Below are 72,089 nucleotides of genomic sequence, written 5' to 3' on the forward strand. Positions count from 1 at the left end.
GCTTCAAAATACAACCCTTTCTATTCTGCCCCTAAAATGTGTTTTACACATTTTATTATGAAATATTTAAGACTCACAAAAGGTATAAAGAATTTTTCATGGTCATAAGTTAAAAGTGAAAAAGAATATGTATAGTTTAGGAACTACCTGAGTACACATTACCCAGCTTAATATATAAAATATTATCAATGGAGTTGAAGCCCCTTCGACTTCCCCAGTCACATTTCCTTTCCTGCCCCTAGAAGTAGCTGCCATCTTGAATATAATGTGCATGATTCCCAAGCATGGGATGTTGCAGGAATTTATGATCTGGCCACTCACCCCCATACTTCCTGCCCTTCTACTGGTTCAGGCCATTATCATTTTTCACCAAAGCCATTCATTCAGCACACATCAAACACTACTCTGGGCCAGGCACCATGACCACTGTTTCCTACCTAGTATCCTTGCCTCCAGTGTTTCTCTCCATCCGATTTACCTCCCACATTGCAGTCACAATATTATATCTCTGCTCAAGAACTTCATATGGCTCCCTACTGCCTATATGCTAAAGTCCAAGCTCTTTAACATGGCATCCAATTCTATGTGAACACATTACTAGGGCCACTCCCAGAGCCTTGGAAGGGTTAGGGTAAGGATTAAGGTGGGGTTAGGGTTAACACTAATTTCACAGTAAATGGGCTTCTATACACATTTGCATGGCTGCAATAATACATTCCTGTGGTGTGTCTTCTCATTTTAGTGGAAGAAATTGAACAGACTTGTTCAAATCACAGCTCTGCTTTTTGCCAGACCTTGGGCAAATTGCTTTGTGCATTAGTCTGTTCTCACACTGCTGTAAAGATATTATCTGAGGCTGGGTCATTTATCAAGGAAAGACGTTTAATTGACTCAGTTCCACATGGCTGGGGAAGCCTCAGGAAACTTACAATCATGGTGGAAGGTGAAGAGGAAGCAGGTACTTGTAAGACAGCAGGAGAGAGACAGCATGAGGTGGGGAAGTGCTGAACACTTTTAAACCATCAGATCTCATGAGAACTCACTCTCTATCACAAGAACAGCATAGGGGAAACTGCCCCCATGATCCAATCACCTCCCACTGGATACCTCTTATGGCAAGTGGAGATTACAACTCGAGATGAGATTTGGGTGGGGACACAGAGCTAAATCATATATCAATATCACTTTGCCTCTTTGAGTTTTCATTTCCTAATAGAGATAAGCACATCTATGAAAGAGACTGTTAACTAATCACCAAAATCCCTTTTGTCCTTCTTCTATAGGTCTAAGATTGTAGCTAAGATATTGCTACCCAGGTAAGGACCATATTTCTCAACTTCTTGCCAAGTCTGGGATTTGATTCTACCTTACTGAAAGCTAATATGTTAGCTTCTGGCTGTTTCACTGGTGCTAATGGAAGACACAAGACCCTTAGGTCAGAGATAAAGGAGTTTAGTACTCATGACACATCAAGCAGCAGGAACATCAGCATATTTGCATTGGTTCTTCTTGCCCTGGGTCTTATGGGGGATAATACGATGGCCCCACATGGATGTTATGCATGCAGAGTGTTTGTGTTGCAACTGAGGAGCACCAAGCTTGGGGAATCCATCACTTTTATAGTAAGCAATAAGCAAGCCTATTCATTGTCGCTGGTGGTGTGTGTGTCATAGGGAAGGATAAGTAGATGTAATTTCATTTCCTAAGGTAACTGTCTGTATAAACAACCCTAAGAAATAGCCAGAATAAAAGAGCAGTGAGATCCTTGAAGTTCTGGTATATTCAGCAAGACATGTAGGAATGCAAGAGGTCCAAGGAGGACTCTCTCCCAACAGCTCTTTTGAAACTAGATATGGCCATGTCACTTAGACTTCTGCATTAGAATATGAGGGGCAAGATATGTGTCCCTTGTGGGATGACACCTTAAAACCAGGCTATGCCTCATTTAATTCCTCTTTCCCCTTTGTTTTTTCTGGTTAATGGCAATGACAAGAGAAATTTTGGAAGACAAGTGTTGAAAAAGCTGCCATCAGCCTGAGTCCAGGATGACTGTGCACAGAAGAGTTGCCCATCAACTTAGAACATTCACTTCAAATTGTCACGTGCATGAGACATACACTTTTTATTCTGCAAGCTGTCTGGAAACATCATTTGTTACAGTGAGTCAGTATACCCTTCACTAATAAAACATCTCATGCAGAAGGGTTGCAAGGATTAAATGAAATTCCAATGGCTAAAGTTTGTGCAGAGCTAACTCTGGGCCAGGGTCTTGCTAAAAGCTTGAGTGTGTTATTTCATTAAATAATTACAATAATCTTTCAAAGTAGGTGTCATCATCTCCATTTCATAATTGGAGATCAAAGACATTTAAAAATATTCTTAAGCTTCAAGGATGAAACAGTAGCAGAACTGGGACCAAATTCAGGGCTGACCAATGCCAAGCCCATGATTGTCTTCAGTGTGCCACATGTTTTCCAGGGTTTCAATTTTAGGTTCCAGGTTCTCTGTCTTTCTCCCTCTCTCTCTTCTCACTCTCTCTGTTTAGCCATCCCACCTACCGTTGATCCCTCCTCTCTTCTTTTTCTCTCTCCTTCCTCCATTTCTTCATATTGAATTATATTTTCATACCAGATAGCATACTGGAATGCAAAAAATAACTCCAGTCAGGAGCTCTGATTTTTGGTTTCAGCTTCCGCAAATCCTAGCTGTGAGTACTTGGTCAATCATTTAATCACTCTGAGCCTGAGTTTTCTGGTCAGAGTAAAATAGATAGATCAGTAATAGTTGTCTTACCTATCTTACATGATAACCAGAAGGTTCAATTAAAATGCATTGCATCGAACGTCTTTACAAATTGAAAAACATTCTAGAAATGGCAGGTGTTACTCTTTACCCCCATCCCATATGCCAGTAGTTCACAAAGTATAGTCCCTGGACAGCAGCATCAGCATCACTGGGAGCTTGTTAGAAGTGCAAATTGTTAGGCTCCACCCAGACCTGCTGAATTATGAAATCTGGGGGTGGGGTCCAGGAAACTGTGTTTGTTAAGTTCTCCAGGTGATTCTGACGCACACTGAAGTTTGAGAACCACTGTCACACATGCTTGGACATACGTTCACAGGCACACACACTCATATTCAGGTAAAATCAAGTTAAAATTAATATCAAATAAAAAAGAAGCCATATAAGAGCTGCCTGTGGATGGTGTTTGGGAGAAGGAGGTAGTGAGCCTCCCAAGAAGAGGCTTGGGAGGAAGGAGTGAGATAATGGCAAGGATAAGTGTCAGGCCTCTTAGTTCAGTGGAATTTCTCTCCTCTTCCTCCAGAGTTGGTGCTGTGAGCCCCACTATAGCAATTGGAGGAGGAGCAGGAAATGTGGGTCTTAAGGAAATAACTCAATATTTATTAGTATTCTTTCCATTGTAAATAAGAGAAACCCATCACAAACAGTTTTGGTCAAAAATGAACACTTACCAGCTTACAAAATTTAAAAGTCCAGAGGTAGATTGGCTTCATGCATAAGACAGATTCTGGGTCTCAAACGTCATTGGAATCTATTTCTCTCATTGTGCTGGCTCTAATTTTCCCTGTTATTTTCATCACTCTTGGGGTCTTCTCTTGCAGTGGTAAAAATAGCCAAAAGCCTTCTAAGGCCCATGTTTGATTTGTTTAGCCACTCCCATATAAGAAGGAGTGACTTTTTCCCCATGGTTCCAACAGAAATCCTAGGCTGACTCTCTTTGATCCTGCTTGGGGCACTGGACCAATTAACATGACTCTGATTGGCCAGACCTAGGTCATCCCCAATCCTGGAATCTGGCAAGGCCACAGGAACTGGGTCCTGAATTATCTGATAGAGCAGAGATATCTTGAACTGCTCACTTTAGGACTGCCTAGTGAGAGACACATAAAATTTCTCTTTTATTTAAGCCAGTGTGTTTTTGGGTTTCTTTGTTCTAGCAGCTTAGCCTGCATGCTAACATACCCTGTACCAAGGAAGCAGTGTGGGAAAATGGACTGATTATTTAGAGATCTGGGATCTCATTAGTTCTACAATTTGCTATGATGTGACCAGTTTCTTCTTGTGTAAAATAAGCCATGTGGATTGAATCTGGGATGCAGGAAAATGGAATTCATCTTGAGCAGAATGGGGAAAATAATCGTATTTACAGTCACTCCTCTGTATCTGTGGGTTCTGCATCTGTGGATGCAACCAATCATGGATCAAAAATATTCGTGAGAAGAACAATAAAAAAATAACAATACTACTATAAAAATGGTAAGAACCAATATAGTATTACATCTATTTACATAGCATTTATGTTGCATTAGGTGTTATAAGTCATGAGACTTACATAGAGATGATTTAAAGTATACATGAAGATCCACATAGGTGATACACAAATACTACGTCACTTTCAATAAGGGACTTGAGCATCTGTGGATTTGGGTATCTGTAGGGGTCCTGGAGCCAATCTCCCATGGATACAGAGAGAAGATTGTACTTCATAGGGTTGTGAGAATTAGAGGAGCTAATGCCTAGGGCCTGAGACACAACAGATGCCCTATAAGTATGAACTATAATCATTATTATAAGATCTGCCCTGACTGACTGCAGGAGGCTGCCCAGAGGGCTGAGTTGACAAGCCTATAAATCCCCACCAGGACCACATCAGAGCTCACTGGAAATGAGCACCATTGTCACCCAGCAGTGTTATCCATGGACACAGGACAGGGAGTTCTTTGTAATGGAGGAGGCCCCTTCCCTTCCAACTTTAGAGAATGGTATATATTTATACTAAGCCAGCTTAGAAGTGTCCTCTTTTCCCCTTTTCCCTATACTACCCACACCACCAGGGGCTTCAGGTAAAACACAAACATAAGAGTCCCTGACAGCCTTTCACTCCCTGGCAGGCCTTTTCTCCACCCACTTTCTCATTTTCTGGGCCTAACTCTTGAATCCGGAGACTCCAGACTTATGAGAGATGCCTAGACTTCTCCAGCTTCTCTTTTTAAATTGTTTTTACTTCCCTCTCGTTCTGACTCAAATCTCATCTCAGGGACTGGAAATTGCTGTGTTAAATGATATTGTCAGCCTGGTCTTTGAAGGATGCGTTTCTAGGACCGTGGCCTCCCGACAGGTCCAATCCCATTTGGGGTGATTCTGCCTCTGCTGGTTCCACTAGCCTAAGAAGTTCTGGGTCCAAAGAGGAGCCTCCATGGGGGTTCTGGTCTGCTGAGAACCCAATCACTAACACAATTTAGAAAATAACCCAAGTCAGAGAATCCAAATCTGAAATCCCATCCCCAATCCCTAATTGTATGCAGGGAAATGTCTTATTTTGACCATTTTCAAAAGTCACAGAAAGTGGGGAAATGATGTATGAGTGAGGGCTCAACCGAAGAAAATAAAATCCAACTAGTTTAAACAGGGGATCGTTTGCAGAGGCTAAATCCACTCCAACAGCCCTATTCTTAAATCTTTAGATTCCTTCTTCTATATTGGAGTTAACAAACTATGGCCTGCTTTTGTAAATAACACTGCCACCTGTTTGTGTAAGCAAAGCTTGATTGGAACACAGCCACGCCCATTCATGTACGTATTGTCTATGGCTGCTCTAGCACTTCTGACAGTGGGGTTTAGTTACAGCAAAGACCTCATGGTTCACAAAGCCCAAAACTTTTACTGCCTGTCTTTTTTTCAGAAAAAGTTTGCCAATTCCTGTTCTATATTATATCAACTTCACTTAGCACAGGCCACCATCAGCCAACGAAGCTAACAACTGCTCCCATCCGCCCATGTGTGTACTTACTCTAGTAGCTTTGGAAGTGGCACCCATAGCAACGACTTCAGTCTGAACTGTAGTTATGCTCCTCCCTCCATGGTCTAGCATCCTCCACTTCCCTTTCCACACCCATGGATAGGAGAGACAGATGATTTTTTTTTAGGGCAGCTGTAGATGCATCTTGGTTCTCAGAGCCAGGAATATACAGCTCTGAGCCTGTCATTTTCTTTCTGTAAACTCTCTTAGTCTGTTATTTGAAGTCAGTCAGTCCCATTGTGCTGTTGGCAGTAGGGAGTCCTTTTCTACCATGAGGAGAATGTATGAGAAGTGGAGACAGTACAACTGGAGAGCCTGTACTGATGGAATATGGGCACCGCTACTCAGCTCCAGCTAATGATTGTTATAGTGGAATGCAAACCTGTGTTGTCAAATCTTCTGATTTGTCAAGAGAGGCTGGAAATATTGTTTTGTTTTGTTTTAACAGGCAGTCATTGCACACTGAGGTTTAAGGCTTTACTGGTTGGTGATCTTGGGCAAGTTTGTGTGGTTTTTTTAACCTTGGTGTCCTAAGCAGTCCAGTGAAAGAAAGGAAGGAAGGAAAGAAGGAAGGAAGGAAGGAAGGAAGGAAGGGAAGGACTATATCTTGTAAGGGTTTTGTGACACTTATGTGTGATAATTCATATCAAGTTCTTAGAATGGAGTCCGGCTTGTACAGAGTACATGATCAGCAATTGCTAGCCTCCTGTTTTTCACTAGGCACTGGAGGAGGCACTAGATGGGGATTCCATCTTTCTTGTCTGTCTCTATTCGGAGTGCAGAATGTTCTATTTTCATGGCAGGACAGCAGAGCCCACCTGGAAGAGAGCTCCAGGGTCCACGTGAAAGTCTCTAGGGCTCCTTCTATGACGGGGTGAGGCAGACAGACCCAAGGAACTGCCCCAAACAACATCTATGGCAGACTTTTATTAGGGGAGAGAAATAAATAAGTAAAGAGAAAAAGAAGTAAAGCAGGAAGGAAAGAAAGGAAGGAGAAGGAAAGAAAGAAGAGGAGGAAAAAGGAGGGGAGAAACTAGACTCAGTAAAAATCAAAGCATAGAAACATTGTAATTAATGTATAGGAATAGACTGTAGATGTATGGTGTAGGAATATTAAAAAAGTACTAAGCAAGACTCATGTTGCAGATTATAATTAATAATAGGTAAAGGTATTTAAGATTTATTGTTAAGTTTAAAAAGCAAGCTATAAAATAATGTATATTGAATGATATCAATAGCATATATGAATTTACATATATCCAACTAGAAAAAAGACTGGAAGGAAAGCCAACAAAATATAAAAAATGGTTATCTCTGGGTGACAGAATTATGGATGACTTTTGTTTTGTTTTACTTCTGTGAACTTCCTAAATTGTCTTCAATGAACCTGTGTAACTTGTGTAGTAAGACAAAATGGGAATTTTGAAAAATAATCATTTTGATTGTGAAGCCACTGGTTGTAAGCTGAACCCTGAATTTCAAATTCTTTTTCAATCTTCCAGCAGGTGGCGCAATGGCAATGTCCGCCTCCTTGGGAGAATTTCACTCCACAATTAACAGAATCTCAGATCTCAGCCCACGCTAGCCATGGAGCAGAGGGCTTATTCTCTGGCGGGGAGGAGGAACTTGAAAGAAAACACTCAAACCCAGAAGCTGCCCACACTCAGACTGCTGGCCCTATGGCTCAGTTCTTCCCACAGTAGGAGAGACAAGGTTTTAGGGTAAATGCAATGATACAGGCAGAAGAAATGTTTTCTCTTCCTCCCTTACCCTCCGATCCCCCGTAATTTGGCCCTAGGCAAAGTTCAAATTCGTCTTTTTGGTGGGCATTTCTAGATTGCATTGGATTTGCAGCTCATTCAAGCCCTAATGGTAAGTGAGAGTTTGGGCTCAAAGGTGAAGGAAAAAAGCGGATAATCATCTTATCCACAATGCTGTATGGTTAGAGGATCTTTAATGTAGAGCACACCTTGTGCGTGAAGATGGTGGACATGCTGGCCAGCCATCGGCTGTTGGGGAGTGCTGAAGGCAAAAGGAGCCTGTGGCCGGGTTAACCAGTCTACCAGGAGTGAATGAGACAGAATCTCTCCAGGCTTGGACACCACAGGAGGCTGGGCTATTCATAGCCAGGGTACAGCCTTAGCTTGATCTGGAAGTGGAGAAACCCTCAGAGAAGTCAGCCGCACTCCATCATTTTGAATTTTGTTTTAAATCTTAAATTTGCCCACGTCCAAGAAAACCACTCCAAAGGGAATCCAGCAGGGGAAAAGCCACCAGAGTCCACCAAAACGGTCCACATTCCCCCCAGATCCACACGCACACATACCATCTGGAAACAAGGAATGCTCTGGGCCTTCAATGCTATTTCTCAAAGCTCTTCAGTAAGCCTCCAGTGCCCTTCTCCGTAATGACATGGAAGGGGACAAAAAGAAAAGAAACGAGGGAAGAAAGAAGGGAGGGGAGGGAGGAAAAGGACTATCGCAGCTCATCTTGGCAGAAAGAAGCTAGCAGACTCCTCCCTCCTTCCCCTGAAGTTTTCACTTACTGATTCATCCCCATTGTGATCTAGATGCCGTCACAGAGGACCTGCTTGCATGGGGGCACTCACCTAGGTTTTGAGAAAAGTCAATCAAAGCCCTTGACATACAGGAGCTTTCTATTTCAGACAATCCAGATGATCAGAAGGAACCACATAAAATGACAGGGAACAAGGATCTGGCAGTAAATACATGCGCCTCTCCCTTCATCCTACAGATGTTCATTCTAACTCTCTCTCTCTCAGACACACACACACACACAGACATACATGCACACGCACACACACATTCCCTGGGGTGCTACAGTAGTAGGGAATGCATGCTATGGTTTAAATTTGCACCCAAGATTTATGTGTTGGAAACTTAATCCCCAGTGCAACTGCAGTGTAGGGGGGTGGGGACCTTTAAGAGGTGATTAGGTCGTGAGGATGCTGTTCTCCTACTAGACTAATGTCACTTTCATAGGAGTAGATTTGTTATCAAGAGAGTGATTTGTTATAAAAGCGAGTTTGTCCCTCTCTTGTGCTTTCTCTCCCTCTCCCTGTCTCACCCTCTTGCCCTTCACCATGGGATGATGCAGCAAGGAAGTCCTTCTCAGATGCTAGCACCTTGATATTCCCACTCCCAGAATCGTGAGAAATATATTTCTTATCTTTATAAATTATCCGATTTGTGGTATTCTGTTATAGCAACATAAAATAGACTAAGACATCACACAATAAAAACAGCAACAAAATAATGAACACATATAAGGCTATATACTAACCAGTTTAGCTTAAAATTTAGGCACTTTGGAGTCCCTCAGCCTGGGTTTAAAGCCAGCCCTGCTGCCTTCTAGTGGAATATCTCAAACAAATTACCCAAAGTTTTTGAATCTTAGTCTATACATCCGTTAAATGATAATGATAATAATGGCTACAAGTCACACTATTACAGAGAGGATTCAATGAGATCTTGCATATAGAGCTCTTGGTTCAGTGCCTGGCTGTGACCAGCACTCAGTACGTATTGACTATTGCTGTTTTCTGAAAGCACATTGATAAAGGGGCAGTTTGGGATTGCCAGGCTGGAGTTTGTTGATGGAAAGGAAATTTTATCAAGGGCAGTGATGTCCAGTGACAAGACCGTTTGGCACTGAAATCATTTTACAAGGAGCTTCAGTATGCTTTAAAATAGAACCCAACACATTTTTGCCACAGGGGTCCAAAGTGGCTATCTGTAAAAAGCAGTGTGATTAATTAGCTGAAAGGGTCAGGTAATCTTCAAACTAATGAACCAATGTGGCCCAAGAACCAATCAATCAGAAAGAACCCTGGCTCTAGAGCCAAAGCAGCCCCCTGGACATCCCTGGGGTGCCAGGCCCCTTCTCTTGGATTCCAGGGAGTCCAGGGTACCCAGAGAAGACGATGGGCAGCAGCAACACAGATGGGCACTTGGCAGTGACTACAGACCAGCTGATACAGATATATTTCAGTATTTTAATAACCTGCATGGACATGCTGGTGCATCCTGGCTAAACATGAGCTCTAGGTCAAGATATGAGTTTCATCCAGGAGCAGTGGCTCATGCCTGTAATCTCAGCACTTTGGGAGGCCGAGGTGGGCGGACCACTTGAGGTCAGGAGTTCAAGAACAGCCTGGCCAACACGGTAAAACACTGTCTCTACTGAAAATACAAAAATCAGCTGGGTGTGGTGGCATGCACCTGTAGTCCCAGCTACTCAGGAGGCTGGGGCAGCAGAATCACTTGAACTCGGGAGGCCGAGGTTGCAGACAGCCGAGATCACATCACCACTCTCCAGACTGGGCAACAGAGTGAGACTTCATCTCAAAAAAAAAAAAAAAAAGATATGCATTTCAATCCCCCAACCTGTGCGTTTCTTAGTCCATTAGCCAGGAATGACACAGCAAGAAAGAGATCCATGGAGAAGGTTCGAATTGATTCAGTAGAAAGAAATCTTTCCCTAATTCTGGAAGAACAACTCAATGTCAAAATGGTACATAGTTGCTTCCTATTCTTGTGTAGCTGGTGGAGGCTTAAGTATTCAGACCCCCACCTTCTAGCTACTGAGAGTCCAGGAGAGAGCTATTTCCAGTGAGGATGAAAGGATCGCCCACTAGCACACAGGGATCTGCTGAGGTGGGCTTGGTTCACAGGGGTGAGGAAGATGACAGGAAGGAACTCCTGACCTCAAGTGATCTGCCCTCCTCAGCCTCCCAAAGTGCTGGGATTACAGGCAAGAGCCACCGTGCCTGGTTGAAAATCATATATTGACCTAGAGCTGATGTTTTCCAGGGTGCACCAGCATGTCCATACAGGTTATTAAAATACTAAAATATATCTTCAGGTGCTTGTGGGCATGGAAAGAGGAGACTTGGGAGCCAGTCTCCATGGTTTTCTGTATGGGCTTTCAACAGACAGGGGCTACCAAGAGAAGCTGGAAGAATGGTTTGCCCATACATTCTTCAGGAAACCCTGGGAGAGTAAGGCAGTTGTCCTTCAGAACTGATAAGAATGGGAGAGGGTGATGGGAGAGATCACTCCACCACTGCCAGATGGCCTCAGTATAGCTGACACAGTGTGGCCTCAAAGCCAGCAGCAGAATGGAGCCCTAGCAGCTGAAAGCAGCAACAGACTTGGGAGTCTTATTCACTGGTCTTTGGAGGCCGCACAGGGGCTGAGAGTCCTTGTTTGGTGGCATTTCCAAGACTTTCCCCAGGGTTTTTCTCAAAAGGGTTGCAGGGCTTTGAGGAGGGAACCAGAAGACCTGCCACAGTAGGGAGGAAGGCTAGAGGAATATCTGTCGCTCAATGGCAACAACCCCCATATCTGGAGAGCACCCTGCAATTTATAAAGCATGGTCTCATTCCTAACTCTTCCCAGCAGAGATAATTATTCCTGTTGTGTAGATGAGAAAACTAAGACCCAGAGAGGTAAAGGGACTTACCCAAGGTTAATCACGGCAAAGCCTATTCACACTGGTTCATCATTCCATGTTTTCTGACTGTCAATTCAGTACTCAGTCAGAGGGGTAGACGGGCAGACGAGGTGCCTGGGGTGTAAAACGTAAAGAGGCCAGGTCCTTAAGAATGAGGTGGCTAGGACACAAAATTTAAAGACATACACAATCTCGGGTCATGAAGTGCCACACCCGCATCCAGGCCTTGCTTTAATTACCACTCCCATTCCCCTCCAGTGTTGAGGGCTTCACTAGAGAAGCCTATTGCTGGCATTGCACCCTGGATATCTCTGGCATCCATTTGCCTGTTGAGCAAGCCTGTGGCTTCACCACATCCTTCCTCAGAAGCTGCCTGGAATCTCCATCTGTTCTTGTAGTTAGGAGAAGGGGAGTGAAGGAGAATGTTGCCACCAGATATGCCGGGCACCACAAACAAACAACAAAAAGGATTCATGTGTTCAATGGAGCTGAATTTTAATTGATACTTTCTCAAACAGTGGTTCTGAACCAACATCCCTCAGCCCCCGAAGATGATGAAGGGGGTGCGGTTTAACGCCACAATTAGCAGACAACCCCACAACAAATACAGTAAACATTAATCATATTAAATATTGAACGCAGACTTTGGTACGCTTGAAGAGCAATGGGTTTTTAAAATTTTATTTTACAGAAGACAAAGCAATGATTGTGGAGGAATTATTCCGATGTCAGTGCTGAAGGGAAATAATGTAACATTCTGGAATTTATATAAAAATTACAGCTTTGTTGTGTTTCACACTATATATAGTAATTTAATCATTTGCAGCTGATTAATTTCAGTGAAGGAAAATGTAGCATTATGCATCCCTAATGGAGTTCCAAGGTTTGAATTCTAATCATGAGTTGGGCACAGTTTAAGTCTAAATTAGCAATTAGCTTGGGCAAGGGACATTTAGGTTGAATGGAAGTCCTCTGTTGACATGTCCTGAGTCAACAAGAGAGTAGCAATGAAGATCATCAGAAAAATGCCTGCCACAGAACACTCTTCGCTGGCTTATTAATTATAGTGCTGAACATTAGCAGAGTGCCATTCCACTTTAGAAAACCTTTTCGTGTACATTTATCTCATTTGCTTTGGTCTTCATCTAAGTCTGTGAAGTGGGTGTTTGTGCTCCATTTTATAGCAAGGAAACTGAGGCTTGGAGACCTTAAGGCCACACGGAGGAAGAGCACCCTGTGGCAGGATTTGAACTCAAGAGTTCAGGCTTCAAAATCAGTATCCTTTCTACATCAAGATATTTTCTGGGGACAAATTTGATCCATCTTGAGGTCCTCCAGAGGTTAATCCTCAAATACATCTAGAAGCAGGTACTGTTCACATCCCTTTTTACAGATAAGGCTCGTGTGGGTCAAGTTACTGCTCCAAGCATACAGCTGAAATTGAAAACCTCGTTCTTCATCATAATACTTAGTACCTCTCAAAGATGGTTCTTAAACACCAGGCTGAGCCTTCTCGATCTTGTAGTCCACTTGGGATTTGGTGTGTTTGGGTGTGATGGCATATTTTGGGCCAGGAACTAAGGAGAACTAAGGCACATTTTGGGTATTCTCAGATCCTGCTTCCCCACTTCTCCACCCTGCTCTGCTCCAGGAAGGAGGAACTGGGTGGATCTGTCAAGTCTGGTCAGTGGGAACAGCAGCAGGAGAGAGGAGGTAGAGAAGCCAGCAGACTCAGTGTTTACTCTTCTGGTTTTCTCACTGCAGGGTTGCCATGGGTCTGCTGTGTCCCTTACCCAAAAGTCATGGTCCCTCTCACTGTCCCTTCAGATCCAGGGTGATCATGGTGCTCACTATTACCAACCCTGGGGTACTACACACTCTTTTCCTGCCTTTTTCTTACAGCCTGCCCTCCCCTTTGTAACTCATTCCTCTATCCAGGAACCCTGCCTGATTGATGGACAAAAATACAGTATAAACCCCACCCTTCACATCAAAACTAGAGATTTGGAGTGAAACTTACTGAATCAGCTAGAGTCCTGGCTGGAAGCAGAAGTTTTCAGATAGGTTAAAAAAGAGATTTTTTAAAATGAAATGACTATTTATAAAGGTGTGGACAGGGTTAAGTGAACAAAGAAATATCAAGGCACCCAGAGACTGGAAGAGCAGGAAGCTATTACTATTCCTAAGGCTGAAAGGGCTGAAGCTGGAAGTCAGGAGGGGCCCCTGACTACTCTCTCTTCCTGCCCTTGGAAGTCTTGCCTGTAGCAGGCTCTCATGGGTGACACCCAACCAGAAACCTGACTGCAGGGCAATGTGGATGGTGCAGGGTTCAGGATCACCCTCTCAGGGTACAAAATAGGACAGACAAGGTAGAAAGTGGAACACTGTAGAAAAACAGGGAATAGCCTATATGTTTATCTTGCATCTTTGCAGAGGCTGGAGGTTAGGAAACATTAATACTTAAGAGTGTCTTAGTTTTACAGGAGAATTTCTTAAGTATTTCATTTCCAACAAAACAATGGATTCAAGCAAGGATCATCAATAGATGCTAAAATGATTGAGTAAAAAGTTGGTTGGATAAAGGATATTTACGTGACCTCAAAGTATCCTCCCAAAGATTACTCGTTAATTACAAACAGGTAATGAGATCTGTCAGATGCTGGCTTAACAAAGCAATCAAGCTTACCATCTTCAATAATGGGACCTACGGATGCTATGTGCCCCATAATGGAATGCAGTGGGAAGCAGACAACTTCACCTTTGTTGGATTCTTGCGAAAGTGCTTATGCTGAATCTAACCAAGAGAAATATCAGACAAATCCAGATTCCAGAGCATTCTATAAGACAACTTGCCTGGATGCTTCAAAAAAGTCAGTGCCTTGAATAGCAATAGCCACAAAGACAGAGCTAAGCAGAAAAGAGAACTGTACAGGAAAACTTGGATGAACCTGGCCAACATAATGTTGAGCAAAAGAAGCCAGACTCTAAAAAGAGCATGTAAAATGTGATTTCATTTACATCAAGTTAAAAAACACACAAAACCAATTTAGTCATTAGAAGCCAGACTAATGGATATCCCTAGGAGATGATGTCAGAAAGGGCACCCAAGAAGGAATTCCAGGGGTGCTAATGATGTTCTGCTTCTTGATCTGAGTGCTGGTTACAAGTGCATACTCAATTTGTGAAACCTCATTATAACTAATACACAGTGTGTGCATGTGTGTGTGTGTGTGTGTGGTGTGTCTGTGTGTTAGAGATGGAGAGAGAGTATTAGTGTGGTAAAAGATTAACAGTTGATGAAACTAGCTAGGTGTTGGGTATATAAGCATTCATTATCATTATATTGTTCTTTTAACTCTTCTCTAGGTTTGAAATTTTCAAAAATAAAAAATATAAAAAATGGTTTGAATCATTTTTGTAAGTGTTGAATTAATAGAATTGGCCAGGACACTATGTACTAGCAGTGGCCTCTCCAGTGATTTTCCCTCATTTATACACTTATTTAAATATATGCAAACTATTCACACTTAACCAACATAAAACAAACAACTCAAAACCATTTTGCATTCATCATAATCCCTAAACACAAGCCAAATACCTCATCTGGTGCCCAAACACAGGCATAGCAATCTGTTCCCATGTTGAGAGAAAAGCATCTGTGTTAGACATACTAAGCTATAGCTTGGGATCCACAAAGCCATATCTATGGGACTTTGAATTCTCAAGGGTTATTTTAATGTTAGGCAATTTTTACTATGTTCACTGTCGTTATTTATTTTTGTTTAACTTGTGTTTTAAGTTCAGGGGTGCACGTGCAGGTTTGTTATGTAGATAAACTTGTGTCACAGGGGTTTGTTGTACAGATTATTTCATCACCCAGGTATTCAGCCAAGTATCCATTAGTTATATTTCCCAATCCTCTCCCTCCTCCCACCCTCCACCCTCCGATAGGCCCCAGTGTGGGTTGTTCCCCTCTGTGTCCATGCATTCTCATCCTTTAGCTCCCACTTATAAGTGAGAACATGCAGTAATTGGTTTTCTGTTCCTGTGTTCGTTTGCTAAGAATAATGGCCTTTGGCCATTATTACAGGCGGTAGTTCACGCCTGTAATCCCAGTACTTTGGGAGGCCAAGGTGGGCAGATCATGAGGTCAGGAGTTTAAGACCAGCCTGAACAACATGGTGAAACTCTGTCTCTACTAAAAATACAAAAATTAGCCGGGCATGGTGGTGCGTGCCTGTAATCCCAGGTACTCAGGAGGGAGGCTGAGGCAGGAGAATCGCTTGAACCCAGGAGGCAAAGGTTGCAGTGAGCCGAGATCATACCATTGCACTCCAGCCTGGGCGACAGAGCAAGACTCCATCTCAAAAAAAAAAAAAAAAAAAAAAAAAAAAGAAAAGAAAGAAAGAATAATGGCCTTCAGTTCCATCCATGTTTCTGCAAAGGACATTATCTTATTACTTTTTATGGCTTCAGAGTATTGCATGGTATATATGTACATTTTCTTTATCCAGTTTATTATTGATGGGGATTTAGGTTGATTCCATATCTTTGCTATTGTGAATAGTGCTGCAATGAACATATGCATGTATGTGCGTTTGTAAACAGAACAATTTATATTCCTTGACTGACTTTAGAATCCAACCTGCTTAACCTGTGACACCACTGGCAATGTTGACCAATATTGGAACCTCATTTTGCCTTCAAATCACACACCCTTGTTGGGGTAGAAGGAAGAAGAAAATTCAGCTCCCTATTCTCTGGTGTTTTCAGTTCCAGGCATGGATTTTACAAATCCCAAAAGAGGGTAATGATAACAACAAAAACAAACAAACAAACCAGGAAAGACAGAGAAGCTCTATTTGTTTTTGTCTACTCCCATTCCAAAATGGCACCCTGGCCAGGCCAGCTACAGAAAACCTGATGTAAACATCAGATACAATGAGAAGCAATAGTCTTCACTCTCAAAGACCATAGCTGCAAAATTCTTATGCTTCTCCCCACCCTCACCCACCCCTTTAACTGCCAAGGATTCAGGGAGGGCACAAGCACTGTGACCTCTTGGCATCCTTGGTCTGAGAAAGATGCAGATTCTTTCCCCCAAGTCTTCAACTTTTCACTGCCAACTGAACAGACACCTTTGGTTCAGCTCGCCTACCAACTATCTGTGAGCCACTCTCTAGCACAGTGCTGGAACATAGTAGATGCTTGATAAATATTTGTTGAACGCGTGAGCTATGGAGAGAAGAGCTGTGGAAGAAGCAAAAGTGGTTTTCATGGAGCATTCTGTGCAACTTGGAGAGCTTTTCCCCCCACCTATGCTGAGAACCCAGCTCTGGAATCCTCAAGGGGACCATCTCGGAATCAGTACAGTCCATGCATGGCATGGACATTAGTATTCTTATCTTAAGTGGCTTTGCAGACAATTGACATCTGCAATGAGCCAGGGTAAGAGAAAAATACCACGGCTGTGTAGCAATTGCAGAGGACAGGCTGATTTCCAAGTTTATGTGTGATATCCCTTTGGGACGCCTTGACATGACTAACTCAGCATGTGTAAGGTGCTGAGAACCTGAGGCAGCATGAGAGACAGTTGATGAAATTTCTGGTATTATTACAATGAGTTCAATTTTGTGCTTAAAAATCTGTATTGAGAGCAAATTTTGTGCTAGATGCTATGCTAAGTAAATACATTATTTCATTTAATTCTCACAACAACCCAATTAGATATCTCCCTTTACAAATGAGGTGACTAAGTCTTGAAGAGGTAACTTGCCTACGTGTGATGGTTAATTTTATGTGTCAATTTGACTGCTGTACTGGGTGCCCTAATATTTGGTTAAACATTATTCTAGGTATTTTGATGAGAGGGTTTCCGGATGAGATTAACATTTGAAACAGTAGACAAAGTAGAGGAGATGGTCTTTCCCAGTGTGAATGAACCTCATCCTATCCCTTGAAGGCCTAAGCAGAACAAAAAGGTGGAGTGAGAGAAAATTTACTCTCTGTGTCTTTAAGCTGGAATACTGATTGAGCCTCTCCAGCCTCCGGACTCAGACTGTTACTATACCATCTGCTTTCCTGAGTCCTCAGTTTGGTGACTGCAGATCTCAGGATTTCTCAGCCTCTATAACCTTGTGAGCCAACTCTTTATGAAAGATAGACAGATAATAGATAGATGATACATGATAAATAGATAGATTAGATAAATAACAGAGAGACGGATAGATGGATGAATGGGTGGATGTATAGATGATATATAGATAGATAAATGGACGGATGGATGGTGGATGGATGGATAGATGGATAAATAGATGGATAGATAGATGGATAGAGGTACATATCCTATTCGTTCTGTTTCTCTGAAAACCTAGACTAATACATTAAGCTCATGCAATTATATAATAGACACTACTGGCTGCTTGCCTACCAACAATTATGAGACATCACACTCCCCGCTGCTGGTAGGACTCATCCTCCACTCTGTAGACTTAAAATGTAAAATACTTCCCTTCCCAGCTTTCACTGCATTCAGGGCACAGATGTGCACCCCAAACTTTGCTGTGTGGATTTAAGGAGAGTTTGCTGGGGGCTATTGGGAAAGAGTTTCTTTCCTAAAAAAAAAAAAAAAAAATGCTGGGCGTGGTGGCTCACGCCTGTAATCCCAGCACTTTGGTAAGCCAAGATGGGCGGATCACGAGGTCAGGAGATCGAGACCCTCTTGGCCAACATGGTGAAACCCTGTCTCTACTAAAATACAGAAAATTAGCCAGGGGTGGTGGCACGTGCCTGTAGTCCCAGCTACTTGGGAGGCTGAGGCAGGGGAATTGCTTGAACCAAGGAGGCGGAGGTTGCAGTGAGCTGAGATGGTGCCGCTGCACTCCAGCCTGGTGACAGAGCAAGACTCCATCTGAAAAACAAAACAAAACAAAAAAGCCACACATGAGGAAATCCCTCCCTCTAACTTTGTGGAATATTGTGTCTGCTTTGTGTGGGAATCAGAAACTGCAGCAACATCTTGCAACTAAGAGGGAGAGATTGCCTTCATGCTTCAGAAAGCAGTGGCAGAAAGAAAGAAAACATTTACATTCAAATAATATTGTGGAGCTGCTGAATTAACCAATTCTGAAAGCACTCTGCCTCCAGACTTCTTACGTGAGATAACAGATAACCTTATTGTTTAAGTTCCTTCTATATAGAAATTTGTTTTCTGTTCCCAAAAGCATCCTAATTGGTCAGTTGATTTAATTTTCACTGTAAGAGCTCACATCAATGGAAGTCTGTTTATCTAGTCAAAGGTATACTTATTATATAAGTTCACTTAATACTCTTTATTATTTACAAATATCTGAATGAAATGCTAAATATTTCTATTTACTTATGCCCATATCCATTCCTTCATCCTTCCATTCCTCCATCTGTCTGTCTATCTACCTATCTATCAGTTGATCGAGTGACTGGTCAATTGTTCTGTGGTCAAAAAATTTCAGGAAGTTGTTTCCTACTAATACATAACCCCTTCTGGAGAGCCTCTGAGAAGCTTCTACAGTAAAACAAACAAACAAAATCCAAAACAAAACATGAAAATTGAACTCAGCATTTTCCTGATATTTTGTTTGTTTAATCCCTTTTTTGGGCACACATTTTAATGGCAACCCATTTTTGGAAATGTGCATATGACTAGGTAACTATCTCCTAAGATTCCCACACACACATTTTAAGAGAGCAATTGTTCCCTCTGAAGGCAACACTTGTTATTCTGAAGCACTGAAGTGAAGCCGCCAGTACACAGAAGCCACTTGGATGTTGCTTAGCAGATGTTTACAGATAGCTTGATGTTAATTTCTACACAAAAGATATATTTCTGGCCTTGCCTTATTGTTTATGATTCACGACTAAATTCTGGGAACCTCGAGTCTGGCCCATCACCCTGCCTGAGCTGACCATATTTGACACAAACAGTTCCATTCATGGTGGCCACATGCCCTGTCTACACCATCCACACCCCAAGAGGTAATTCGGTGCTTGTGTTTTAACATAAACTTCAAGTCACATGCATACTAACCCTACTTCATGAGCAAGAAATTACCACGTCTGGTTCATTGACATTTACTTCTGGGAACCATTTCAATCAGATTAATTCATTTATCTAAATAATCTTCCACTCACTTCACAGCATCAAAACTCACCAATACATTTTCTGTTGATGCTTCCAACTTTCCTTTTTGTACAGTGAGAAGCAAGATTAATTTTTACCTGGAGTTCACAGACTGGGCACTTATTAGAGTATGAGGGAATGCAAATAATAACAACCTCTATCCCAACAGAACTCAAGAAAAGGGAAAAAAGTAGGGCAGATGGAGATGCAAATGTCAATCTACTACTAATAGGGCTGCTGCAGAAAGTTGCTTAGATGTGCAGCAGCATCCATAGGCCTTGTGTTAGGCAGGAGAGGTAGCTTATGCAGCAGTAACAAACAACCCAGGAGTCTTGTTGGCTAAAAACAAAAATTTAGTTCTCTGTCACATTACGGATCCACTGTGGCCCAGCTGAGAATCTGTTCCATGGCACCTTAACTCGGAGTCACAGCAATTGGAACAGACTCTAACTGGAACATTTTCAATTATCATGGAGGAGAGGGAAACGTAAGTATGGTGAGCCCCACATTGACTCTCAGAGCTTCCACTTAGAAGTGACCCATCACTTCTGCTCAACTGTCATTGGCCACGTGTAAGCTCTCCTACCACAGGCCCCCGACATTGAATCTCAAAGCTAATCAGATGTGTTCCCCTGGGACAGGCATCACTAGAAAAGCTACAGGCTTCCTCCCCGACATGAGGGCAAAGGCTTTACTCCCACGTTTACCCTGTAGCCAAGAGCAGAGCCAAGCACATGCTCTCTACAGACAGGCAGACCCCAAAAAGAATGGATGAAGGAACTAAACTTCCCCACTCAGGTGAGAGGGCAGAGAGTCACCAGGCAAAAGCAGTCAAGCCACAGTAAGATTTTTGCAAAATGGGTTATTCCTCTTATTCATTGTCTTCTTTTTTAAATTCTCCATTTCACCATTTCACTCTTGACGTCTTTATTCTTCAACAAGTTCTATGCCTTCATCATTTACTTCTCCATTATCCTAGCCTTCTTCATTCTCCTCATCCAAAAAACCTGAACCCAACTCCACTGCTGGATGCCTGACCCCGTGCACCAGCAGTCCCATATCTGAGCTCCAAACAGTAAATCTTTACATTTAGACCAGTCTGAGAAGGATTCTTCTGTGATTGCCACCATAGGCTTCCAATGGGAAACACTGAGGTCAGGGGTGAATGAAGAGAAAATGTGCAGCGCCCAGGATCAGCAGGTGATGGTTCAATGGGAGTTTCTCCCCATCAGCACTTTTGCTGATTCTGATCCCCTCTGAGGGCATGCCCTTTCCTTTTCCCTTTCCTTATACAAATCCCAACTATTCTTCAAATGTCAAGCTCAGGTCCCACCTCCTATGGGGCACATTCACACCTCTGCAGCCAACCCATAGCCATATCCTGACTACATCCCTGTGCTAACACTTGGAGCTCACACTGTTGTCTGACTTCATGTGTGATGATTTGACTCTACAAGTCACCTTGGAGGATGGGGACAATGCTTTATTTGCTTTCTGCCTCCCTGGCAGCACCCAGGCCACCATTAGGCACAGAGCAGCCTCTTGACTGTTTCTGATGCATAGGCTGTGCAAGGTGGTTGGTGAGGTCTGCTCCCGTCACAGTGAATGGGGAAGTGACTGAGAATCCGCCTCTGTCACGTAAACATTCGATGGTGCTGATAACTCGGGAAACTGTTTCTGTGCAGGTCCTGTATTGTAGTACTGCTGAGACCCTGAGTTCTAGAAAACATGTCACAGATGCTAAGGGGGTATTTCTCAGCTAAAATCTGCAAGAAAGTAAAGAAAACACAGTTTATTATAATTATTGTACTATTCAGTTCTTCCAGGCTTCTGGGTTTCTTGTTTATTTGTATTAACTGCATGCCTTTAACCAGGCAAAGAGATGGATTTTTGCCCTGTTTATTACCTAGCAGTTGTACTCAATTCTGGCTTGACGTCAATGACCTTTAGTGACATCCTGATGATAAACTACCTCTCTTGCCTAAGTTACTGGATGTGCCAATAGTAATAGTAATAGCTAAACTTGTAATGAGCCAGTTACTGTTCCACACACTTTGCTATGAATCTCAATGTCCTAGAGTCACAGAGAGGTTGGGTTACTTGGCAAAGTTTACGGAGCCTGGAGGTGAATCAGAGTTTGAACCCCTGTACTCTGCCTCCAGAGGCCAGACCTTAAACCTCTACCACGGATGTCCAATCTTTTGACTTCCCTGGACCACATTGGAAGAATAATTGTCTTGGGCCACACATAAAATACACTAACACTAGTGATAGCTGATGAGCTAAAAAAAAATCACACACAAAAAAATCTCATAATGTTTTAAGAAATTTTATGAATTTGTGTTGGGCCTCATTCAAAGTTGGGCCACAGGTTGAACAAGCTTTCTCCACATTAAAGAGCAGGTGAAGCAAGAATGGGAGAAGTCAGTCTTCTAAAACCAATCACACGGGGCATGACTTTTGCAGCCACACAGACCTGAGTTCAGATTCTTGCTTTACTGTCTTATTTTAGACAAGTCATTTAAACTTTCTATGCCTTAGTTCTTTCATCTATAAAAGAGGTTAAGGAAGATTAATACTATATAATGTGTCTGGCACATAGATTCTTAATAAATGTTAAGCATGGATTTGTTCACCTGTTCCCTGGTCTTTTAAGGTCGGAATCATTAGATCATTGAAATTGCACACCATCTGCTCACTCTTTTCACTCAGTTCCATGACTAGCAAACGCAGGACAAAGCAGGAAAAGTGGCAGATAGAGGAGAGTTTTTAGGCTGGCCAAGCAGTGAATAGACAATCAGGCACCTCTGTTCAACCTCTGCACTCATCAGCCCTCAGGTCCCCCTAGGAGATACCAGATTCCACTGGTTTCAGCTTGGAGGACAGGCTTATGACTGGGAAGAAACCCAGTTTCTTGGGCATTTATTGTTGCCCCCTCTTTAACTGCCTTCCTTCCCTTTCCCCTCTCTAGCCCTTAAGCAGATATTTCAAATGTATTAATAGGTCTCAAGTCCAATGACTGAGCTACAAACAGCAGAACAAACCTGTGTTTCTTCACAAGCCCATTAAAAAAAAGTGACAGAGACCTGGCCTAGCTGCACAGAGGGGTGAGCTGGTTAATTTAGCTTTCACTTCCAAAAATATTCAAGGCAATTTAATAGCTTCATGCAAATAGCTGTGTCTGGATGTCAAATCATCCCTTCCTTGATATGAATCATGGTTTAGTCTGTTATCCCTTTAGCAGGACAGCTGGGTGGTCAAGTGTGGACTGGAGGGAGTCTGCCTGGGTTTGAACCCCACACTTGCTGCATGACCTCGGGAAGGTCACTTACCCTCTGTAGTAGGCTAAATAATGGCCAAAGATATCAGGTCCTAATCCCTGGAAGTGGTGAATGTTACTTTACACAGTTAGGTTTTTGTAGACATTGTTAAATTAAGGATTTTAGACAAAAGGGTTATCCTGACATATCTGGATGCCCTGAATGCCATCACATGTCCCTAAAAAAAGGAGAGGCAGGGTATCCGGCTCACTGCATCAGAAGGTGCAGTGATGACGGAAGCAGAGAGAGATCTGAGGATGCCACACTGTTAGCTTTGGAGATGGAGGAAGGGGCCACAGGCCAAAGAATGTAGCTCCAGAAGCTGGAAGAAGCACAGATTTCCCCTAAACACTGGAGGGTACAGCCATGCTGACATCTGGATTTCAGTCCAGTGAAGCTCATGTTGGACTTCTGGCCTCCAGAACTGTGAGAGAACAAACTTGAATCGTTTTAAGCTACCAAGTGCATGGGAATTTGTTACGGTATCCCTAAGAAACTCGTACACCCTCTCTGGGTCATGCTTTCCATGATTTCAGATCAGATGGGGGCAAGGAGCTGATAGGGGTGGCCAGAGAGCGAGGTGGTGAAAAGAGAGATGGGGAGATACTGACCACGAACACCACAGCTGAGCAATTTCCTAGGGACACAGGGCAGACGTCCACAGATGCACTCCTTGACTGCAAGAGCCTGGGGAAACACTACACAAATCCCAGCCATATTTGTGACTTTGCAGTCAAAATCTCACTTTGCCACTGGGTGACCTGGAGCAGATTATTTAACCCTTCAAAGGATCAGTTGCCTGAGCTGCTAAATGTGTTAAATAAGGTAACAGGCACATAGCAAGCACAAGGCTGGTTTCCTATGGTCCCCTAAAGGAGCAAAGAAGCAGGAGGGGCTTCTCTTATCTTGCTCTCCACTCCCTTCCATCTGAACACTGATGAGATAAGAAAGTTATGCAAAGTTGACTCCCATAGCTTCACTGCACACTACCACCGGGGCCCCTAATGTCAACTTGCAGATCAGGATGGGTCCTTGATGGAGTTCCCGTCGGCCATTCAACATCCATTAGGCACATATTTATTGAGCACCTACTAAGTGCCAGGCACTGGTCAAAGCACAGCCCCCGTGAAATTTTTTAAAGCAGCACAATGTAGTGCAGGGCCACTGCCAGCTCTGAAAGTGTTTTGCACAGATTAGAGAAGGTTGCCCTTGCAAACACAGCCCTGTCGGCACACGGCTTAGCAAGCAGGGAGACCTTTTGTGTAACGAAAAGCAAACCTCTTCATCTGAGTGGACACAGCCCGTGCAGGGGGCATGTCTTGGCAAGCAGAGTGAGAACTGCATTTGGGCCCTGTGTGCCCCTCATCCAGGTGTGCCAGTTGTGTGCAAGTTTCCAAACAGACAGCATCCCTGAAGTCATGCATTTTTCTTAAAGATAAATGGGTTCTGTTTAAGGGCTTCTCTTTTATTCTGTAATTTCAGACTGTGAAAGTGTCTTTTCTTTCACAAAGTGAGGGTGAGAGTAGATGGGAGTTGTTTGTTTTCTGTTTCGTTAAATGTCCTCACTTAGCAAAATAAAAAGTTGACAACTTTCTTCCAGTTCTTTATTTTGGACATTTTACTGGTCCATAAAATTCAACATTTGGGGAATGAATTACTGACTGATGGGAGGTATGGCATGGTAAAAAGTCCTCTGTTCAAGCAAAGGAAAAGTCACCCAAACAACATACACCTGGGCAGGTACCATCAGTGTCCCTGAGCTGCAGTGCTCACATGACGTGATCTTGCAGAACCTGCTGGGTTGCTATGGTTATCTCACCATACCTATCCATTACCTTTGTGACACATGAGGTTCATACCACATAGATATTCAGAAAGATTTTTTATGTGTCTCAGAAATGAACATGCTAGCAATAAATATCATTGCTTGAATGCAGCTGCATACACACATGAAAATATTTATGCACACAGGAGAATCATTACTTCTTGCATGCGTTGGTGATTAGATGTACCTCATCTGAAGTTCACACAGCTGTGGAATGGGCAGACCTTGGCTCCAGAGACAAATCTAGATTCTCTCTCTTAGGCAGGATCCTGTCAGTTGACAGAAAAAGAGAACTGAGAACTGGTCTTGGTTAAAAAAAAAAAAAAAGAAAAGAAAAATAAAAAAAAGATGGGGATGAGATGGGGGAAATGCGTTGCCTCACATAATTGAGAAATGAGGTGTTTATTTCAGGTACAGCTTGATCCAGGGGTTCAGGGACAGACAGTATCAGGACTGGGGTTCCTCCCACCCCCATACACTCTGCCTTCCCTTGTACTTACTGACCACAGGCTCTTCCCTGGTGAGGGCCCCACCATGTGTTCAGTTGGCTGCCAAAGTTCAAACCTTGGATGGAGAGATTAACCTTCCCAACAGCTCACAAAGTTCTGTGCCTGTGTCTCATTGGCCCGAATTAGATCGTATACTCATCACGTGAGGGGGACGGTTAGTTCTTTGGAATAAAGTCATGGTGCGTGGCCAGGGTCAGGGGATGCTGCCAGTCACACTGAATTTCACTTCAAAAATGAGTGGGTCTAAGAAATTAGTCCCCAAATAGACATCTCCACGCAGCTCTGCCTCCTTTTGCATTCACCCCACCTCCTCCCTGATCTGTTCTCCACCTGCTCTGTGCTCCGAGATGCTGACCTCTGAGGACTGCAAGCCTCAGAGGACCAAGCCCCTTGCTGGCTGGCCCCTGACTGGGTCAGACAATGGGAGGCACCAGCAGGATATCTGAAGGAGGGAGGAGGAAGAGGTTGGGGTATTTCTTCCATGCATCCTCTTTGCCCTAGTGCCTCCCCAGAACCCACTCCCTCTGGGTGCTGCTCACACCATGTCTATCAGCCTTTGAGGGAGTAATAGGCTCCTTCTGCTTCTAGTCTCTAGACATCTCAGCATCCCGTGTTTGTTCCTTTGACCCTGACCAGGTATCTGTACATTGTCCCTTAAGTCTTTTAATTTAAATCAGGAGTTAGGAAACTTTAGCCCACAAGCCAAATACCACCCTCCCAGTCTCCTTTTGCAAAGAAAGTTTTCCTGGAACAGAGTCACACACACTGTTTAGGTATGTCTAAACATACCTGCGACTGAAATTGTTTGTGACCTGCAAAGCCAAAAATATGTACTATCTGGCCTTTTATGGAAAATATTTGCCAACCCCTGGGTAAACCACCTGATGGATTTGGTTTCCTGCTGGGACCCTGTCTATTACATCTCCTTATAAAATGTAAGGCGAGAACACAGCTTTTGCTGTAGGATTTGTATGTGAAGGTTGGGACGATACTAAAATGATCAGCTTAGCTATCCTGATGGCTCAAGGGAAAACCACACAGGGGAAAGACAAGTTTTTCTTTTTAAAAAATACAGTGAGCACTGCTCTCTCCTGTCCTTGGAGTTAAGGGGTCTCAGGGCAGAGAATGCACCCCACTGCCCCTGTTCCTGCCCCATGCTCGTATAGACAGCACACCTCAGTGCTCCGACTTCATCAGGGCATGCCAGTGAACAGGAAAATCAATATGTAAAAAAAAAAACCAAAATGCTGGATGAAAAAGATGAACATTGCTAGGTTTAGGAAATAAAAACGTTCTAAACAGATAAACAGTAAGCAAAGTGCTTTGATTTGTACTGTTTTCCAGCCCATAAAACCCTAATATCCGGCGACGTTTCATTAAAAGCTTCCATGCCACTCGGCATGCCTGCTGTGGCTTGAATAGATGGCTGCAAAAATGTTATCCAAGCTGCAGACCCAACCTTTTGCAATGTTTTACATGGGTGCTAAATGGGGGAGAAGTCTGATCAATCACAAACAGAACACCAGTTTAGGGGAGAAGTAAATGTTGGCGTTAAATGAACAATATCTATCATTCTGCAATGTGGTTCTTCCAGTCAATCAAAAAAAAAAAAAAAAAAAGGTAGGCAAAGAGCATTTATTGGAGTGAAGAAAAAAAAAGAGTAATGAACACATGCAACCAGATCTTTCAGCTTTCAGAAACAGAGAGGGCTTGTGTATTGAATAATACATAGTGAAATAAATTTTCAAATTATGTTGGAAAATGGTTCATTTGGACTCCTAGCCCTTCCAATCTCTAACCCGAATAATACTCCAGTTTATGAAATCCCTTCCTAATATATCAAAGGCTCTTCACCTATTGTTGCATTCATTCCCTCAGTGGCCCCTACTGGAAGCTTGCTGAATGACCAGTCAGACCGGAATTCACTGTGCAGGACTCTTTTCTTTAATGACCTCCATTCCTGTGGCTGCAAAAAGGAGGAAAAAGCCCTGGTCGGGAAATCAGCACCCTGAAGTGGATTCTGAGCTTTGAAGCTGAGAGGCCTTGAACAAATGATTAAATCACTCTCTGTAGCTCAGTTTCTTTATCTGTAAATTGGGACCAACACCTCTCGCCTGCCCCCACCCCAGATTCTGGTAAAGTCATTCATTCACATTTGATGAATATTTACTAAGTACATTTTATGTGTCAGGAGGGTGCTGAGTGAGAAGGAAGAGGCAGTCCCTGCCTTCTGGAAGCTCACATGTAGAGGAGAATGGTCAGTGAAAATATGATGTCGTAAGCCCCAGGAGAGCGTCAGAGACAGTTCCTGAAGACACTGGGAAGGATCTGTGGACCAGGAAGAATTGTGGGAGGAAGGGGTCTCTAAATGGATTCTGAAGAATAAGTCAGTGGGGAGGAGTACAAAGGAGGATATTATCACCACAGGGAAGAGGACAGAGAATGTGACCCTCCAGAGGAGGTACTGGAAGCATTTTTGCACGGCTGAGTCACAAGATTCAAGGTAGGGCGAGATTCAGGGCAAGAGCCCTGAAAACAAAGGAGAGCTAAGTACCCAGATATCAAGGGCCTCCAGGTTCTGTTAAAGAGTTTGGACTTCTCCCTGAGGACAGTGGGGAGCCCACTGAAGGGTACCTGTTGGGGATGATGGCCTGCCTCCATATGTTTTAGGTCACCCCCACCAGCCCACCCCAATAACTTCCAGGTGGAGGAGTTACAGAGGGCAGACTGGAGGCTTGGGATCCAGTGAAAGATGTCAGTGGCTTGAAGGAGAGAAGAGGCAGAGGTAAGAGGTGGCATTACAGGAGGACTCCATCCACTGGGGAGAAAAGGGAGAGGAAGGCATCACCAAGGAAACTAGGTTCTGGCTTAGCTGAAAGGGCAGATGCTGATTCTATTCACTGAGAGGGCGCATGCCTGAAGGTGGTGCCTGGTGCAAGGCAAGGTACACAGTAGGTGCTTAGTAAGTGTTTGTTGACTCAAGGCAGAATCTTTATTCTCCTAGCTTCATTCTCCTCCTACCCCTGTTAACATCGCACCCCCCCCAACCCCGCCTCGGCTCCACCCCAACCTCATCCTGCACATCACTGCCTGGTAAATCTTCTTAAAACACCAATTTGTCTGTCAGATTTAAATGGTTCATTTAAATGGCTCAGGATTTCCCCAGACACCACTCAAAGCCCCTCTGCTCAGCACCCCCCACACCCAGCCAGCCTTGCTTCTGCTCTGCTTCAGTCAGGCCTTCGGGACATCGGCCACGTGACCTGCTCCCCTCAGGGCCTCTGCTGGGGCAGTGCTTCCTTCCAGGAGCACCCGCCTTCCTTTCATTCTGCCACTGCAAATTTGAATCAGAGAATCACAGTGGAGACCAGGGAAAAAAAGAAAAAAAAGTCAATTCCCTCTGGATTCCTGTTGCTTCTGCTAATTCAAGGCAGGCTTAATTCTTTGACATCCAGGCAACTCATCGGGTCTGTGGCTGAGGAAGCTGCAAGAGAGGAGAAATAGGAGGTAAATTTATCTAGATTAGAGATAAATTGACAAACGAGCTATGTCTTAATATATCCTTCTAGCATATCCCAGACTCTTGGAGTCCTTTTGATTTTGAAACATGTTTTTAAAGCATGAGTGGATTATGATTGTCAGAAAAAAAGCAGTTTCTTCCAGGCCTTAAGCTATAAAAACTGCTATTCCTGTTCTCTCTGCAAATGAGCCCACTTTAGTATGCCCTGCTGGGAAATGAAGGCAATTGCTTTATTCCTGGGAATTACCAAAGATTTACTTGAAAGTGCTACCTCACACGCAGTGAGTAATAAGTCTAAATGAAAAGGAAAACAATTAGCCCAAATATGCCAACCTCAACAGTGTTGGTTGGTTGGTTGATTTTGAAAGCTCAATTTTATTTCTAGAACCAAAAATTGCAAAAACAAACAACAAACTACAAAACCCCCAGTGGTTAAAGTCCTTGAATGAGAAGTCCCTAGGAAGAACACAGATGCAGTTCCTTTCAGGGCCACCTACCTTTTTGCTTGAGCCCACCCAGGACCCTGGGAAAGGTGCCCATTTGGACGAATTGGGCCCCCAAATTGCAATCCATCAGGCCAAGAAAGCTACAGAGCCACCAAAAATAACAAATAGATCCATGTTCTCTTGTCTGTCCTGCATACTTCCCATTGCAAATGACAGGCCTCCAGCCTCAAGCCGGCTTCACCGTCCATCCAACCACCAGGGCAGCGTTTCTCAAGGTATGGTCTAAGAACCACGTGCACCTGCATTAGTATCAACTGAACTCCTTATTAAACACACAGATGCATGACACCCATTCCACACTTTCCAAGTCCAAATCTCTGGAGGTAGTTCTTCTTTTTTTTTTTTTTTTTTGTTTTTTTGAGATGGAGTTTTGCTCTTGTTGCCCAGGCTGGAGTGCAATGGCGCGATCTCGGCTCACCGCAACCTCTGCCTCCTGGGTTTAAGCAATTCTCCTGCCTCAGCCTCCCAAGTAGCTGGGATTACAGGCATGTGCCACCACACCCAGCTAATTTTGTATTTTTAGTAGAGACGGGGTTTCTCCATGTTGGTCAGGCTGGTCTCGAGCTCCCAACCTCAGGTTATCCGCCCACCTCGGCCCCCCAAAATGCTGGGATTACAGGTGTGAGCCAACATGCCCCGCCCAGCTGGAGGTAGTTCTATTCTTCAACATCATCAGGGTAGCCACACTAACAACACCTCTTTTTCCTCTTAGTCCATGGGCATTTTCCTTCAATTGTTCTCAACATATCCAGCTTAAGGTCCATGGTCCATTGCTTCAATAACAAATCTTGCTAATATTGTAAACTTCCTTGCAATTCTACTGTGTTCCTCCAGTAAACACACTCCCCATCCCCCTCAATAACTTTGTCAAATCTCTTCAAACTCCAATTTTCTAATTGCCGATCCCCCACCCTTCTTGCATTTGACCTCACTTCTAATTATCTGAGATTTAGAGATGTCTCTAAGCTGTCTCTCCTCTTTCAGACACCAACACATGTACCCCTGTCTCCATGGGCCCCTTCCTTCACCTTGACTCAGGATCCCACCTCAACTCCTTCGCGGAACCTTACGCTATCAACATGCCTCCTGCTTTTTGGGTGTTCATCCACCTCCTTTCAATCAATCCTTCCCCTTGGCTCTTTTTGGCCTTGTAGAGTATCATTAGTGACAATTAGTGTGAGTATTCTCTCCAATATCCCAGGAGGAGAATCATTACATCAATGAACACATACTATATACCTGGCTACCACGAGTGAATATTAACCTGATTGTTACCTTTAAATCCTTTTTTATAATAATAATAATAATAATAATAATGTGTTTCAATATAGTTTTAAAAACTTTTTATTATAAAAAATTTTAAACTTTTTCTTATAAATTATAAAAATTTTCAAATACATTCAAAAACAGAGAAACTAGTATAATGAACTCCTACTTACCCATCAGCAAGTCTCAACAATTGTCACCATTTTATCAATGTATATATTTTATTTATTTTATTTTATTCTGGAGACAGAGTTTTTGCTCTGTTGCACAGGCGGGAGTGCAGTGGCACAATCTCAGCTCACTGCAACCTCTGCCTCCCAGGCTCTAAGATTCTCCTGCCTCAGCCTCCCAAGAAGCTGGGATTACAGGCATGCACCACCATACCCAGCTAATTTTTGTATTTTTAGTAGAGACGGGATTTCCCACATTGGCCAGGCTGGTCTTGAACTCCTGACCTCAGGTGATGCACCCGCCTCCACCTCCCAAAGTGCTGGGATTACAGGCATAAGCCACTGCACCTGGCCATATTTTAAAGAAAATTCCGTATATTGGGCCATCACATTATGCGTCTCTAATTGATAAGGGCCAATTTTATAAAACATAACCTCCAGGCCATTATCACAGCTAAATAACTGTGATTCCTTAATATCTCCTAATTCTCAGTCCATATTTTATTTTCCCAATTGTCTCCAGGATGTCTTTTTATAGTTGGGTTGCTCAAATCAAGATCCAGACAAGGTTCTCATACTGTATCTCATTGTTTTGTCTCTTAAGTTGTTTTTGTCCTCTAATAGTCTCCCCGCCTTTATATTTTTTAAATGCCATTGATTTCTTGGGCCATTTGTTACATAGAGTGTCCCACGCTCTTGACTTGGCTGATCACATCGTTAAAGTGCTGATAACTTGTGTCTCTATATCCCATATTCCCCCATATTTGTCTTTTTTTTTTTTTAAATCAAGAGTACTTCATAGGCAGTACTTTTAAACATACCTACATGATGGAGACCACTTTCAGAAAATCTGTCCCTCATCCTCACATCCTCTTCCAGCTACCAACTTTCCTCCTCCCCATCCATAGCTGAAGGAGTCTCCAGAAAGCCACCATGTTTGCTTTCTTAATTTCTTCAGCTTTCACCGTCTCTTCAACCCAGTCAGATCTGGCTTCTGCTCCTGTCACACCCAGAAACAGTAATGACCTCCATTCTTTCAAATCAAACAGATGTTTCTTTGATCAATTCCCATCTTATTCCAGTTATAGAATTCAATAGCTTAAGGCAGGAATTTATCTGTATCTCTCATAGTTCCATGGATTGACTGGAATCAGCTGAGCAGTTCTCACTTGGGGCCTCTTAAGGAGCTGGCGTCATCTGAAGGCTTCACATCCTAGATGGCTTCTTTCTTCACATGGCTGCTATCCAGGTTGGATCTCAGGAACAACTGGGGACTGGGATCTCTCCCTCTCTCTCCTTCCCCTTCCATAGGGTACCTTCACGTGCTAGTTTGGGCTTCCTCACAGCATGGGGGTTTATGGGTAAAGAGACCTCTTACATGGGGGCTGGCGTCGCACTGAGAAAGTATTTCAAGAGACCAAGGTGGATGTTGCAAGGATTTCTGTGACCTTGATTGTCGCGTAGTATCCCCTCTGCTTCAGTCTAGTGATTGAATGGGCCCTGCCCCCATTCATTCAGTGTTGGAGGCACTACACGAAGGTATGAATTTCAGGAAGCATACTTCCCTGGGGCCATCTTTGGAGACTATCACACTTCTCCTTTGACTCTTCAACAATTATCAGCACCTCAGTAAATTATCTGAATTTTGAAATACTCTGACCGCTTGCTCCCATAACAAGCCACTTTTCTGTTCCCTTTCTACCTCTCTGACAAAAACCTCTCAGTGGTCTTCGCAGGCCCCATCTACCTCTGCGCAGTCCTCCAGGCCTGGTCCTAGGTTTCTTCTCTTCCAGGCCTCTTCTCTCCCAAAGCCCTTTCACATGGAGGTCCATGATTTCAATTAATTCCTAAAATGGGCATGACTAAAGTATTATTCACTCCAACCCAAATCTGTCCTCTGAGTATCATATACCACCTTCTAGAAACTGAGTATCATATCCCACCTTCTAGAAACCTCTTCTTGAATATTCCAAAGGTATATTAACATGTTCAACTAAACTCAGAATCAACCCCTGCCCCAAAATAAGCACCTTCCACATTTCTTCATTTCACCTAATGGCACCTTCACTGCCTCCAGTTACACAGAAACTTGAGGGTCATCTCTCTCTCTCTCTCTCTCTCTGATTGAGTCTATTCATTCTATCACCAAAATATTACTTCTAAAATGTTTCTTCCACTCTTCCCCACCTCCACTGCCATCACCCTCTATCCAGGCCACCCTCTGGGGCTATCCCTAGAAGAAAATGGGACCCATAGCAACTCAAGTCAGTGCAGAGTTTATCCAGAGTACTGACCCTTAAAAGGGAGCCACTCTGTACTGGCACTGGCATCTTTTATTGGCTCCAGAAGATACTGTTAAAAACAGAAACTCAAAATTGAATTTTAATGATGGTTCATTAAAAAGATATTCATTTTGCAGCCTCTCGCCTCAAGTGTGGGGCCCAAGGCAGATACTCCATATTCTCTTCCTGAAGGAAAGGTCTGCTAACAGGTCTCCCTTCATCCACTCTTGCCCCCTAGAACCTGCTCTCCACACAGCAGCATGAGTGAAAAAGTGAATTATGTCCTCTGTTTAAAACTCTCTCATGACTTTTCATTGGTTTTGGGGTAAAAGCAAAACAAAACAAAACAAAACAAAACAAAACCAAAAAAAAAAACAACAAAAAAACAAAACCCTTAGCATAGCTTACAACATACATAGGAAACTGTATTAGTCCATTTTCACACTGCTGATAAAGACATACCCAAGACTGGGTAACTTATAAGGAAAAAGAGGTTTAATGGGCTTACAGTTCCACATGGCTGGGGAGGCCTCACAATCATGGTGGAAGGCGAAAGGCACATCTCACAAGGCAGCAGGCAAGAGAGAGAATGAGAGCCAAGCAAAAGGGGTTTCCCCTTATAAAACTATCAGATCTCGTGAGACTTACTCACTACCACAAGAACAGTATGGGAGAAACGGCTCCCATGATTCAATTATCTCCCACCGGGTCCCTCCCACAACATGTGGGAATTATGGGAGCTACAATTCAAGATGAGATTTGGGTGAGGACACAGCCAAACCATATCAGGAATACAGTCTATCCTCTTACAGCATTTTGACGCAAGTAACAGGAACTCAAACTCAATCTTGCTTGAACAATAAGGAATTCTAATATCTCATAGAACAGAAGTCCTGAGGTAGGGTGGCCTTTAAGGCAGATTGATTCAGCAACCCAACCTTTATCAGGGAGAAAGATTCTTTCCATATCGCTATTCTGCCATCCTCGGTGCTGGCTTCTTCCTGAGAGGGGAAGATAGCTGCAGCAGGCCCAGGCTTCACATCCAGATTTCACAACACTCAGGGGAACACATGGGGCCATCTTTTCTTGTGGCTTGTTCTTGAGAGTGAGGAAGCTGTTTTTGGAAGTCCCCTGTGAAACTTTCCTTAATTTTCCTTTTTTGCCAGAATTGGGGCCCACCCTTATAACTAAACCAATCACTGCATGATATGGTTTGGCTGTGTCCCCACCCAAATCTTATCTTGAATTATAGCTCTCACAATTCCCACACGTCGTGGCAAGGACCTGGTGTGAGGTAATTGAATCATGGGGGTGGGTCTTTCCCATGCTGTTCTCATGATAGTGAATAAATCTCATGAGATCCGATGGTTTTATAAAAGGGAGTTCCCCTGCACAAGCTCTTCTCTTGCCTGCCACCATGTAAGACGTCCCTTGCTTTTCCACCATGATTGTGAGGCCTCCTCAGCCATGTGAAACTGTGAGTCCATTAAACCTCTTTTTCTTTATAAATTACCCAGACCCAGGTATGTCTTTATCAGCAGGTGAAAATGGACTAATAAACTGGGAGAGGGATTACTACCTGGAACTGAGAGTGAAGTTAGCATCCCCTGATGCAGAAAGCTGTGTTAGGGGATGTATGGATTCCTGAACAAAAGAGGGATTCTGTTGGAAGGAAGAAGGGTGTAGGCACTGCTAGGGAGGCATGTCTAGTGACCCCCACCTTATACCTCTCCAGGTGATCTCACTCCTGCTTCTCTGGACTCTCTCCACTGCAGCTGCAGCAGTCTTCACATCCTTGTCTGCACCTGCTTTCTTCTATCACAGTCCTTGCACACACTCGCCCTGCCTGAGGAATGCCTTCTCCTAGGGAAATCCAATTCATCCATCTGTCTGGGAGGAAATTTAATCTCTCTTTAACCCTCATAAATTCGTACTTGGGACAGACTCCTGTTAGCAACAGAATAACAAGGGAAAAACAAGCAAGATTATTAACGTGCAGTGCACATCACAAGGGAGAAACTTCAATAAAAGGTGTCAACCTAACGTAACCACAAGGCTCAGGATCCAGTTCAAATGAATTGATTTAAGTAAAAAGTGTGAGGGTGGCCATCCCAGGACACATGGACAGCAAAGAATAGTGACCGCTGTTCTCGGTGTAGGGAAAAGTGAAGATCATTTATACAGACAAAACTGGAGGCGCTGAACAGAATTACAACATTTTCCATCCAGAGGCTAACACAGAGATATAAGATTGACTGGCTACTCTTAATTACACTTTAAGGAGTTTGCTTAATATTCTGTTGAGAAGAGGTAACAGTCACAAGGATCTCTGTCATTTAGTCTAGGTTTGAATGAAGAACAGAAAATCTAGTAAAATGTAACTCTCAACACAAAAGTCAGGAAGAAACAGCCATGCATCAGAGAAGAAAAACAAGCATGTTATATGACTCCGTTTTCAAGGCTTAACTTTTCCCTTTGGCATAATCAATTTTGAAGGTCCTGAAATTTTCTGTTCGCAAAGGTAACTCCAAGCAGTGGCTTCGAACTCTGGTTTATATGGTATCTTCAACAAAGAACAATAAATTTTAGAGAAGTGACAAGACAAAGGAAAGCAGTTGTAGGTTTCCAGAGGTGGGAAACTGTGGGAAGACAAATATATGGGAGTAAAGTAATTGAGTAAGGTTTGTTTGCAGATTACTCCTGTGCCATATCTGAGTGAACAACAGCTGTTCCCAGTAAAGAAGAATTTATATCCTGTCTTTGGAAGAAAAACCAGGGGAGGATAGAAAGAGCTTTCCCTCTGTTTGCTGCTTCTTAATTGCCTTTTGCTCAAAAATATTTATGTCAAAGAAGCATCTTTTGGGATGACATATTCTAGTTTCTTTCACTTCCAATCTCAGCTAAATGCCTTCCCCTGGGGAAATCCAACTCATCCTTTTGTCTGGGAGGAAAAGCTGCTGGAATAAAAGCAGGCAGAAGAACATGGAAGGACTAGACTTGCTGAGCCTCCTGGCCTTCATCTTTCTCCTGTGCTGGACGCTTTCTGCCCTTGAACACCAAACTCCAAGTTCTGCAGCATTTGGACTCTTGGACCTACACCAGTGGTTTGCCAGGGGCTCTCAGGCCTTCAGTCACTGACTGAAGGCTACACTGTAGGCTTCCCTACTTTTGAGGTTTGGGGACTCAGACTGGCTTCCTTGCTCCTCAGCTTGAAGATGGCCTATTGTGGGACTTCACCTTGTGATCGTGTGAGTCAATACTCCTTAATAAACTCCCTTTCATGTATACATCTATCTTATTAGTTCTGTCCCTCCAGAGAACCATGACTAATACATCATTCTCCACCCCTCCCTGTGTTCACATTGTTTGCCCCATAAGTCCACTCTGTCACTGGCACATGGCTTGCTTTGGCCAACAGGATGTGAGCAGATGTGACACAGCAGATCTTTACAAAAGCACTTGCACATTTCTGCTTAGGCCTTGCTCGCTGAGTGGCCATAAGCACATGCCTGGGCTAGCCTCCTGGAGTATAACTCCCCTGGGACAGCCAGATTGTCCTAGTTATCCCAGCTGTGGCCATCCTAGCAAAGCCAATAGCCAACCAGTCCCAAGCTTGTAAGTGAGCACAGTCAAAACAAGGAAGACTGCCCAGCCAACAGCAGCTAACTGCAGAGGCATGAGCGAGCCCAGCCCAGCAGAGATAAGCCAAGCTGAGCCCAGGTCAGCTAAGACCCTGCACACTTGTAAACAACACAGTTTATTCTTGCACACCAATGAAATTATTGAGGTTGCTCATTACAAAGGATTAGTATGTCAATGGGTATCTGGTAATAAATGCGGTTTAAACATCCAGCAATTGAGGAATGGTGCAATACCTTGCAGCAATTAAGAAAGCTGGTATAAAGACTATACTTTCAGGGATCATTTCTGTAGTTCATTACTAAAGAAGTTTATCTGAACATGTAGAACACATGACACCACAAGGAGGAGGCACAACATTCTCCCTAGAGCCTGAAGCTGGCTCTTGGTGTTGCATGACTACAGCAGCCATTTGTCACTGATGACTGTTCTCTTCCAGGAGAATAAGAAGGAGAAGATGCAGTTTGGGTTGTTTAAAAAAAATAATTCTGATGCAGATGTATATTGACTTGAAATGTTCACAATAGACTGATAAATTGTAGGCGGAATGGGAATGGGAAGCAGGTTGCAAAACAATGTATGTAATATGATACCATTTTCATAAAACATATATTTATACATTTGCATATGAATGAGTCAGGTCTGATACACAAGATGCTGAAAGTGGTTATTTCCAAATGGTAGGATTTGGGGTGATTTTCATTTGTTGTTTATCTGTGTTTTAGAGTTATTCTATAGGAACACGTGTCATTTGTACAATTTTCAAAGGGGAGAAAAAAATCTTTTCCATAGAGTACAGCATTAAAAAATTTTGAAATCCTTTAGCTTATCCATAACAACCCTGAGTGTGTTTCAAGTACTTTTTGTGGAAAAAGTCATTGTCCGCTCTTGCAGCATCCTGTGCAGGAGACTTGGTAACACTGGCTTGTCCAGGATTCACTAAGGGATTGCAGGTAGCAGAACCCGCCTGTCTGATCCCACTGGTAACCCTGAGCTCTGTGGTTGGCAGTGGCTTCATCTTTCCAGCCCACACAGAGACAGCGAAGCCTAAAAGCTCCTCTACCTTGGAGGAGGCAAGGGTTGGGGTCACTGCGGTTCCCTACTATCCTAACAGCAGAGTAGAGCCTTCCCAGTAACTTCTTGCCCACAGAGGTTAGTTATGACCCTTAGGAAAACAAAAGAGACCTTTTAAAATTTCCTACTAACAGGAAGCCAAATTTCATACATTCACAGTAAGAAATTCAATGCCCCAAGGCAGGACAAGGATAGCTACCACCTTAATCCTTCTAAAGGATAAAAGGACTTCCTGCCTGCCTGCCTGCATTTCCTCCTTCCTTGCTCTATTTTTCTCTTTCTTTTTCTCTCTCTCTCATTCCTCTTTTCTTCCTTTCTTATCCCATTTGCAGTTAGGCTTTTACCTAAAACAAATCCTAGTTTAAAGCAAGTAGATCCGTCCCTTTACTGTCCTTACCAGTTCTCAATTTGCAATAAATCCCAAATACTTTTTTTTTTTTCTGCCATTACTGCTGCTGTTGCTAAAACCCTCCTCAGAGAGCTGGTGAAAATTACCCATCAGGCTGATGGGGTCTCATGGAATCATATAATCCGATCCCAGCTTGTCCCTAAAACACTCACTTCTTTTCATCATTCCTACTTCCTTATCCTTTTGCCGAACTCGAATAGATCTTAATCTTTTCAGCACTTTTATACCCCAGCACTCCTGTCCTACCGTCCTCACATTCTGTGGAGACATTGACTCAGAACATGCCCAACAACTGCCCTTGCATCTCCCTCTAAATGGCTCCCTGCTGTTTGTTTCCAGTGTATCACCCTCCTCACCTCCCATCTCCCGCCAAGCTCTCGACCCCAACCCAACTGGTTTTCCCTAGGACAGTGATTATTTTGGTTCAGATCCAGAGGATCGTGAGGAGTCCATGAGGCCCTGGAGGCGATCCACAAATCTTCAGAAAGCAAAGCAGAATCTTTATGTCAATTTTTAGGTGTGAGTCCCTAGCTTTCTTTTAATTTCCAAAGGGCTGTATAGATCTAGACAGTGCTTTATCAGTTACCCTCTCTTTCTTGCATTTTTAGGCTCCCTCCCTTTCAACTGGTATCCCCTTCTCCATCTACACATAACCTGGGTGTACCAGGGCCATGGACAACTACGAAATATAATTACCAGGTGTATTGGTCTGCTCTGTTTGGCATAACAAAATATCATAGGCAGGGTGGCTTAAACAGCAGAAACGTATTTTCTCACAGTTCTGGAGGCTGGAAGTTTGAGATTAAGGTGCCAGCATGGTTGGCTTTTGGTGAGGGTTCTCTTCCAGGTTTGCAGATAGCCACTTTCTCACATTTTCCTCACATGCTCTCATGACCTTTCCTTGGTGCGTGCATTCAAGGGGCCTCTCTCTTCCTCTTCTAAGGACACTAGTCCTATTAGACTACAGCCCCATCTGTATCCCTTATGACTTCAATTAACTTTTTTGTTTTTTGTTTTTTTAAGACAGGGTCTTGCTCTGTCACTCAGGCTGCAGTGCAGTGGCATGCTCATGGCTCACTGCAGCCTCAACCTCCCAGGCTCAAGCAATCCTCCCACCTCAGCCCTGTGACTAGCTGGGACCACAGGTGTGTATCAACATGCCTGGCTAATTTTTTGTATATTTTTGTGGAAACAGGGTTTCTCCATGTTGCCCAGGCTGGTCTCCAACTCCTGGGCTCAAGTGATTCTCCCGCCTCAGCCTCCCAAAGTGCTGGGATTACAGACATGAGCTGTCGCGCCTGCCCATTTAACCTTAATTACTTCCTAAAGATTCTGTCTCCAAATACACTCACATAGGGCAGAGAAGAGGGAGTGTTAACACTTCAACATATGAAACTTGGGGCGACACAATTCAGTCAATAGCACCAGAAATAAAAATAACTTGCTTTAAGATATCAAAGTTGCTATCTTTGTTACACTGACAATAGATTCCTAACTTACCTTTTTTCTCTGGCTGCTTTTAAGATTTTCTCTTTATCACTGGTTTTAAGCAATTTGATTATGAGATGCCTCAGTGGAGTTTTCTTCATGTTTCTTGGAGTTTATTGAGCTTCTTGGATCTGCAGATTATAATTTTCATAAAGTTTGGAGATTTTTTTCACATCATTTTTTCAAATATGTGTATTTTTTGCTTCCCATTCACAGACTTGAATTATATATATAATTCCAGGTGGCACATCCCACTTCCTGGGTTCAGTGGGATAGTCCTACTTCCCTGGAGACCCTACCAACCAACACATCTTCCGCCCCTCCCTCCTGAAGTGGCCACAGCAGCTCAAGGAAGACAGAAATTTAAGTTTGTCCCAGAGATAACTAATGCTCTTTAATTTTTAAAATTCATTCTTGTCTGAGTCTTTTACTTAGGCCAGTTTCTATTGCTATGCCTCCAAGTTCATTAATGTTTTCTTCTGATTGTAAAGACTGGGGGACCTCTTTCTTAAGTGATCTTTGTCTTAAGATTTGGTGCAATATATCAGTAGACCTAACAGAATGAATATCTAACAAAAGAAAGTTGAAAACTAAATGACTGTTACCTTTCTCTTTGAAATACTGTAGGAATGAAAGTTAGATATACTTTGTGACTTCCACGAGACACTGACCATCACACAGGCTGTGATTTTTATCAGTGCAAGACGCAAGGTGAGCAGGCTCACTGAGAAAACGCACACCAGGGACTTCACAGTTCCTGCTCTGCATGATGATATGGACTAGAAGGAAAAAGATGTTAGCATGAGGGATTTCTGATCAGGGTCAAGCTGTGTTCTGATCACTAATGACTTGTCAGCTTGTGGGATGGAGGAGCAATGAGTGTCTTTGGTTACAAACTGTGATCTACCTACCAATTGTGAAAACTATATTCACAGGAGTTGACAGCAGCAGTTGATGGCAAGATGGTACTCAGAAATGGCATTGATGTAATTTAGGACGTGGAATCATAAGTGAGACAGCACACAATTAGAATAAAGAATTGGCAGAGGGGGTCAACTTGGGAAGAAAGGTGTGGATATAAACTGTTACTGAAGAAGACAAATAGATTGTTCATGACACTGAGACTTTCTACGATACCATAGTGGAAGAGATGCCCATGCATGTGGCTGACCTTATTTCATTCCGAAGTGAGATAGTTTTGGATGCAGTGCTCATTGTTGCTGAATAAGTGACCACAATGTGCATTGTGCTTCTTTCTTTGGAAATATTTGAATCTTGTCTCAATGCTTAAAATCGATCAGAGATACAGACTTTGATAGCAAAGTGACATTAGTCATGAGCTCTTGTGAAGATAGTCATTATTTTTTATCTTCTTTAGAGTTAGACTGAGGGGGTGGGTATAAAAGATGGTGTCTGTAACATCTTTCTTTCTTAGAAATGTATTTCCTAGTCCCATGGAAATGGTTGCATTAGATGTTCTCTATCATTTAATAATATACTTGTGGACTAAAAGATAAAAGTGCTGTATGAAATAAGCCAATTATGTTAAACTAGCACATCTGCCTTTACTGCGTTTATCATTAGTCTGAATAGAAAGGCCTTTAAAATTAATTTTTTAGAAAGCATTTGAATGCATTCTTTGCTATTGTATTTATTCAATAAAGTACTTAATTAGTAAAAAGATATTGTCTTCTGCAATATCTAACCTTCTGTTAATCTTATATGTTGTATTTTTCGTCCCAGATTTCAAAGTTTTGCTATCTAGGCTTTCAATTTGTGTCTTTTTTGTATTTTCTCTGGCTCTTCTGAACTTTTAAAACATTTAACACAATTACAATAATTGTTTTAATGTTCTTCTCTGTTAAGTCTAATATCTGTGTCAGTTCTGGGTCAGTTTTTACAGACCGATTATTCTCCTCGCTGTGTTTTCCTGCCTTGCTGTGTCTTTGATTGGATAATGCAAATTGTGAATTTCACCTTGTTGGGTGCCAAATTTTTTTTTTTTAATTCCTGTATGTTTTCTTGAGCTTTTCAGGTCTTGCCTTTGTGCTTTGAGAGGCACTTTCTGGAGCAGTGCTCAGTCTAGGGTTAATTATTCCCCACCACTGAGGCAAGACCTTACTAAGTACCCAGTGCCCCATGAATGATGAGTTTTTCCAGTCTGACTGATGGGAACAGGTACCATGCCTGGCACCCACTGTTCCTTCTAATCCTTTCAGATGGCTCATTCCTCAGCCTCACATGCATGCACTGTTCACCACTTTGCTGAATGGCCAAGGGGATCCTCTGTGGAGCTTTGGGATTCTCCCTCTGTGCAGCCATCTTCTCTCCGGTACTCTCTCTTTAGAACCACGGCTGACTTGGTGTCTCTGGACACTCACTTCTGTCTTTTCAACTTCAGGAGTCTGCCAGGATCCATCTTAGTTCTCCCTCTCTGCACAGTGATCTGGCAACTCTGCCAAGGTAATTCTGGGGGTAATCCTGGGACTCACCTAGTTTGTTTCCAATGTTGTTCATTGCCTGGTGTCCAGTGTCTTGAAAACTGTTGTTTCATATATTTTGTTTGTTTGTTTGTTTCAAATGGGAGGATAAATCCAGTCCCTCCTTCACTCCATCTTGACCAGAAGCAGAAGTTGGTAGCTATTGTTATTTCATCATTCATTCAAGATATTTTAGGGGCACCTACTATGAGCCAGGCACTATACTAGGTTGAGTATACAGTGGTGAGCCAAAAGAATATGGTCCTGGCCTCACAGCAAATCTGTCTTATGGCGATCAACTTCTGCCAGAAGGCAGTAAATATGCTAGGCCCTGGATTTACGAACATGGACATGAATCGGCTGTGATCATTTCTCTCAAGGAATTCAGAATTAGGAGGGAAGAAAAATTAATACAAAGCTGACTGTGAGAAGTATGTGAGATACAAAGGCTCTGGGCATATGGATGAAGAAATAATTAATTCTGATTTAAGGTATAAGGGAAAACTTCATGGAGAAGGTGACATTTGAGTTGGGACCTGAAAAGTTCATGTAATTTTGAATGGTGGAGAAGCAGGAGGGAGGTAGAGATGCTGAAAGTGCTTTTAAACATGTGGCAGACACAGCTATTTGGCTTGTTCTTCCTCGCCCACAGAACCCTAATCATGTGCTTCAGAGGATGCTGTATACAGTACTTTCCAGCTCCTACCAGTGAGTCTTGATTGGTTGAAATCAATCACGGAATTTCTATTCCCCATGCCTGTCACTGGATCCAGCATAGGCACATGACACAATTCTGGCCAATGAGATATGAGGGAAAGTCTGCTGGGAAAGTTTATTTTTCAAAGAAAGGGAGAGAACATTCCTTTCCCCTACTGTTTCTGAGGGAGAAACAAAAACAAAAACAAAAACAAAAAAACCTGATTCCTTGATGATGTCCTGAAACCACTGAAATTAACCAATCTGAAACCAATATAACTCATGACTTCTTGTTGCATGAGATGCTAAAGTTTTCTTCTTGTTTCAGTAACTTCTGGTTGGATTTTTGTTGTAGTTGATGGTGTTACTTTTGGCCAGATGCAGGAGACCAGCATACCCTAAGCTGATCAGTTTACCCATTTGAAACTCGCTTTTCCTTTTCACTGATTCAACCCTCTGCTAAATGTTACTTATCTTGTTCTTGTTCCTCTGTTTCATCAAGAATGGAGGTTAACCTAAGACCTAAGGCATGACAATGCACTTAGTCACTCTTCCCAAACATGCACATGGGGGAAGATGCAAAACAGCTTTGAAAATGAAAGAAAGCAATTACACAGTGAAATACCTTGACTATTCTGTCCCATCATCCTTCCTGAACCTTTGATTGGGAGGACTTGAACTCTTATGGTAGGGTGGAGGGATGAAAATAAATATAAAGGAGGAGAATGTAGGCAAGCCTAAGGGAAATTATGTAAATTCTTCCGGATTCACAGCAGTGCTAGAATTCTCTGGTAATTCCCACAGGAGCCAAGACTACCTCTGAAACAATCTAACTGTTGGAAACCACCAGTGTCTGGCAGGAAGCCAACTATAACAAGGGCAAAAGATATGCCTTTTTGGAGAGTCTGGACCAATCCCAGGGACCCAGGCCAGCCTGTGGCCGAAGTTGTGAATATGCAAAAACTGTCACCAGTCTCCACTCACTTTCCCGTTCCCTTCCTAGTCCCCTTCTTTTTCTAGCCCCAATCTTTCTCTCCCTGTTCCTCCTCCCGCTCCTCCTTCTCCTCCCTCACTCACTCAACAATTCATATCCTGCTTGCCTGATGAGCACAAAAGGTACTAAACCGCCTACCTTAGGACACTTGCATTTCAGCAGGGAGCTCTTACACCCCCAAGGTAATGCTCCTCTATTGCTAGAAATTCAGATCTCTAGGCTGGCTGTGGGAAGCATGTCTGGTCTCAGGCACAGTACTTCTTGTCCCATGCAAAGTCAGCTGGTGGGAAGGGGGGAATCCAAGGAAAAGAAGGGGACTAGGAAGGGAAGCGGGGATCCAAGGACTGGCTTCCCAGCTCTCACTGCCAGCCAGTGGGGTCACAAAGACATTGCCTTAAACGTGCAGCCATCCTCTGCGAGCTCGTACGGGATCTTATCCTTCTCTCACATAACTACATCCTTCCATCTAGCTTATCTTACTCACCTTCAGTCTCAATTTAAATGTGTCTTCCTCCGGGAGGCCTTCCCTGATTGATTCCCATGTCTGGATCGATTCAGTACCCCCAGACCACTAAATGCCTTTCTCTGTGAGCACTTGTCATGCTGACTTGTGATCCATGGATCTCAGTTAGCCAGAATCCAGCACAGCCTGACACTTAGCAGGTGCTCAGTTTATGGAACGAACGAACGAATGAACATCTGTTCATATACACTATAGCTCTGCAGACACCATGATTATCTTGTTCTCCATTGTACCCTCAGCACCCAGTCCACTGCTTAGGCTGTAGTAGTAAGACAGTAATGATTTATTAATTGATTGAAAGAGGGCGTCCCAAGAAAGGGACTTGCATCTATGTTGCGATGACATCTTTACTGCAAGGGCAAGAAGCACATCCCAGACCTTTTTGAAAACAGGGATGGAGGTGGGAGGCAAGGCAAGATGGAGGAAATTTCTAGGAGTACAGATATTTAGCTGTCATGGTGGGTTTCCCTCTTCAACTATCGTTTCAGTTTTCCAGGGATTTTTTTTTTTTTTTTTTTTTTTTTTTATGGCGTTTCTCTCTTGTTTCCCAGGTTGAAGAGCAATGGCATGATCTCGGCTCACTGCAACCTTCGCCTCCCAGGTTCAAGCGATTCTCCTACCCCAGCCTCCGACTAGCTGAGATTACAGGCGCCCGCCACCTTGCCCAGCTAATTTTTGTATTTTTAGTAGAGACGGTGTTTCACCATGTTGGCCAGGCTGGTCTCGAACTCCTGACCTCAAGTGATCTACCTGGCTCCGCCTCCCAAAGTGCTGGGATTACAGGCATGAGCCACCGTGCCCGGCCTTCTAGGGATTCTTAACCTGGGGCTCATAGGTGGGGCTTCAAAAGATCCATGAATCCTCCGACTCTTTAATCAAGCACCCGTGTCAGTAGCTGTATGTGCCTTTTTCTGGAAAAGGATCATGGCTTTCGATGAGTTTCAAAAGGCTGAGACTGTTCGAGACCTCACCGTCCAATACGGTAGCCATTAGTCCCGTGTGGCTCTTTAAGTTTAGACTTAAATTAAAATTTCAGTGCCTCACTTACACTAAGCTACACATCAAGTGCTCAACAGCCACTACCTACAGGCCAGACCAGATAGAGGGCATTTCCATCATTGCAGAAAGTTTGATGGGACAGATATCTGTATTGGTAGCATTACCAACTGAATACAGGTAAGACTGGATCCAACTAGTGCTTTTGTAAAATGAGTTACCAACATTTAGAAATAAAACACAAAAATCTAAAATCCTGATTGATTTCATTTGGGAAACAGGACTATCTATCAGCGTGGGGCCTGCGTTCCCCTGGCAGCTGGAACGCACAGTACCGCTCCCTTTAGAGGGACTCTTGGTCATATAGAAGTCCCCCGCTTGACCCTCCTTGACCACTGACAGTACGACCCTCGTTTCTAGGGGACTTCGCCCGTCTTGGTCTCCTTCCAGGCTCGCGTTTGTAACCAGACTCCAAATTTTACTAAATGGGGTTGAATTGGGTTTGAGAGCACATCTTAGAGCAGGGTCTAGGGCTGAGATTCGGGGTCTCAGTTGGAAGTTGAGGAGGGACAACGTCTCCTTCCTTACAGTTTTCCGGAACTGTAGGAAGTCAGAGGGAATTTTATCCTGCACATCTGTTGCTTGACAAAGAACTTCCCAGTCCTCCTCCGAGCCCTCCAGTCCCTAGCCCAGTTCGCCCGGGCCCGCCCCTAGCAACAAGATCGCGGGGAGGGGCCGAGGCGAAACACGAGCCCCGCGCCCACCACCCCGGCTGGCGACGTGGCTCCGCGGCCCCGGCCTCCCCCGGCAGCTTAGCGACCAATGGGCGCGCGAGCGGGGCCGCCCGCAGCTTCCCAGCTCGAGGCCCCGGCGCGCCCCTCTGCTCCGGCTCGGGGCGGGCACTGGCGGAGGGACTGGCCAGTCCCCTCCTCCGCGCCGGCCCCAACCCTGTCGCTGCCGCCGCGTTCCGAGCCCCCATTCCCGAGCTGCCGCTGTTGTCGCTCGCTCAGCGTCTCCCTCCCGGCCGCCCTCTCCTCGGGACGATGGCGCGCGGTGGCCGCGGCCGCCGCCTGGGGTTAGCCCTGGGGCTGCTGCTGGCGCTGGTGCTGGCGCCGCGGGTTCTGCGGGCCAAGCCCACGGTGCGCAAAGAGCGCGTGGTGCGGCCCGACTCGGAGCTGGGCGAGCGGCCCCCTGAGGACAACCAGAGCTTCCAGTACGACCACGAGGCCTTCCTGGGCAAGGAGGACTCCAAGACCTTCGACCAGCTCACCCCGGACGAGAGCAAGGAGAGGCTAGGGTGAGGCCGCGGCCAGGGCCCCGTGGGGGGCGGCGCAGGTGTCCGAGGGCTGCCTGGGCGGGAGCCACGCGGGATACCACCGCCAAAGCGAAAGCGAAATCGCGCGCGCGGCCTCGAGGATGGGGGCCTGCCCAACTCGGCGCTGCGGCTCAGGCTAACTTGCCGGAGGGCCCCGGGACCCCAGCTTGGAGATCGCCGCCGCCGCGCCCCGGCCGGGGTGGTTTCTCGCGGGGAGGCGAGAACGTGGCAGCGGCCGCGGGAGCCAGGACGGCGAGGGCCCGCCCCCTCCCCCAGGTTGCATCAGAAGGGAGGGGAGAGTGCACAAAAGAAGAGTTTGTCCACAGTGGCCTGTTAGTGACATGAGTTCCTCCCCACTCTCTCGCAGTTTCTCTCTGATCCCCCACTCCCGGGGTGAAGGGCTTGAGACACTCGCTAAGAAAATCTCAGGGATGAACATAAATGGATAAAAGATGAAGGGGCAGGCGAGCGACAGGCTTGCTTCCTGGTCTCGGCCGGAGTGGTCTTGCCTTTTGCCTAATCGCCCTGTAAATCTATCGTAAGGAGGCTGGGCGCGGTGACTCACGCCTGTAATCCCAGCACTTTGGGAGGCCGAGGCCGGGGGGTGGGGGGGAGATCACCTGAGGTCAGGAGTTCGAGACCAGCCTGACCAAACGGCGAAATCCCGTCTCTGCTAAAAATACAAAAATTAGCCGGGCGTCGTGGCACACGCCTGTAATCCCAGCTACTTGGGAGGCTGAGGCAGGGGAATCGCTTGAACCCGGGAGGCGGAGGTAGCAGTGAGCCGAGATTGCGCCACTGCACTCCAGCCGGGGCTAGAGTGAGACTCCATCTCAAAAATAATAAAAATAAAAATAAAATAAAATCTAGTGTAGGGATACAAAAATCCGGTTGAAAAGGGACACGCAGTTTCCGATTGGAAACACGAGGGAGCAGGAATGGAAACGGGTCGCCTGAAACGTTTCTGTTGGCAGCAGATGTCTGCAGAAGCCCTCAGTTCTTTGGCAACTGATTTGTTTGGGGGCAAAAAGCTGGAGGGTTCTCTTGGTGGTGGAGGATTTTGACTTGGGCTGTTAAAGGCAGTTGAGTCAGGAACCAAACCCGGGAAACAAAACTTCGGCGCATTTTAGTACACCCTCCCCGGGTCCCCCTGAGGAGACACTTGGGCATTGTGCGGAGATATCTGGTGGTCCTTGCACAGAGGACCCAGCAGGCAGCCTGGTCCTAGATGGAGGCAGGGCTGGGGAAGAAACCAGCAGTGCTGCCTACTGGGCACCAGGTCTCAGATCTCCCTGAACCTGATTCCTGGGGGTGGAGGATCTTCATGTTCTGCCACATGAAAGAGAACACAGCTATCCCTGTGCTCCTGGGGGCCTCCAAAGGCCAAAGTGTTTCGTTGGAATATGAGGATAAATTATACCTATTGTGTAGGTGCACCATTTGCCTGCTCTGATAAAAAGACCTTTGAACTTCAAAGTCACCTCCAAACAATTACCTTTTATCTTGCAGAGTACTTTCTCTTCTCGGTTAGGACTTAACAATGGGGGCCATTGATGAGTTCAGTCTATTGTATTGCTTTGAGGCACTTGGAGACTGATTTATCCTGGAGCCCTGAATGGCAGACACATTGTCACTGGAGAGGAGGCAGGGAGAGGTTTTGGGATTTGGAAAACTTTATAAGGTGTGGTCCTACAGTTTCCAGTTAATGCCTTCATCATGACAGTTCGGCCTAGTAGTGAGAAAAAGTGACGGTGAAGTTGGTCTGGATTTGATCCTTGTATCAACACCTTGACTTCATTCATTTATTCATGCAACAAACATTTGAATGGCTACTGTGTACCAGGCCCCAGTTTAGATAACTGGCAGGTACAAAGATGAAACGTTATGCTCTGGGCGTCAAAGTGCTTGTAAGCAAATGTGGAGGAGAGAAGCACAGACAAACTAGCCATTATGCACAATTGCTGCAATGATGGCCTATAAAACCTACTGTGAGCACATTCAGGAGAAGGAGCCGCCAAGGCTGCAGGTTAGAGAGAGGGGATTGGGGCTGTCCTGATCAGAGTTTGTAGGATGACTTGGAGGTTGCCAGGTGTACAGCAGGGGAAGCCCTTCCTGAAGAGAAAACAGCCCATTTCTAAAGGGTTTGAAAAGCGTTCTGGGGCATGAGGGGTGGTGAGTCTGCAAAGGGGCAGGGAAGGGAAGTGAGAGGTGAGAATGGAGGGGAAACCAAGGGCAGAGCAGGAAGGACCTTGGTGAGATGGACATGAGATGTTATCCTGTACGTTGTCAAAATGTCATAATCCCCAAAACTCATTGGGAAAGTCAGGCTGGCAGGAGGGCAGTACACAGAGAATATAATCAAGGCACAGACTAGACCTGTGGCAGGGAGAGGAGGTGAATGCCAAAGGGGCTTGGTCTCTCCGGATTCCAGGAGGGGATGAATCTAGACACCAGTGGGAGGCAGAACTGGCAGCTCTTGCTCTTGACTCAATGAGGGGGAGAAGAGAGAGGTAGGAATCAAGGGAACATCCGGGTCTCTGGCCTTAGCCACCAGATGGGTGATGGATGCACCATTCACTTGTAGGTTAAATGTGGGGTAGAGGCGGGGTAGGAGGTGCTGGAAATTATGGGTCCTGTTTGGGATGGGGCTGAGTGTGAGAAGCTGCCCCTCTGTCCAAAGCTTCTGTTTCAGTGGTCCCCTCCAAGATTGGGCTGAGGAGGAATGAGTGTGGCTGGATCTAGGCAACTTTGTCACCATCACCTGTCAGTACTGAAAATGTGACAGCTCTAAGGCCCCTAAAGACACCTGGACCAGAGGTTGCAAAGTGGGAACTCGTAGGCTGCATGCATTCATAAATATGCCACACAGTGTAAATTACTTGCCCACATTTAAAGTTTGAATGGTTTCACATACAGACCCCCATATCTGGCTTCTCTTGACACCTTTATTCCCATGTGTCAGTCATCGTCTGCAGCAGAGTCGGCCAGCCCTATTTGGCGGCTAGCAGGGTACCTCCAAGTGGCCATAGGTCCCATCAAAAGGTTTTGCTCATTCTGTTACCTGTTGGTGTTGAGAACAAATGATGATGGAGTTGGTCTGGGTTTGCTCCTTGCATCAACACCTTAACTTCATTCATTTATTCATGCAACAAACATCTGAATGGCTACTGTGTAGCAGCTACCATCAGCCACTGATCTAGATTATTGTCTTTAGTGAGGAAAGGCATGCATTCTCTCCTTTATTCCTTACAACATTCCTTGTGAAGTAGGTGTTCAGTTTACAGATGGGGAAACTCAGAGAGTCAAGACACTTGCCCAAGATCACGCAGATAATGGGGACCAGAGGCAGGACGGGGATCCAGGTGTTCTGATGAAAGTGCTGGGCTTCATCTCTATCCTAGCTGCCTTTCCCAGGATCTCACTTGACATTGTTAAAGAGAAGGTTAAGATCTTATTTATTCTTACAACAAATGTTTATTGAGTCCCTAATATTTGTCAGGCTGAGCTATGTCCTAGATGTTTATTTGGCATAGATTAGATGCTGTCCTTTCCACAAAAGAGGATTGTAGAGTCTGATGTCGTTACCCTGAGATTATGTTTCCCAGTTGGCGTTGGGTAACCCATTGGCATGTCTTCACTGTGTCCCCAGGATCAGAGCAGTGCTCGGCACATAACTGGGCTCAACACTGCACAATGTTAAAAGAATTCTGCTGTGTCTGGCTATGATTTCCTGGGGGAAGAAGCCTGAAGACACTTGAAGTTTCATGTTTTAGTCTTTTTTTTTTGTTTTTAAGACAGGGTCTTGATTTGTTGCCCAGGCTTGTTTACAGTGGTACAGTCATAGCTCACACTGCAGCCTCGACCTCCTGGGCTCAGGCAATCCTCCCACCTCAGCCTCCTGAGTAGCTGGAGCTACAGGCATGCATCACCATTCCTGGCTAATTTTTTTATTTTGAGACGGAGTCTCGCCCTGTCGCCCAGGCTGGAGTGCAGTGGCGTGATCTCGGCTCACTGCAAGCTCAGCTTCCCAGGTTCACGCCATTCTCCTGCTTCAGCTTCCCGAGTAGCTGGGACTACAGGCACCTGCCACCACACCTGGCTAATTTTTTTGTATTTTTAGTAGAGACGGGGTTTCACCGTATTAGCCAGGATGGTCTGGATCTCCTGACCTCATGATCCACCTGCCTCGGCCTCCCAAAGTTCTGGGACCACAGGCGTGAGCCACCATGCCCGGCCATTCCTGGCTAATTTTTAAAGTTTTTGTAGAGTCAGGATCTCACTATGTTGCCCAGGCTGCTCTCAAACTCTTGGCCTCCTACCTCAGTCCTCCCACCTCAGCCTCCTGAAGCACTGGGATCACAGATCCAGCCTATCTTTTAGGATTGAGACCTGTTAAACTTGCAAATGAAGGGGTACTTTCAAGCTGTTGGTGATGTTTACACCTTCCTGAGAAAGAGGAGCTTGGGTTCTTGGGTTCAGGTAGGAGGTGGAGACATTGATTATTCACTCCTCCCCTTCTCGTGTACACCCTCCCCCACCTAAAAAAAAGTTATGGGAGATTTTCTCTATCAAACTATCAAACTACTGATGAATTTGTTTCCCATTTTTTATTAATTAAAGATTAATTGCCACTCAGAATGTCTGTTGACAAGAAAGTTTTACCACTGAAGCTGTTAGAATTCCAGCCCAAAACAAAGAAAGAAATCTAGAGTTAGCCTGTATGACCTCCTCCCAGATAAATGGACTACAAAGGTGAAACTTTTTTAAACACTGGGAATAGCTTGGGGGTGTTTTTGAAGTTCCCTACTGGGATGCTGTCCTGGTTTGGGACCATCTGGTCTAGAGATGACAAAAGTGGGTTCCCAGCCTGAAGTTTGCTCTGGGCTAGCATTTAGGATACCTCAGTGGAGTTCAGTGGGAAATTTGTGAAACCTAGGCCAGTTGTGGAGCTGGTATGGGAGTCTTTACCCTAAGAGCAGAGGGTTTAAGGTTCCTAGAGCGGATCAGCTGGTCAAGTTTTGTGAATAGATTCTATGATGTCAAGGCTCCTTCAGCCCTGACATTTGTGCTGTGTCCACCATCTGGTGTCTTCCTGCTTTACGTTTCAAGTCTTTGTATCCATGGTGGTGGGATTTAAAAAAAAAAAACTCACTTATCTTTTGATTTACATACAGTTTCCACTTTTTGCATTGGACCTAAGCCAGAAGACATGAGTTCTCACCCCAGTTTTACCAAATACTGGCTGTGTAATCTTAGAAGTTATTCCATTTCTCTGGGCCTCAGTTTCCATTACTCCAAAATGAGGGTGCTGGACTACAGCAGGGAAGATTAATAGGTTTCATCTTACAGATCAGCTCTGATCCGTTGATAATGGCCATCACCAGATCACAGTGCTGAGAATTCTGAGAGCACCTCTAGGTTTATCAGGACAGAGGGGCACGATCCATTAGCAGTGTCTGCCATCAGCACTGGTTGGGGGAAAGCACATCAACCTTGGAAGGATAAACTTGAAGATTCCTTCCCCTCCTTGGATCATTGATTCTGTTGTAGTTGTATGTGCATTTTGGATTGTGCAAGTGTTTGATCTTTTGCTGGACCAGCATCACACAAGCCTTGATAATATAATAGCCTTGTGCCTGGGTGTGGGTTTCTTTTTTTTTTTTTTTTTGTACTGCAGGAAGATTGTTGATCGAATCGACAATGATGGGGATGGCTTTGTCACTACTGAGGAGCTGAAAACCTGGATCAAACGGGTGCAGAAAAGATACATCTTTGATAATGTCGCCAAAGTCTGGAAGGATTATGATAGGGACAAGGATGATAAAATTTCCTGGGAAGAATACAAACAAGCCACCTATGGTTACTACCTAGGTAAGAGGTGCTGCAGGAGCGATGACACAGCGGGGGCCCAGGTCACAAGCTTTTTGTAGACTCTCTCTTCTCTTATCATATCCACTCCCTTCAGGGAGATGTCACAGCCTCCTAAGTAGAACCTGCTTGTGTAACACCCTCCTCTGCAAACTCAGAATGTACTGAGTTGCTTACACTGAGTGAAGTTACAGGTGGGAGGGAAGGGCTGTGAGGGTTAATAAAAAAAATCCCTTAGATTGAGACCCCATCTCAACTTCATCTCAGATGCACACACGGAGAAGAAAGCAGAAAGGAAGTGTGTCTGTGGTACATTTTCAAAATGCTGCCTAATTCTGGATAGCAAGGATTGAGTGGGCCGGAGCAGTCAGGGAAGGCTTCCTGGTGTGGGTGGTTTGGAAACTGGAGCCTGGGAGAATGGATTTATATTTGGAGAAGGTGGGTCAACTGGAGGGGCAAAGATGCAGCAATGCATGCAGTAATGGGAAGGGTTTAGATCCAAGACAAACAAGATCGGGAGAAGGAAGGAGAAGTGAGATTACAGAGGCACGGGGTGCAGACCTGCTGGGTGCATGGTGAGGTTGGCAAAGAAACAGGCCCAAGGAGAACCAAAGATGCACGCATGCGGCCAGAATCGGGGAGATCTTGAAAGCCAGGCACGGCGTTGAGACAAGATGTTTTGGGTACCAAAGAGTCTCTGTATGTTCCAGATCTAAGAATGAGATGATGAAAGTAGAGTTCTGCAAAGAGAAGTATGGCAGTAATATAGTCTAAAGCCTGCGCTCTTAACCACTTGCAGTAATTCCCCTAATATGCCATGAGGCCTAGATTATGGGGTGGCTTGAAGGGACTGATATCAGAGGCTTTCTGACATAAAATGTTTTAAAGAACTCAGTAGGTCGGGACCTTTTTTCCCTATATGTACCATTTGAGCATGCAGGATGAGTGATCTGGCAGGAAGCGCCTTTCTTGACCACACAGTTTAAAAACATTTCTGCATACATACATCCTGCAGGAAACCCCGCAGAGTTTCATGATTCTTCAGATCATCACACCTTTAAAAAGATGCTGCCACGTGATGAGAGAAGATTCAAAGCTGCAGACCTCAATGGTGACCTGACAGCTACTCGGGAGGAGTTCACTGCCTTTCTGCATCCTGAAGAGTTTGAACATATGAAGGAAATTGTGGTTTTGGTAAGATAAGTGAAGAGTCTGGGCTGGGAAGAGACCGGGGAGAAAACTGCCTCCAAATCTTGTCTCTTCCAAAGAGAGAAAATTTTTCAGCCTGAAGGGAATTGGAGAAGGACTCTGAAGTAGAGTTTGTTGGAATACCTGGCTACCCAGAAAATGAGTCAAGTCAGGCTGGCTGCTGTAACAAATAGCCCCCAGTTGTAGCCATTTAATACTAGCAAAGCTTGTTCCAGCCAGATGGACCTCCTGGGCTGTTCTCTGAGCACAGTTGGGTACCCAGTTCTCCTCTAAGCACTCCTGCTTGTGCTCTGCCATCTTGTAGCTTCAAAGTCATCCTGGCAACACCCAGCTGGCTGACAAAGGAAAAGAGAGGGAATGAGAAGATACAGTCTTTGTTTACTCTTCTGGCCAGGGAATGACACATCCCCTTCACGTATGTTCCACTGGTCCCTCCTAGATATGAAGAGGCTGGGAAATACAGTTTAGATACGTGCCTAGAAAGAGTAAATGGGGGCCAGGCACAGTGGCTCACGCCTGTAATCCCAGCACTTTGGGAGGCCGAGGCAGGCGGATCATGAGGTCAGGAGTTTGAAACCAGCCTGGCCAATATGTTGAAACGCTGTCTCTACTAAAGATACAAAAAAAATTAGCCAGGCATGGTGGCGTGTGCCTGTCATCCCAGCTACTCAGGAGGCTGAGGCAGGAGAATCGCTTGAACCGAGGAGGCGGAGGTTGCAGTGAGCCGAGATCATGCCATTGCACTCCAGCCTGGGCGACAGGGTGAGACTCCTTCTCAAAAAAAAAAAAGAAAGAGCAAATGGCTTAAGTGAGCAACTAGCTAGTCTCTGTCCCATTTTTCAATTTTAAGGGACTTGGAAAAAGACTCAGAAATGGAATGAATTGGATTGTTAAAACTGTATGGAAATGTAAAGTAAAAATTATGGCTGGAAGAGATGCTACCCTTAGGGGGTGGGTCTTTGGAGGGTGGGTGGATCAGGCCCTAGGCTTTGAGGAATGACTATGCTTGTAAGGCCTCAGAATGTAGTTGCTTTCCGTAGTGTCTTGTTGGGTCCCAAATGTCTTCATTTTCCATGACAATTAAATAAATGCCATCACCTGTTTTCCTGGGCAGATGCACCAACCCAGTTCCAACTGTTTCAATCCTGGGAAACAGATGGCTAGAGCTTTTGTTTACACGAGCTGTGGATGGTTTTAGTTATCCAGGTGGTGGAAGGGTCCACTCATGCTTCATCCTCCTGACTGCCATGACTGTAAGGACTGGGCAGTGGCTCCAAGAATCATTTCTCTTTACCACTCAACGTTCATGTAGTGTTAGCTAATGTGGCAGAGGACAGTGCGGGTGGTGAATGATCCAGAGTAGACTACGAGCCTTTGGGAGTGGCTCTCTGCTCTCAGGTTGGCTCTTTGGTTTGACCCAGGATGCCTCTGAGTTGCTGTGCCAATGAACAGTAAACTCATTTAATTATTGACCCAATCAAAAAATACTAAATAAGAGGTCAAGTATACTAAATACAGAGCACAATACATTAAAAAGTCAGATATACTTTTATTTTTTAGTTGCCCACTGTTTCACATTTCTCTGACACCAACTCAGTATTCATAGTCCTGTTAGCACTAGAGTCTATTCTTGTGGTCATCTAATCCAGTGGTTCTCACACTGGGTTTCTCGCATGTTCCCCAGTGGGTGTTTTGGCTGGATGATGGAGTTGGTTGGCCTGGCAGGGCCTCCTGATATCGTCAGAGCACCCCTGCGGTTACAGGTACATCTTGCTTTGAAGAAAGCGTTCTGCTCTGGAAATTGGGGTGGGGGATTAGGAACAGAAACTATTGCCTGTTTTTTACAGATAAAAAACTAGTTCCCAGGGAAGTAAGGAGATGAGCCAGAAGTCACCAAGCATTCAGCAGTAAAAGCTGGACAAAGGAGGACAATAGAATTCTCAGACTTCTTAGAGCACATGGCCATCTTGCATTCTGTTTTACCTTTTGCTTCCTAGGAAACCCTGGAGGACATCGACAAGAACGGGGATGGGTTTGTGGATCAGGATGAGTATATTGGTGAGTACTGACCTAGAGTCTTGCTCAGCTGTCCTGACTGGGCCACATGACCCCACCCACACGTCTGGCTACTTTCCCCAGGCGTCTCTTTTAGCAACAGCTGCAAGCCTGTAAGTCACTCCTGGGAGCTTCCAGCCTGCTTGTCCCATCAGCCCTAGTGGTGTAGTATCAGGGAAGTATTATTAGGCCTCATTCAGTGGAGAAGAGATGAAAAGGCTGGCCCTACACAAGGCTGGCCAACAGTTGGCCCCATGACTCTGAGAGGTGCCCTTCATCACACTGCCTAGTTTTACCTTTGCAAAAGGGCATTGGAGATCCCATAGATTTACAGTGAAGATAGAGGAGACAGTGTCAGGGCAAAGACTCTAAAACTGGACTGGGTCGATGGGGCCTAGAAACTCTGAGTAGATGCAGCTGTGATTAACAGAACTGTTTATGTGTCTGAGCACTTTGCAGAAAGGCATTCTTCTTAGAAAGATAAATGCTTTACAGAGTGCACAATTGCCCAATAATATGCTCGTTTTGTGCCCCTCATTTCCTATCCTTTGGTTGGGAGTCCTATAGTGTCAAATTAATGTATTTGGGTCTGAACCCACCATTGCTGGTTAGAGCCCTTCCTGGTAGCCCCAAATCCCCCCCAGCCCAACCCCCGCTAGAAAGGACTAGAGCAGGCAACAAGGACAATTCCATTTGATCCTCACCACCTGCTATGGCACATGGCTCCAGCTGCAGGCTCCCTTCTCATGGTAGCTCTTTTCCCAAGTCTCAATAAAGTAAAAGCTGGAAAATCATTTGATTTAGGTGTTGACCTATGAAAAGAGAAATGAAATATGTATAATTTTTGTACAGATTTTTAATCAAAGCCACTAATTACCTTTAAATGTAAAACTCAGAGCCTGAGTTGCTGTCTCTGGTTTTGTGGTTGTATTACTTTGCCATCCCAGACACGAGAACAAGTGCCTTCAGCAATGAAGAGCAGACTTTCCTCTAATCATTAGAAATTATGTTTGATCATGAGCCAAACACTGTTCCTTGTGTGTCATTGGTAACAGACAAGGTAGCTCTCGCCACAGTAATTAAAGTGATCTTGGTGGCACTACCCTGATAGAATAACATATGCTGACAGCTCCCTCATCAGAGCAAGCAGTTGAGCCTTCCTCTTGCTGGGTCCACGTGCGAGGGTCACGTTCGGAGGTGCAGACCTCTTACCGTGGCACTGGGGATGAAATGAAATGAGACTGACAGCAAAGACTGCATGATTAAAACAAACAATGTAGTGCTTTTGATTGAAAGTGTGCGCTCTGCCCAGCCCTCCGGAACTGTGCGTTGAAATGGTGCAAAGTCAGGGGCAGAACTCTTTGAGTGGCTTTGCCTAAAAGAAGCATCCCATTCTTTCAAGTGAATAGGGAGAGGGAGGTGGAGGCGTTGCGCTTGAAAATCGAATACCTAGTGACTCACAGGCAGAGGAAACCCAATGTATTGACTCGTCATTTCACTTCTCGGGGAGGCTTCTCTTCAAGCGGCACCAAGTGGAAAGTGTGTGGTGGGGGGTGGTAGTAGGAAGAGCACTGGAATTAGGAGCCCTACCTTCTCCACCGATTAGCTTTGTGACCCTGGGGTAATCATGTAATGGCTTCAAACCTTAGCTTCCTCATCTGTAAAATGGGAAAAAAAAAAAGTGAGCCCATTTTTACAGGATTCGATGAAGCTCGAATTAGCTAATACATATTACAGCTCTTTCTCAAAAACAATGTAGACATGTCAGTTAGGGGTCTACCTTGTAGTCAAGGGTCTTGTCTTTTTTTTTCCTTCACTTACTACCTGCTTCATTCACCACCTGACATTTCCAAGCTCTGCTTCCATGACAGAGAAACTGCCTGCAGGGTATCTCTCTTTTCCAAGAGCTACTGACACACACACAATGCAAAAACGTTTCCTTTGCGTATCCCCATTGCCATTTTGTACAATGGGGATAATGACCCATCTTGTAGAATTGTTATAAGGATGAAATATAATGACAAGTGAAAGCCCTTTGGAAATGATATAAACAATAGTACTAAACACAGTGGCTAAGACTCTGGGTTGAAAGCAGAGTGGCCATGTTCCTGTGCAGTCTCCAGCTCATGTGAGCTGTGGGTCATTGGGTAAGACTTTACCTCATTGTTTTCATCTGTAAAATGGGAATTATAACAGCACTCACTTTGTAAGGTTGTTGTGTGAAAATCAAATGAAAACTGTGTGTAGAACACTTTATACAGTATCTGGACCATAGTGTTCAATGTTAGTCATTATTATTAGTTTTCGCTTATGTAGTGCCAGTTTGGGTTGTAGAGGGCTTTTACATCAAAATGGCACATTTGATCATAATAGCCCCATGATTTATAAATTATCATCTCCATTTTACAGACAGGGAAACTTCAGGCTCAGTCACTGAACTAAGTCAAAAGCCGGGATTTATCTTTTGGCTTCTAAACTCAGTTCTTTCTACTCCACCACATGGCCTTCATCATGAATAAATTACTGCATCATTATCCCCAAGAAACTGCCTACCAGCTGTTTGAGTTAGGTCTCTGGATTGGTCGTCACCTTTCCTAAAGCTCAGGAGGTCAAGTTTTTTTTTGGGGTGGGGGGGGTTACCTTCCCACTTGCCTTTGTAACCAACAATAACCTTCCCTTCTAGCGGATATGTTTTCCCATGAGGAGAATGGCCCTGAGCCAGACTGGGTTTTATCAGAACGGGAGCAGTTTAACGAATTCCGGGATCTGAACAAGGACGGGAAGTTAGACAAAGATGAGATTCGCCACTGGATCCTCCCTCAAGATTATGATCATGCACAGGCTGAGGCCAGGCATCTGGTATATGAGTCAGACAAAAACAAGGTATTTCCCATTCTTCTGGAATCACTGATTGAAGGGAGACAGTTTACATAAGATTGGTTTTGCTTGCTTTTTCGGCGATAGCATTGACCCATGTGGCCATGTCTTTATTGACTTTTCCTTCTTGTCCTACAGTGGAGACCTGTAAACTTGAGCTAATACCGTGATAACCCACAGTAAAATTATTAGGCCCCAACTTTCCTGGAAAGTCAGCTATGAGCCACAGACTTACATTGTCACATTTCCTAAGACTGCAGAACTTTGCGGGCAGGACACGATTTAAGAAGTATACCCCGTGTTGCCCTAGGATCAGCTTATTTATCCATTCACTGTCACCAAATACTTATGAAACATCTGTGAGGTGTCAGGAACAAGGAAGCCCATCCCATTAAAGCCCAGACATCCTCAGGCAAGCTCAGGTTTCTGGCTTTAATGCCTAGTACTTCGGTATCTATTGATAAACATCCAAATAAACAAATCAATACATTTAGAAAAATGTCCTGCCTATTCCCCACTTTGCTGATTGCCCCCAAATTCTAAGGTTATGCCAACAGTCAGTTTAGGCAGCAAGGTCATAAGAGGAAAGTGGCATTCTTGAGGGCCTATTTTGGGAAGACCAACACTGCTTGTGGACACAAATGGATTCTAGCTTCTGAATTACTTGGGGACTTCCCTGACACATGTTAGCACGGTTTTTATAGCAAGAGGCTGTTCCGATTTGGAGTTTTGCAGTGCAGTCATGGTAGATGAAGGAGGTGCCCAGTAGCTTCTGGATTACTAAATATAGTATTTTAAATGTTGCACATCAGTGAAATGACATGAACATCATACGGAACTAGTACAGTTACCAGAGCTTCCGTGACAGAGCTCTTTGATCTCTTCTATAGGATGAGAAGCTAACTAAAGAGGAAATATTGGAGAACTGGAACATGTTTGTTGGAAGCCAAGCTACCAATTACGGGGAAGATCTCACAAAAAATCATGATGAGCTTTGATAGACACTCACCAGAATATGGCAGACTGTCATAGGCATTCTGTTATTGTCTTGGATTGTTGCTACAATTGTCTAATTTACAGCAGTTGTGATCCCACAAAAAGCAAGTTTATACCTCAGATTGGGGTATAAAAATTGTTTTTCGCTCAGTATTTACTGGAAAATGGACATCACTAGTCTTTCAGTAAGATTTCTCTCAAAACACGTGAAAACCTTGGTAAATTGCAATTCTTTCTGGGGATATATTGGTATAACATGACTTAAAACTTTTTTTTTTTCTATTAAAACTTAAAGGGGAACAAAACTTGAAAAAGCCCTGTTCTTCAGAAGTTGAGTGGGTTGAGGGAGGCGGTAATATGAAGTGACTGCTGTGTATTTTAACTACCAGATTTTTTATATTTGCCACTGTTAAACAGTTGGAAAGGGGAAATTCTGATTAAGCGAAAGTGGTATCATCCTAGGTAAGCTTATTTCAGAACAAGTCTAATATTTCAGATTCTTTCTTTTCGACTTTATACTCTGAGTTATTACTTACTGTAAGTGGTGTATATGAAACCTCCATGCATTTTCCAGTATGGATCTGCTAATATGCACAGTAAATCCATGTCTTTGTTTGTTTTTCTATTAAAAAGCAATCAAGAAAGATAATGTGAAAAAGAAAGGAATTTAGAGGTAGGGAAAAGATGAATGTCAGACATTTGAAGAACTATAGTAAAATGATAAACACTAAACATACTTGAGAAAACTTTCTTAATATGCCAATGAGGTAGGCCTGATCTTTGAAATAGTGAATAGGAATACAATGCATTTCCTCCATGATCACTGATTAGAATGAGGTGGTGGGATCCTTGGGAAGCCAAACGGAGCGGAGTTCTGGATCATGTCCCATCCAGTCCAGTGAATCCACGACCCTCAGACCTGTCCCCCCGCAACAGCTTATACCATGGAATGAGGACAAGGTGATACTCTGAGCTATGGACTGAACTGGCAGACACAACCTGTACAGATTGAAATTTCACCTTGTAAGGAGGAAGTGAATGAAATAAAGGATCCCCCTAAGGATTTTCTACTGTGTCCTGTGGTGTTTGACTTCACAGATGCTATTTGTGACATTATTCATATAGCATAAAACAGTGGGGTTGGATCCCATGAATAACATTATAAAGGTTCTGGGTTTTTTTTTCATCCAATTACTAGAATGTTCAGAATAGACTCATATTTACTAATTTAATAAATGTATATACTTAATGCCTTTACTTTTCTAGGTCATTTTAACTATAAAATCTTCCTGAAAAAGGTTGCACCTGGAAAATCTGGACTTCCTCCCTGGGCCTATGAGGCGCTGTAGGAGGAGGCCTATGGGATCTGGCCCCTACCAGCAGTAGCATCATCTCCTTACCACTGTCCCTTTCATACTGCCTATAGTCTGGCCCCAGAGACTTTCTAGTCCTCAGACACACCAAGGTCATTCCCAGGTTGGGCCCTTTGCACTTGCTGCCCCCTCACATTCAGAATACCCATCTCTCACACCCTCGGGTAACACATGGTACTTCCTCAGGGGGGCTTTCCAGACCCCACTATTTAAAGTAATCCCAACTCAAATCTCGGTTTCACATCCCCATTTTATTTTCTTCTTGGCATGCATTACTATTTATATTCATTTCCATGCTTTCTGTCCAAATTGCCACAAAGTGGGGGATTTACAGTGACAGAAACTTGCACGGTTCTGGAGGCCAGGATCTGAAGTCAAGGTGTCAGCAGGGCTGCTGTGCCTCTGAAGGCACTAGGGAAAATGCCTCCTTGCTTCTTCCAGCTTCTGGTGACTCCTTGGAGTTCCTTAGCTTGTGGCTACATCACTCCACTGCGTCATCTCTGCCTCTGTCTTCACAAGGCCTTCCTCTCCTTTCTCTGTGTCTCTCCTTGGTGTGTCTTTTATAAGCACACTTGTCATTTGATTTAGAGCCCACTTGGATTATCTAAGATGATCTCATCTTGAGGTGCATAATTATATCGTCCCTTTTTCCAAGTAAGACCACATTCACAGGTTCTGGGGGTTAGCAGGTGGATATATCTTTTGGTGGGGGGCCTTCATTCAAGCTAACCTACTACACCACTTGACATTATATTGTTTGGACATTGCTTGTCTCTCCCAAGCTAGAATATAAACCATGAGACCAGCAGTCTCGCTTTCTGATTTACTGCTGTTTCCCGGGACCGCGAACAGTAGAGTCTATTAGCAATAAATGCTCAGGAATTATTTGCTGAATGAATGAAAGGCTGATGGCTTTAATCAAAGGGAATATCCTTCAGGGAAAACAATTCTGTAAAAAATATTAAAATAGCTAACAATTGCTAAATGGGAACTTTGAGCAATTTGCCCAAGATTCCACAATGATTAAATGGCAAGGCAAGACATCAACTCCAGGTGTTCCTGGCTCCAAAGTTCTCTTCCGTTTAGCTTTAAGTTTTGCTGCTCCAAATCTCAAAATTTCATATGTTTTCTCTTTATTTCTTTGCTCATCCACAGCATATGATTATGTGGTAAGGAAATGAGAATAACTCCGCTTTACTAGAAATAAGCATATGGCTTTTTTTTTAAAGCAATGAGAAGCTGTTTTTTAAAAAATGAGAAAATAATATTGTGTAACCTAATTATAAGCATAACAATTTAAAAGGTGATGACATTATTTTTCACCTCCAAAAAGGAATATAGTTGATTTATTATTATATGTAGTAAGACATTAAATATATCTGGAGCATTAACTTTTTCCTTTCAAGTCAGTGCACATTGGAAGACTAACCCTGAAAGATACTAGAGTTTCTGGGGCTGAATTTAACACTAAAGAATGAAAACCTTAGCTAGGGGCAAAACTGTTAACATGGTGATTTGTAAAACCTTAGATTTCTAATAAGGTCTGACTGTTTCAAGGAAAACATATTTTGTTTCTAGGTAACATTTCAAGTCTGATTATGAACAAATGCTACAAAATTGATCTGTAATGGGAAATACTGTAATGTCACAAAGCATTATTTAATGCTTAATGTGACTGAAAGCATTAATTGCTAGGAGCCATAGTCTGTCCAAGCAAAACACGAACACACATTTTACACTCCTCGTCTCTTACTGTAGGTTTTCGAATGAATTCAAGTGTCACAAAAATGTAGTTAGAAAATCTGCCATACCTGAAAGTTTTCTTCACCTGTTTGGAATATGGTAGTTGTTCCCTTATTAGCAAATGCATGAGTCGTATCTTCTCAGAAGTCCCCAGCAAACAGTTGCTGTGTGGCTGCTCGTTAGCAGCTCAGCTAAAATGTCTCGTGGGGTAAGGTAGTGAGTGTTTGACGGGATTTTTTTTTTTCCTTCTAGATTTGTTTTGTCACTTTCATAATAAAATCTCAGGTTTCTCCAAGAACGTGCAATTGAGATTTGGCTGTCTCTGAAGTACTGAAATGAGTTTATAGCACTAGAATTCCCACTAAAAACCAATGAGTGGCATAACGTTCATCACTTTGGCTCACACTGAAGTATTAAAAGGCTGAGTACTGGCTGGAAAGCTTGTGTCATCAGTAAACTCATGAGATTTACATGAACTTGGGGCTATTTCCAAAGAAACCATCCCCATCCTCAATTCTGGTCAGTCCCACGGTCCATGGCTGGGGACACATACCCTAGGTGTAATGCATCCCACCACCCCATGTGCTTTTAGTACCTCTATAATTTTTCTCATGTAAAATAGAAAATGGAGTCTGATTCTCCCACAGAAGTCCATCAAAGAAAATAGCTGTAAGGTGTTTGTGTAGTGAGCACTTAAGCATTTCATTGCTCCTAGGATAAACACTAATAGCTCTGTACCAGGAACTATACCAAGCACATATATACATTTCTTTCTCATGTAACCCTCACAGCAGCCCTTGAGATTGGTACTTGTAGGAAAGAGGAGAAGCCAGGTTATGTTGCAGTAACAGACAATGCTAACATCTCAGTGGTTTAAAGCAACAGAGGTATAATCTTTGCTTTTGCAAAGCCAGCTGTGGCCTGGCCAGTTGTCTGTGGTGTGGGGTCTCAGCAAGGCATCTCCACAAGCAACAATATCCACTGGAGACCCCACACAGGCAATCCACTGCTGCCACCTAAAAGTGGCCCCTGTCACTCATGCTCACTGACATTGGTCAGTCAAAGCAAGTCATGTGGCCACATCTAACTTCAAGGGAGCAGGAGAGTGTGATCCTACTGCTGAAAGCACTGGTGAGCAGCATCTGTGGTTACCACAGTGGATTTCCCATCTTACAAATCAGGGAACTAGAAAGGGAAGTAATGCCCAAAGCCACCCAACTCACATATGAGATGACTGTATAATTGATTGTCCAGACAAGGACACCTTTGCCAATGAAAGGGAGGAGTTTTAATCAATATCTCCCTGAATCCTGGACAACCTGCTCTGCTCACTTTGGGACTAGTAAAGACTCATTCCACTCCTTGTCTCACTATGTTCTTCCCCAAGGGTTGAGAAGTCCATGGGCCAAAAAATTTTGCCCATTCAGAGCCAGTGCCTCCTGCTTCTAGACCATGCTCCAAGTCCCCAGATGACTCCAGAACTCTCTGCCCAAATGACCCCAAGTCTCTTCCAAAGCCTGGGTCAGCCTCTTCCCCAGGTATATCTTCCAAAGGGCAGGCAACGTGGCGGGTAAGCCCACCTCTCGTCCCAAAGGATGGCCAATGGGCAGCTGTTGGGGGGTGGACTTGATGTAAACCTGCAGGCTGGGGTGTTCACACACACTGCTATGGTTTGAATCTATGAATCATCCAAAATTCATTTGCTGAAACTTAAGACCCAAGGCAATAACATTGTAAACAAAAAGTATGCGTCAGGTCTCAATCAATTTAGAAGTTTATTTTGCCAAGGTTAAGGACATGCCTGGGAGGAAAAAACAAAACAAAACACAGAATCAAAGAAACAGCCTGTGGTCTGTGCTTTTCTCCAAGGATGATTTCGAGGGCTTCAATATTTAAAGGGAGAAAGAGGCTGCAGGGGAAAGAGAGAGATAGGATATGGAAATCCACAGGTTGCAAGGAAAAAAGAGCAGGTAGGGGAATAGTGAATTACGTATTCGTCTCCTGCTCAGTAAATCGGTACTTTACATAAAGTAAGGGGAATATAAAGTAGCTACCTGTGGAAATACTTAACCTTTATCGGTAGGTATCTGCTCAGGAGCAAAAGGAAAGGGAGCTTCTTGCATGACTCAGCTTTCAGCTTAACTTTTCCTTGTGGCAGAGCGAATTGGGATCCCAAGTTTTTATTTTCCTCTCACAGTATTAAGAGGTGGGGCTTTTAGGAGGTGATTAGTTCATGAGGGCAGGGCCCTCATGAATAGGATTAGTGCCTCTATAAAAGGGCTCAAGAGAACTAGCTAGGCCTCCTTTTTGCCCTTCTGCCATGTGAGGACCCAGCAACAAGGCACCATCTTGGAAGCGGGGAGAAGCCTTCACTAGATACCAAACCTACCAGGGCTCTGATCTTGCACTTTCTAGACTACAGAGCTGTGAGAAATAAATTTCTATTCTTTATAAATGACCCAGTCTAAGGTATTTTGTTACAGCAACAAAAACAGACTAACAGACACACCTACATGGAGCCCATTGGTAGGAAGAACAATAATAGAGTGACCTCCATTTTTTATTCCCATGATGGGGCCCACAAGTATTAGGGGATGGCTTGCCATGATGCTAGGGCAACCAGGACCATCTTGGGTAAACAGAGACATGTGGTTCCCCTACTTAGAAATGGCAGATAAGGCTGAGTGCAGTGGCTCAAGCCTGCAATCCCAGTTCTTTGGGAGGCTGAGGTGGGCGGATCATGAGGTCAGGAGTTCAAGACCAGCCTGGCCAACATGGTGAAACCCCATCTCTATTAAAGATACAAAAAATTAGCCCGGCGTGATGGTGCACACCTGCAATCCCAGCTACTCAGGAGGCTGAGACAGGAGAATCGCTTGAACCCGGGAGGTGGAGGTTTCAGTGAGCCAAGATCACGGCACTACACTCCAGCCCAGGCGGGTGACGGTGCAAGACTCTGTCTCAAAAATAAATAAAAAAATGGCAGATAAAGGATACAAATACAGGTCTCTCTGTTAATCACTCCACTATACTGCCTCTGATTCAGGAGGCTCTTAGTGGAACCAACAGGGCTATCACCACAATTTTTAAAACTGGTGGGAGGGCATGGTGTCATTTGAAAATTCAGGACTACTGTGATGAGATGCAGAGTTGGTAGCATGGAAAGACGGGTCCAAAGTCCTGGTTGAATTCGAGTTCTAACTCTGCCACTCAGAAGAGCTGTGATCTTGGCAGGTTACCCTCCTCCTGAAGAGCCTGTTCTGTTTTAAAGTGGGGATCATCATCATAATACCTAGCTCCCAGAGTAGCTGTGCAAATGAGGTGAGATAATGCATGTGCAAGGAGCTCGAGGACTGGGAAGTGACACACACATAAAAGGATTGCTCTCTGTTGACCCTCCTGAGCAGGTCAAGTGCCAGAGGTCAGGTAATCAATGCCTGCAAACACCAGGCTGCTGTTTAATCGTCTTTTCATGCTTTAGAATTATTCCTGTGAAGCATTTTTAAAACCCCCAAATCAATCTATTACTAGGTTGAACTAAATGGCCTCAATGACAAAGGAATAGCACTTGGCAATTGTTTTTATTATGGTGAGGGTATTCCAAAGATATTTATAAGTGGCAGGGATTTGGAACTCAATTCCATAGCAGATGGAGAGTCTCCATACATGCAAAAAAGCATTCAAGAATCCAGATGGAAAAGGTCACTGGGGATTATGTTTTCCAAATCAGGAAACTGAGGCCCAGGGAGATTAAACCCATGGTTTTCCCTGTGGCACTGAGGTGGAGACAGACCTTGGACTAGAACCTGACTCAGCTGTCTTCTTTAAAACCTCAACTTTCTCATCTGGAAAATGGTGATAATAACACCTGCTGTATAGAACAGTCATGATGATTGATTGAAGCAATGACCGTAAAGCATTTTGTGTCTTCAGCATTCAGCAAATGGCAGCCATTTTTATTATGACCCCCAAGTATGGTCCTTATGTATTTCAGCATCAAAGATTTATTTTATTCATAGTTACCTCTAGACTGCAATCCATGGCATGAGTGACTGATTGAGGTCATGGATTTAACAGAAGAGTGTCAAAGGTTTATTGGTTGGTTGTTTTAAACATATAAAGAAAGCTGGCTTTACTGCACTGAAGTTTACATCTTCTGTAAAAGGGAGGTCTGAACAGTACCTACCTCATAAGGTGACTGCAAGGGCTCAGAGAGGAAAGCCTTTAGCCCCAAGCCCTGATGCAAGAAGGTACTTGATCAATGGAGCTAGATGACTCTGTTATAAAAAATATTAATGAATTGACAATCATTTTAAGGTCAAAAATATATGCAAAAGAATCAAAAGAAATTGTCTAGAGAATAATCTAAACTTTATTTTATGACATACACAATTCCATGTACAGTATGTGTGATTCATATGGAAGCTGTCCTCATCAGCTGCAGGAAGCCCCTCTGGAAGTCTTCTGGAAGGCTTGTTGGCTTGCCGGTGGCTGGATTCACAAAGACTTAAACTGAAGAACCAGTGGTACAGGCCAGAGCATCAAACTGTGCCAACATGGGATGGCCAAAGAAAAAGGCATCACTGAGGTCACGCTGATCTACGGAGGGCAGCTCCTCAGTGGGCTTAGGTGGAAATAGAGCAAGGAGGTAATGCACACTGGAGTGACTCACTTTCTCCACAACCAAGGCAGCCACTGGGATCTAAGGAAACCTGATAGGTGTGTGGTAGATACACCAATTGGCCACCATGAACCCCAGCATGGAGGATGACTGCAAGCTGGTTTTCAGGCCACAGTACCTAGAAGATTAAATCACAATGCTTATTCTGGGGCACCATGATGCTGTCTCCCAGCCCAAAGGCAGCCTGTTTCAGTGGCAGAGGGCTCTAGCCTCAAAGGACCTTGGTTCAAATCCCAGCTCTGCCACTTAACCAAATTACCTTTGGCAAATTACTTAACTTCCCTGTACCTTTGTTTCTTTTTATTTTATTTATTTTTTATTTTACAGTGCTCTGCATGTTCAGAGAAATCTCTAGTAATGAACTATAGAATGATCCCTTAAAATATAGTCTATCTCAGTCTCTACAACAATCTAACATCATAACCTACCTCATAGGCTGACTGTGAGAATTAAATGACGAGTGTATACCATTTAATATATTAACAGTTCCTAGACAGGGTAAGTTCTTATTAAACATTGGTTATTATTAATACATGCAATTCCTTTTAATGGCAAAAACCACAATGACTTTTGCACCAACCTAATACTTATGTCCCTCTTGTTCTCTTGCTTCTCACGATGAAAAGTCAGGTGCTTTTATGCTAAATGAGAAGGGAAACTCATTTATTAGAGATAATAAGTTATTGTGTCTCTTATTTCTGCTGCTAAATATTAATCTCAAAGAACAGGGGCTGTGTCTTGTTCACTTTTTAAGTTTGTTTAATAGGAACAAGGTGACACTTGAGATAAAATTTGGAGGCTGAACAGAATCGGAAATAAAAAGCATCGAGCTGAGTTACAGCCCCCTCTCCTCTGTACCAAAGAAGCCCACAGATGACTTAAACATTTTAAACATGTTGTCTTACTGTCTTCTCCTCTTGACAAAAATTAACATTGACTATGAGAGTTCATTGTGAAGGAAGAATTACGGCTTGTATAAAGTTTGACTACAAAGTTATTCATTGATGCATTGTTCATGGAGGGGAAACAGAAACAAGCTACAAGTTTCTGCTCAGGGAGGGCACCCACCAAGAGTGTCATGTGGCCAGCCCCCCTCAGGGTACACCACGGTCACCTGTGGTGCCATGAAATACGTCCACTGACTGACGTGGAAAGATGTTCAATGGAAAAGATCAGGTTACAGAACAGCATGTTCTACCCCACGTGATCTCACTCATTATACAAGAACATGTTGGTTTATGTACATATTGCCTAGAAAAAACGTTGAAAAGCTAGGCTGCAAAATGTTTTCAGTAGTTATCTAGCAGTGGAATTGTGGATAGTTTTTTTTCTTCTTTTTGCTTACTTGAATCTTCCCAAATGAACATAATTTGCCTTTGAAATAAGAGAACATGTTATTTTTTCAATGGCTGAATGTAATTTTTTTTTTTTTAAAGAAGCACTAGAGGGATGAGCAGTGGGATAAATGAGGCTCCTTCTTTCTTCTGCCAACGTCCTGCCCCCACTTCCCTGCTTTAGAAGTCTTCCTCATGAGTACTGTGAGAGTGCTGCTGTAACAAAATACCATAGCCCAGGGGTGCTTATCAACAACAGAAGTTTATTTCCCGCAGTTCTGGAGACTGGGAAGGTCAAGATCAAGGCGCCAGCAGGTGGGTGTCTGGGGTGTGCCTGCCTCCTGGTTCACAGATGGCTGTCTTTTCAATGAGTGCTCACATGGCAGAAGAAGGTGAGAGAGTTTTCTGGGATCCCTTATAAAGGTGCTGTTAGGTTGGTGCATAAGTAATTGCGGTTTTTGCCATTGCTTTTAATTCACATGGAAGCTGGGCTCATCAGCTCATCAGCTCATCATACATTACTTTTAATGGCAAAGACTGCAATTACTTTTGCACCAACCTAATAATTCTACTCATAAAAGCTCTGTCCTCAGAACCTAATCACCTCCCAAAGGACTCACCTCTGAAGATGAGGTTTCAACTATGAATGGGGAGTGGGGACAAACATTTAGTCTAGAGCAGAGGGAAAGGGGAAAGGTGAAAAGAAAAGGCTTGCTTAATTTTCAGCATGACTCCAAGATCCAGTGAAAATCAAAATCACTTGCTTTTATTCCCCTTACCTTTCTTTTCTATTCTCTGCCACTGTTTTCCTCTTGGACAGTAAAGAAATCATGCCTCTTCCCACTAGGAGAGCAACATTTCATGAGCACCCTGTTTTCTGTGTGAGCCCAATTATATTTTTAAATAATTGAATTGCATTTAAACAATGCAGTCTACTGAACACCTGGTATGTGTCAGGACGGTGCTAGGTGCTTTACATTTTATACTCAGTTTGCAAAACAACCCTGCAAAGCAGGTCGCAGTTTCTCCATTCTACAGGGAAGAAAATAAAGCAAAGAGGTGGAATAAGTTTCCCAAAGACATGCATGCAGTAACTGGTGGACTTGGACCCAAACTTTGGGCTCTCTTGATGCAAAGTTCTCATTTTCTCCCCCATTCTGGATCTCTAGATGGAGAAAACAAAATCTACATTTCAGTCTAGTGGATGAACTGCATTTTTTTAAAGTGGTTCTGGGACTTTGAAACAGTGTCATCACATTTAGGCAATATGCCCCATGTTTGGAAGTTCATGCCCTGATTTGGTTGGCAGTAACAATAGGCTCCTGAGTGAGAATGTTCCCCCTTGATTCTTTTCTTTTAGGTTTTAATTTTTATTAAAGTTTATATATATGTGTCTACTTTTAAAAATTCAAATAGTTGTTCAAGTCTTATCACACACATACAAAAAACACTTTTCTGGCTGGTTATACATTTGGTTATAGTCTAGGTCAGTAAGTTCTTAGAATGAGTGAATTCAGTCAAAATCTCTATTGCACACCTGCTCTTAGTTAAATGCTTAGTTAAATACATCTTTGGGCAGCCTTTCCTCAGGAGTTCTCAATAAAGGATCTGGGTAGCATCAGCTCCCGTTTTCTCCTCTGGCAAGAAGTAGATGCCAGCTGTGTTACTTTCTGCTTGCAGAGGAAAGAAAAATCGGGCTGCCCCCTTCCACTCTTTGCTTCTTCTTTTTCTCCCCTCCTTTTCTTCCTTTCCTCCACAAACATTTATTGTGCACCTACTACATTCCAAGCATGTGGTGGGCACGGAAGAGACAGCAGTGAACAAGCTAGGTGGTAAAGGTCTCTGCCCACATATAGCCTTCGTCTAGACAGGAAGCAATCACTGGATGCGATTATGATGCATTGTGATGAACCCAATGCTGGGAAAAGCACAGGGATTCTGCAGGATCTAGCAGGGGCCTGACTTGGTCTAGGAAGTCCAGGCAGACCTTCTGAGAAGGGACAGCTAAGCTGAGACAGGACGAGCATGTAGGAGCTATCCCAGTGAACAGTAGGGGGAAGAGTCTTCCTGGAAGAGAAATGCGTGTGAGGGCCTAGAGGCCAGAGAGAGACTGTGGCACATCCCAGAGATAACAGAAGTCCCAGATGGCTTCTGTACATATTGCCTAGAAAAAACGTTGAGATCCTTCCCAGGAGCCAGGCTGGGAAGGATCTGTTAAAGAATTTGGATTTTATCCCGGGGCAATGGGAAGTCAATAAATGGGTTGTATGCATGGGAGAGCAAGATCCAGTTTAGTAAAATGGTCTGTTTAGTAAACTAAATGATTATGTTTAGTAAAAAGATCTGTGGCTTCAAATTGAACAGTGGGTTACAATAGAAACAGCAATATCTGCAGGGAGAGCAGTTAGGCCTCTACCACAGTCCTGGCAAAGACAATGCTGGCTTGGACTAGAGGAGATGGAAAAAACTGGATGGATTCAGGAGAGATTTTACAGAAGGTCTGGGGATACACTAGAGTGAAGGAGAGGAAGGAGCCCAGGATGACTTCCGGTCTCAGGCATCTTGCTGATGATTTCATTGGTGGAGGGGAGGCTTGGGGTGAAGATGAGGAGGGAGTCAAGTTGAAGTGAACTTTTGGCTGGGCACAGTGGCTTTGAGCAGAGGGCCAAGCACTTTGGGCAGATGGCTTGAGCCCAGGAGTTCGAGACCAGCCTGGGCAACATGACGAGATCTGTCTCTACAAAAAAAAAACAAAAACCAGAAATTAGCTGGGTAGTCCCAGTTACTTGGGAGGCTGAGGTGGGAGGATCAATTGAGCCTGGGAGGTCAAGGAGGCAGTGAGCTGTGATTGTGCCACTGCACTCCAGCCTAGGTGATACAGAGAGACCCTGTCTCAAAAAAAAAAAAAAAAAAATGAAGTGACATTTTGAAGAGGCTGAGCTGGGTGCCTGTGAGATTCTAAGAAGAGGTGAGCATCAGGAATAATAATGTCACTAACTCATGTTTATTTAGCCCTGTACTATATGTACTACAGGCCAGGCCTTCCTTTAAGCACACAAACTGGATGATCTCACCAGGAGGTAATTGGATAGATGGGCCTGAAGATCAGAAGAGAGGTTTGGGCTGGAGACGGGAGTTGAGAGACTGAATTAGGTCTAAACTCAGGGTCTAGACAGGCAATGTAAAGAGTTGAAGCTGGCTGGGTGTGACCCAGTTGTTGTGGTGGGCCTGTGGTGCACTGGCCAGCAAATACCAGTCTGACACCAGACACCAGACAAATTCAGACTTTAAAAAATACTGGGCAGAGTGAATAAAACTCAGTGTGGCCTGCCTTGTGGGCCTTGTGGTTTGCCTTGTGAGCCTCCAGTTTGTGACTTCTGAGATCGATCACCCCACTGAGCTCTAGCTAGGGTGACTGAGCAAGACTCTATCGAAGGAAGGAAAGAAGGAAGGAAGGAAAGAAGGAAGGAAGGAAAGAAGGAAGGAA

The 72,089-nt window shown here is 44.0% G+C and overlaps 1 protein-coding gene and 1 non-coding gene across 2 annotated transcripts; both read left to right on the top strand.

Annotated features, from left to right (window-relative positions):
- Nucleotides 1–36,754: 36,754 nt before the first annotated feature.
- Nucleotides 36,755–36,964, top strand: LOC115936424 (small nucleolar RNA U3). Its single transcript, XR_004071904.2, has one exon. It is a non-coding gene; the product is annotated as a small nucleolar RNA U3 (small nucleolar RNA).
- Nucleotides 36,965–45,787: 8,823 nt separating this feature from the next.
- RCN1 (reticulocalbin 1) lies at nucleotides 45,788–60,534 on the top strand. Its single transcript, XM_004050889.4, has 6 exons — nucleotides 45,788–46,448; nucleotides 52,144–52,337; nucleotides 53,350–53,528; nucleotides 55,541–55,601; nucleotides 58,282–58,481; nucleotides 59,366–60,534. Exons 1-6 carry the CDS (start codon nucleotides 46,195–46,197, stop codon nucleotides 59,471–59,473), a joined length of 996 nt encoding a protein of 331 aa, XP_004050937.1. The 5' UTR covers nucleotides 45,788–46,194; the 3' UTR covers nucleotides 59,474–60,534.
- Nucleotides 60,535–72,089: the final 11,555 nt, after the last annotated feature.

Source organism: Gorilla gorilla, chromosome 9 (genome assembly GCF_029281585.2).
Source record: "Gorilla gorilla gorilla isolate KB3781 chromosome 9, NHGRI_mGorGor1-v2.1_pri, whole genome shotgun sequence".
In the NCBI taxonomy this organism is placed as follows: domain Eukaryota; kingdom Metazoa; phylum Chordata; class Mammalia; order Primates; family Hominidae; genus Gorilla; species Gorilla gorilla.

Coding starts and splice junctions, on each gene's coding strand:
- RCN1 (XM_004050889.4), top strand. CDS start 46,195: ATGGCGCGCGGTGGCCGCGGCCGCCGCCTGGGGTTAGCCCTGGGGCTG. Junction 52,338..53,349: donor CACCTATGGTTACTACCTAG/GTAAGAGGTGCT, acceptor TACATCCTGCAG/GAAACCCCGCAGAGTTTCAT. Junction 53,529..55,540: donor TGAAGGAAATTGTGGTTTTG/GTAAGATAAGTG, acceptor TTTGCTTCCTAG/GAAACCCTGGAGGACATCGA.